Raw genomic sequence first — 72,089 nt, forward strand, 5'->3', positions numbered from 1 at the left:
CCCAACTTGGAAAATTCACAATATTTCATCTAATTCGAAATCAGATTATAGAATGTATTGTTTACATTTAACTAATCAGCCTTATTTGATTGTTTTTAATGTACAGAAGTCTCTCTCCCCCAGTATTCAGAGGCCAGGTCTAAGATGGGGAGGTCTGGTCCTGCTTTGTTAGGCAATTAGCATATATTACTTAATAAACAGATGTGCTCATAACATTAAAATTGTTTTCCTTAGTAATTTCATCTTTCACCTGCCACAATAGTATAGAGGAAAACGTCAGTCCTTGCATCTTTCTACCATAGAACTACTTCCAATTTCATATTGCATCAGTAATGACTATGCTTTGGATCTTGTCATTCAATCAGTTATTTATTTATTATTATTATCCAGCATATATCACTCCATCTTTTCATAAGACTAGAAGAGACTTTTAAAAATACTTAGTTAAAATCTAAGCGAACAACATCTTTAACATCTCCCTTATGTACTAGTCTAATATTTACTGTTGCAAATGAAAATGAGGTTGAACTGTGGTGAACTCTTCATGATAGAGTTGTGTTTCCTCTTTGTGATTATTGTTTCCTTGTCTCGATATTTATTAACCATTCCTTTAACATTAGTGTCTAGTATTTTACCAGGAATTAAATCAAGTTTATTGATTTGTAGTTTGCAGACTCCATTTTCCTTCCTTCCTTCCTTCCTTCCTTCCTTCCTTCCTTCCTTCCTTCCTTCCTTCCTTCCTTCCTTCCTTCCTTCCTTCCTTCCCTCCTTCCCTCCTTCCCTCCTTTCTTTCTTTCTTTCTTTCTTTCTTTCTTTCTTTCTTTCTTTCTTCTACAATATGACAGAGTAAAAGCATAGACTCACCTGAGTGATCCCAAATTCTCCTCTAAACAATTTTAAATTAACACCTCAAAACGAATTCTGGATCAGCAGAACTAACAAAAGGACTGGATGAAACAGTTTTCCAGCCCAAGACAGTTTATAGGATCATCAGGAAAGGTCTTGTCTCACTGGGGTGAGAATGGAGCACAGTGCAGCATGGGCAAGCCAGCAGCAGGCCCTGAGGGACAACTGAGTCAGGAGTGGCTGCTATTGGAGCTCTCAGCCAGCAGACAGTACCAGGGTTGGACAACTGGTGAGAGGAAGATTACATGGGTTCCTTTTGCTGGTACTGGGTGCAGGACTCTGTTGCATTGTTCCTAATTGCAGTCTGAAGGCAAGGAGGAACGTGAGCTCACTAGAGTGTGTTACTGTAGGGGAACAGGGACACTGGTCACAGTTCCTGGGTGGAAAAGAATTTTTGGTTCGCTCACAGACCAGCACACAGGTCAGAAGAGCAGTGACAACACTTCTTAGATCATATCAAGCTTCTTCCCAAGTGGCTGTATTCAATCAAGGGAACATGGAAGGGAACTGATTGACCAGTATGACATCAGTTTTCAGATAAGACACAAGAATTGCTTGAAATGTATAACTGTGAGAAAACTCCTTGCATCAATCATTACATCTAATTGGATTTCTGGTCAGCATAACCTAGGTCCTTAGGTAAGGGATTCTAAGCAACAAGTTGAGGTGGTCCAGCTTCCCAGTTATGCAGGACTAGGTCCAAACAATGCAATAAAGGGTTTTTTCCCCCTCCAATTTCCATAATTGAATAAAGTTTTGTCATAAGACAGAAACTGTAGACCCCTAATTGAATAGAAAGGGAACTGAGCTAGATCCAGAATTGAGTCACAAGAAGGAGTCAATGTGGTTCACTCAATTCCCGTAATTCCTTCACTAGTCAGTCCCAACACTCCCTGGCTGAGCTCCACAATACCCAAGCCCAGCCAAGCTGAAGTCTTCCCCATTGCCCATGGCTGCAGGAGAATAACTTTGGATGGTTTTGGGTAGTACACTCCTGAAGCACTTCCTGCCTAAGCCCAAGAGCCCCCTTCCATTGCTCAGGAGGGAGCAATCTATTGGTATTCTTGGGTTCCAGTACTACCAGAAACAGAGCCCGAGTATGGTCCAATAGCCATAGAAACTAAACCTAGCTCTCACCTAGCAAAGAGAACAGCTTCAGGGTCAGGAGTATGCTGATAAATGTTTAACAACTGACTCTCCAAGGGGAAAAAGTATGTACACACATTTTAAAGTTTAAGCTGCATTGCTGATACTTTCTTAAGTCTATATACTCATCAAAACAATAAACGAGCCCTGATTTAAAGCATTTGGCAATTTTAAGGGTATAGGCTCTCACTGAAAATTTGACAATTGGATCTGGAGTTGGTTGGTTCCAACAGCACAGCCCTGGGTCAAGGTGTTGGGGTTGAGGTGGGGATTCAGGGCAGCACCAGTGGATCCAGTCAAGCTTCAGCAAAAAGGCCTCTCCAAGACAAAACTGAATGTGAGCAACCCCTGAAGATGTTGGCAAAACAACAACCATGAATAAGGAATAATCTCTGAGCCCAACACCCAGGAAGAATGACCTCAAATAGAAACTACAGCAGGGAGAGGTCCTAAAACCCTGGGATAATAAGGAGACCCAGGCAGAGTCCCAAAGACCCTTCTTAGAGAACTAAGGACAACTTTTGAGAGATGCCCAGGATAGTAAACCTGAAGAAGATAACAATAACCCCCAAATAAATCCAGGTACAGTTTCAGAGAAAAAAGTAATGCCCTGGCCACAGGGACTGCTGGAGTAACTGAAGGAGATAAAACAGGAGCTACAGAGTAGAAAAGGGGTCTCTCAGAACAGATGATGGAAAACTTGGCTAGATAAAACAATGACTCAATAATGTAACAAGAAATAGAAAGGGTGACACAAGACAATATTCAGAGTTTGGATTGTATAAAATTTTAAAGTTTTTGCATAAACCTAAAAGTGTAGTAAAAATTATAAGGGAAACAGGTAACTAGGAAAAAAAAGTTTGTCACAAGTTTTTCTGATAAAGGTGTCATTTCTTTTGACCATTTGTCAATTGGGGAATGACTTGTGTTCTTATAAATTTGACTCAGTTCTCTATATATTTTATAAATGAGGCCTTTATCAGACACTGGTTTTAAAAATTCTTTCCCAATTGTCTGCTTCCCTACTAACCTCGGTTACATTGGCTTTGTTTGTACAAAAGCTTTCCAATTTAATGTAATCAAAATTTTCCATTTTGCATTTCATAATGCTCTCTATGTCTTGCTTGGTCATTACAAAAGTCTCATTTCTAAGATATATAAGGAACTGATTCAAATTTATAGGAGTAAGAGGCATTCCCTAATAGATAAATGATCAAAGGATATTAACAGGCAGTTTTTAAAGGAAGAAACCCAAACTATCAATGATCCTATGAAAGTTAGCTAAATCACTAGTAATTTAGTGATTAAAGAAGTTTTGAGGGTGTGTCTCATACTTAACAGATTGATAAAGATGGTAAAAGAGGGAAATGACTAATGTTGGAGGGGTTTGGGAAAAAAGATACACCAATGTAGGGCTATGAATGAGCCCAACAATTTGGAACTGTTCCCTAAAAGTTACCAAACTCTGCGTATCCTTTGACTTAACTATACTACAACTAAGCCTATGCTCTAAAGAAATCAAAGAGAGAAGAAAAGGATCTATATATACCAAAATATTTATGGCAGTTTTTTTCCTGGTAGCCCAAAATTGGAAACTAAGGGAGTATCCTAGTTGTGGGAGATTGTGTTATATGAATATAATACAAAATTATTATTCCATAAGAATGATGAAATGGACAATCTAAGGAAACTGGAAAGACTTTTATGAACTGATACAGAGTTTAGTGAACAGAACTAGGAGAACAATTTATGTAATAATAATAATAATGTAATGATAACAATGAGATCAATACCAGGAATCCAAAAGAATAAAGGTAAAACATACTACTTATTTCCTGACAAAGAGGTGATGAACTTTTAAAAATAAATCTTACTATATTGTTTTTTTCCCATCAATTACATATAAAAGCAATTTTTAGCATTTTGCTTTTAAAAAAGTTTTGAATTTCAAATTCCATTCCTCCCTTCCTTCCTTCTCTCTCCCCCGCCAAGACAGTAAGCAATCTGATATAGGTTATACATGTGCAATCATGTAAAACATTTCCATAATAGTTATAATAGTCAAGTCAAGTCAAGAAGACTTGAACAATGTTCTTTCTCTGGAAGTGGATAGCAATTTTCATCAAGATTTCTTTGGGATTGTTTTGGATTATTGTATAGGTGAGAATAGTTAAGTTATTGACAGTTCTTCATACAATATTGCTGTTCCAGTGTACAATGTTCTCCTGGTTCTGCTCACTTCACTTTGTAAGGTGATGAGCTTAAAATTCAGAAAAAGTCAAAATTTCAGACATAGTTAATATTGGAATTTGTTTTTACTAGACTATGTAGATATTCCTTGAAGAATTTGCTTTTAATTTGCTCATTGACGGAGGGGTAGTGGAAGGGATAGATTAATAAAAAGAACTTATTACTTGAAGAAACTTTTTTTTAAAAAAGAAAGAACTAGATACATTTATTCTAGAGGGAAAAAAAGAAATTTAAGGTTGGTGGAGTGTGATAGCTTCAAGTATCTCAAAATTCTGTCATGTATTAGATTAGTTTTGTTCTGTTTAGCCCTAGATTGCAGAGTTACAAGCAATAGGTAGAAACTTGCAATTCATTTTTTATTTGATCTTATTGTAGCAAGTCTTTTAGACTTCATTCTTCTACCCCAGACACATGCTTGCAGGTCCTGACCTGTTTCCAGAGTTAACAGAGATATATTTCACCCTCAGGGTTTTAGGCTAGTATTGAAGGGCAGGGATCTCTAATGTCCTAAATTCCAGACTCCATTTTGATGTGTTCTCCTTGTGATTTGGGGTTGATAAGCATTTAATTGGACAAATTTAAGTTGTTCTTAGAAAGGGGTATTCACTAAGTTGGTACAGTAAGAACAACTGGTACAAAACATCTTCCCAGAAATCTGCCACACATTCCCACTAATCTATAAGGAATCCAAGGGAAAATGGTCTTTATCTTAAGAGAGCACCTGTGACAAAAGGGTAACTCACAGCTCCTGGATACTATTAAATTCTTTCCTTTTCCTTGTGCAGTGCTTATGAAATTTTCCTTAGGTACAATGAAACTTTTTTGCTGGATTCTCTATGGAACTTAAAATCTTTGTTCAGTTTGCCCCTACTTCCAGTGAAGAAGCCACTGTCAGCTGTGCTTGCCACTTGGACACTGATGGGAAGATTGGAAGTTCAAAATCCTCTAGACCCTCCAAAGCCTAAAAAGGACATCCAGGCCAAGGAGAAAGGGAAAAGGAGACCTGGGCTGAGGATATATATGTAGATGTATACATATGTGCAGACGCAGTCACACACACATAAACAAACGCATGCAAATGTCTCAATCTGTACCTTCAGTGTATCACCTCTCTCCAGAGAGGTGGGTGACATGTTTTACCATGAGTCTTCTGAAATCATGGTTGATTACTTCATTGGTCAGAGTTCTCAACCCTTTTAAAGTTGTTCATCTTTACAATATGGTTAGTATCATAAATTATTCTCCTTGGTTCTACTTGCCTCATTCTGGATTAGTTTATACATATCTTCCTGGATTTTTCTGAAACCAACTTCATTATTTCCTACATTTAAACTGGAGAGAGCACAATAGTTACTAATTCCAGCACATTAATATACCTTAATATGCTTAGCCCAATTTTTGAGCGTCACCTTAGTTTCCAATTCTTTGTTATCCAATTTTGCCATCAATTCTTTGCTGCTATAAATATTTTTGTATATATAGGACTTTTTCCTCTTTTTAAAAATCTCTTTGAATGATAGACCTATTAGTGATGTCACTAGGTCAAATGGCATGCAATTAATTACTTAGTAACTTTCTGGGCATGGTTTCAAATTGCATTAGAGAATAGTTGGACCAGTTCACAGCTCTAACAACAGTGCTTTAACATATCTTTCCCCATATGACCCCTCCAGCATTTGTCATATTCCTATTTTGTCAGCTTTGCCAGTCTAATGAATGTGAGGTGAAACTATACAGTTGCCTTAGTTATATCTGCTTGGCCTGAAATCAGGAATACCTGAATGCATAAATCCAGTGATATGAGACCTTCATCATAGAAAATTACTACAAAGATTTTCTCCCTAAGTTACCTGTTTCCCAGCTAATGTTTATTACATTTGATTTGTTTGCATTTACCCCTGATCTTATGGGAAAGGTTTCTAATCTCTATTATATATGACAGTTTTAAAAATTTTATATAGGTACTACTTATCATACTAAGGAAAGATTTATTTATTTTTATGCTTTCTAGTGTTTTTTAAATAAAAATAGGTATTGTATCATGTCAAAAGTTTTTTCTTTATCTATTGATATAATTATATGATTTTTGTTTTTCTTTTTCCTAATATGATCAATTATGTTGATAGTTTTACTAATATTGAACCAATTATGGTCCTAGTGTAAAATCTTTGTGTAAGGTTTCTGTAGTCTCCTTGATAACATTTTGCTAATTTTTTTTTGCAATGCTAAGGATTTTGGTCTAATAGTTTGCTTTCTCCATTTTAACCCTCCATAGTTTAGATATCAAAATCATATTTGTATCATAGAAGAAATTTTGTAGGACCCCTTCTTTTACTTCCCCCCCCCCCAAACAGGTTTTGTAATATCGAGATTAATTGTACTTTAAATGTTTGAGAGAATTTGTCTACAAATCCATCTTGTCTTCAAATCTGGCCTCAGATACTTATTAGCTATGTGACCCTAAGCAAGTCACTTAGCCCCAGTTATCTCTTAAAAAAAAAAAAAAAGGAAAAAAAAACCAGATCCATTTGGTTCTGTTTCCCATGTCTTCTTCCCTCTTTGGGAGTTCATTTATGGCTTGTTCTGTTTCCTTTTCTAAAATTAGATAATTTAAGTACTTTATTACTTAGTATCTCTTGATCTAGAAATTTTATATTTGTGTAAACGTTAGTCTCTTTCATTTAGATTCCTGGTTTTACTGGTATATAATAGGACAAATTCTAATTATTAACTTTATTTCTTCATTTATTTTGTATTATTTTTTCATTTTTTGATGTTTGTAATTGTTTTCTTCTTTCTTTTTCTAAACATTAAATTAGCCAATGGTTATCTGTTTTATTTTGTTTTAAACAAGCTACTGGTTTTATATATTAATTCGACTTGTTTTTTTTCTTTCAGTTTTGTTAATCTCTACTTTGATTTTCAGAATTTTTGCTTTGGTGCTTAATTAGGTTTTAAAAATGTGTTGGCTTTATAGCTTTCTTTTCAGTTGTACTCCCAGTTTATTGAACTACTTTTTTTTAAGTTGATGAAAATGTTTAGAAGCTTAAGTTTTTCCCTAAGGATTGCTTTGTCTACATTTCAAAAATTTTGGTATGTGGTGATTATCTTAATGAAATCATTGATTGTTTCAAAGATCTGTTCTTTGACCTACCCATTATTTAGGATTTACTTTTTAATTAATTTTTATTTTTTTCTTAGTCCATGATTTTTATTGTATTGTGATCTATAAAACATATGTTTAATATTTCTGCTTTTCTGCATTTGCTTGTGAGGTTTGATCATCATGTAATATCAATTTAATAACCTCAATAAGGACCAGAGCTGAAGTAATCAGCCAAAAGAGCCTGGACCTAATAGCTTCTTTGCTCTCTGAGTAAACTCAGAGAATACTTGTTCCTATGTAAGCAAGGCCAGATGGGGTTGACTTTATGGCCATTAAGGATGAGACCCTTAACCCAAGACACTACCTTGAGTAATGGGACTTTTTCTTACTTTAATATTTTTTGGACATATACCATGTTATGGTATGTTAATGGTAAAGAAAACACAAATGTCCTGGGTCATAATTTCAATTGATACTTTGTCAACTCTCTTATCTTACTGTATTTGCCACCTACTCAATTAAGAAAATTCCTTTCTTATACCATGATTAAACATATATGGAGATCATAAATTTGAGTGACACAGCCACCCTGAATTGGGATGGTTCTAAAATGTATTTAAGCCTTCTCATTCTTTTGTTCAGGCAGTCAGATTTTATGTGGCTCCATTCATGTATGTATTCTGCTAGCTTTAAGGGAATAAATCATATAAATATATATCATCTAGCCTGTTTGCCTCCTTTAACCAAATTTTCAGGTCTACAGGTTTTTATGCCCTCCAGCCACAGCAAGACCTCTTATGAAGCCTTACCTATGACAAGTAAGAGACCCTGTTTCCTGGCTTCTGAACTACTAAGACATGTCATCTCATCTTGAAACTTCCCTCAGTGCCTGGGGCCTCCTCAGCTTAGAACATCCAACTACTCCTATGGCCTTCTTAAAAGGGACTATCCCTCTCTATTGCTCACCCCCTTTTCTCATTGGTGGGTTCCTCCTGGAGCCTCCATTTTGTGTAGGGGCCCTGCCTTTATTTCCCTGTAGATCTGGTTCCCTGATTCAAGTCAGGTGCTCTCTCTTCCCTGCCCTCCCAGGCCTTTTTATTTCCTTTTTGTGTGTTATCTTCCTTGATTTGAATGTACAGTCCTTCAGGGCAGCAACATTCTTTTTGTTTTTATTTGTATCCTAGCTATCTCCCAGTTCTTGGCATGAAGTAAATGCTTAATTAATACTTCCTTCCTACCTTCAATTTTTGTAAAGAAGCCATGAGAAATCTATTTACTCCTTTCTCTTTCATTCAATAATGACCAGAGTTCTGTCATTTAACTTTTCAAAATTTCATTCAAGTTCTCAACTTCTTTCTTGTTTATTTTTGGGTTAGATTTATCTAGATCTGAAGAGCACATCAAAGGTCTCTATTTATTTTTTATATTACTATTTCTCCCTGTAACTCATTTAACTTTTCCTTTAAGTATTTAGATGCTATGTCATTCAGTGCATATCTATTAATATTAATTCATTGTATATTGTATTTTTTCCTCTTTAGTTTTTAAAATTATGTCTATTTTTGCTTCTGCCTTGTCTGGGTAGCTAGGTGGTGCAGTGTATAGAGTGCTGATCCTGGAGTAAGGAAAACTCATATTCCTGAGTTCAAATCTGGCCTTAGCTACTTATCTAGCGGTGTGACCCTGGGCAAGTCACTTAACCCTGAAGGAAATGGCAAACCACTCCAGTATCTTTGCCCAGAAAACCCCAGATGGGGTCACAAAGATTGACTTGACACAACAACAACTTATCTGAAATAATCACCCTCTCTGTAGCTTTAGCACATAGTACAATTACTAGGATGTAATAAGTGCTATTTCAACTCTACTCTGCTTTTCAGAATGATGATAGAATGGTTAGAGAGAAGGAGAGAAGAAGAAAGGGAGGGAGGAAGGAAAGGGAAGAATGAATCGAAAGAAAGTGGAGAAGGGAAGTGATTTTTAGAACTAACAGCACACCTCTGATGCAAGGTCCTCTGTTACATACTCTCTAAACTGTGTTGACACCCAAGACCCGAGAAAGGCCTAAAACCTGGACTGACCACTCAGGAGAAAGATATTTTGGCCCACTCTGAACTTGACCTACCATAATGCTTTGCATGCTCTGGCACAACACATATTCTTTGCTTTGCTTTCTGAGTGTGAACTCAAAATGTTCTTTTCTGTGTCAGCAACTACAAGGCCAAATGAAGCTGACCAGAAGCATTCTTCTGTTTATGTCTACCAAAGGACAAGGTGTCTTGAACCAGACACTATTTTGAATAACGGAACTTTTCTTATCTTGGTATTCTATAGGCACATGTTATGTTACATTATGTTACTCATGTTAATGACAAAAGAAACACAAACATCTTGGATCTATAATTTTAATTGGCACCTTGACATTCTCTTATTTTATTGTATTCACAATCTATCCGCTTAAGAAATTACTTTCTCATATTATGGTTAACACATACGGAGACTATAATTTTGTCTGACATAGGCATCTTGAGCCAGGAAGGGAGGGAGGGGTGAGAGGGAATTTCTCTGAAGATATAAGGTCTTTTTTGTCCATCCTTGAGTTCCTTTTCTACAAGAATTCTACATGAATTCCCATGCATATCTCCATATGCATGTTTGACAAACTTTGAGAGAAATAAACCTGCACATGCAGGCCAATTTTGTTTGTCTTTCTTAGAACAAACTCAGTAATGGTTGACAACTGTAACTTGGGCCCCACAGACCCCTTGCAGATAAATTTCAGGGGTCCATGAACTTAGATGGAAGAAAAAAAATCACATTTTAATTTTCACTACCCTCTATGTGGAATTAAGAAGTGTAAAGGCTTCACCATGCTGCCAGAGGGGTCCATGACACACAAGCAAAAATCTCTAATAGTTCCTAACTCTTTGGGATGGAATTGCTTGCCAGTGTGTCTATTAACTATCAAGTTTCATGTGTCTGTGCACGCCCTACACTGTGCCAGCCGGATTCTCCATATTTCTATTTGTTAGGCTGTTAACACAGGGAGTCATATTCAATACCTTGAAGTAATTTTTTAAAAATGTGCTTTACAACATGTCCCAAATGGTTACTTGGAAATTTGTTGAATCTATAACAGATTTAAAAATAGGCTTGTGGTACTACCTTGGTAAGGTATGTATCAGTATTAAAGTTCATTGGCTTAAATTAAAAAAAGAAACACAACTTTTTTTAAAGCCTCTATTGAATTAGAACCATGTGCCATTATCCTGACATCAATCACTATATAACAAATTATCTGAATTTAGGGAGGGGAAATTATTTGCCTAAGGCTACTGATTTTGTGATAATTCAGGAAACAGTACCCAGGCAAACTGACATGATCTGTTACTCTAACTTACTGAAACCTCCAAAGAACTACAAGTTGAAATAGAGAAAACTGCCAAGAGAGCAGTTTATTTTGTTAAGTCAATGACAAAAATCTTATTAAGTAGCTAAGTTAATTAGCAATAGCCCTAGTCAGATCATATCTTCCAACTTGAAGGGTAAATGGAAGAAACTTTTAGCTTAGATTACATTTGAACGTCCCTTAATTCAACAACTAAATTTGACAAACATTAATAAAGCACTGCTATGAACAGGAGAGGCAGCCTGGCATAGCTGATGTTAGGTCCACCTTAGAGTCAGGAAGTTCTGGGTTTAAGTTCTGCAGCTTAGACATAATGTCTGTGTGATCATGGGCAGATCACTTAACCTCTCAGTACTTGAGGAAGCCCTCAAGAGGATAATTTACCCCTGAGTTCCTGATCTGAACCAGTGGATTGAATTTCCATTTCAGGGGTGATTTTTATTGATAAAATCATGAAAGTTCTTAAGGAGCTTCCAATAGGAGACAAGATGTATGTATAAATATTTGCAACATTAATTAGGCTATAGGTACAAAGTGAAGAGGTCCATATAGAGAGTTAGGATAAGTCTAAAGAGGAGAGACTGCCACTAGCTTCAATTTGGATGATGGCGAGAGGTAGAGAATTAGCAATTATATAGTGCCTACTGTGTGCCAGTCATTATCTCATCTGATCCTCACAACAATGCTGGGAGATAGGTGTTATCATTATCCTCATTTTACAGTTGAAGAAACTGAGGAAAATAGAGGCTAAGTGACTTGCTCAAGGTCACACAACTAGTAAGTATTTGAGGCGAGATTTGATCTTAGAGTTTCCTGACTCTAGATCCCTAGTGGGCAATTAGTAGGGGACAGAAAGCAAAGTTTTTATGGTTGAGGTGCCCCTGAGTTCTACCTTTAGTGAAGAAAAGAATTCTAGCAACAACCAATCACCTTTTTTCCCCACAACAAACCATTGAAATAGACAGTGCAAGATTTATTCTCCTTCTTCTGTAGATGAGGAAATAGAATCTCAAAGGTGTGAAGTGACCTGTTTAAGGCCACATAACTACTAAATGGCATATTGGGTCACTGGCCCAAGTCTTCTGACTCAACTGCAATGCTTCTTTCATTACCTCACATTGCATGTTTGGAGGGACTGGGACTATAGGAATGGTGGTGGTCTATTCCAGGTTTGGGGGGCAAAGATACAGAAGCAAGATTGGAAAGGGACTGTCTAACTTAAGGGCAGAGATTATTTTGCTTTTTTTTTTTTTTGCTTTTTGGAGGGGGAAATGCATGGCAATTAGGGTTAAGTGACTTGCCCAAGGTCACACAGCACTAGTATTTAGTGTCTGATTCCAGATTTGAACTCAGGTTCTCCTGACTCCAGGGCCAGTGCTTTATTAACAGCACCACCTAGCCGCCCCCATAGAAGCCATTTAATAAATGTTTCTTAATTGATGGATTGATTTATTCAATCAATTATTCAAGGCAAGAGGGACCATATTATTAGAGTTATAATTAGAAGCTCAGTGGGCAGAGATCTGTGCTATAGGTTGAATGGGATCAGAGAGAGAGTTGAAGCAGAAGACTAGTGGATAATGAGGGTCTAGTTTAGGGTTTCAGCAGCTGTAGTCTTAGCAAAGAGGGGGCTGATTTGAAAGAGATGTTGTGGAGAAAAAATGGAAAGGACTTGAAAACTGATTAGGTATAGGAGATGAGGAACAGGAAAAAGCAAAAGATTACTCCAGGATTTTGAGTCTGAATGACTAGCTCAGATGATGATGTTGGTGTCATAAACAGAAGTAGAGAAGGCAGAAGGAGGAGCCGTAGTTGGAGAGGGGAAGATAAGTTCGGGATGAAGTAGGTTGAGTTTGAGATGCTGGTTGGACATCCATTCTGAGAAGCTGGGGTCTGGGGATATGGGTTTGGGATTGTGTTGGGAACAATATCCTAATCCCATTCCTCCCTGAAAGTCAGTCTAGTTTTTCCTCAAAAGGTATTTCCTCAAAATCTTTAAGGCTTAATAGTCTCAGGGGACTAAAGGGATCACTTCCTGGTTGCCTGAATGTAAACAACTACAAGCTCTAGGATTTCTATGATGCTTGGCTGACAGAATACCAAAGGCAATTTAGAGGCAGGGAGGCTTTGTTCAGTTGATTTAATCCACAGTGTCCTTAATACATGTCATTGTTGAATATCATTTCTTATCCTTAGCTATAGGTAAGTAAACTCTTTTTGTTAACTGTTGGATGACATATGAGTGTCTCATTTCATTCCATTTTCAGACCTAAATTACCAGGGTACTGGTTTGAGTCAAGTCCAGCCCAAAACAGGCATTCATTTACATTAAGGTAAAAACTAAAGCCATAATCATAAGAGCTCACATTTACATAGCACTTTAAGGTTTGCAAACTGCTTTATAAATATGATTATATTATAATATAATATAAATATTATATTATATATATGATTATATTATATTATATATATCTGATTCTTATAAACAATCTTGGGAGGTAGGTGCTGTGATTATCCCCATTTTACAGATGAGAAAATCGAAGCAGAACTTAAGTGACTTGCCCCAGGTCACACAGCTAATAAGTGTATAAGGCTGGTTTTGAACTCAGGTCTTCCTAACTCCAGGTCCAGAGCTCTAATTACTGTGCTATCCAGTTTACCATGGGGAGTAGAAGAGTTATTAAGGAAAAAGAGTATAAAGAGAAAAAGTAAAAAGGTCAATGCCAGATCATTGGGAATATTTTCATATAGGGAATGGTTTCCTGTTGCATGGCATTGCAATTTCTAGGCAAGGAGATGTTGAGAACCAGTTGAGCCATCCTTTTTAATTATGTAGCCATATACAAGTATGGTGTATATAAAAAATGCCTTGACTTCAATGGTAATTTCAAGTAAATATGCCTTCAAAATAATATTTCCCTAATATACTATTATAGCTATAATCTAAATCCCTAACATACTAACTATATATGATATACAGTCACCTTATATGTATGTAATGTAATGTAAATTTTAAACAAATCATTTTTGGAAGTCCCTACTATGTACAAGGTACTGTGCTAGGTAATAGGGTTAAAAAGACAAAGTGAAAAACAATCTCTGACCTCAAGGAGCTTGTATTCTACTGGTAACATCTCCTTAATTAGCAAATGCTCCATTTGGGAAAAAGCAAACAGAAATATCTAACATTGAAATTACTCAATTAGAAACTTCAATAAAGATTAGTACTTTAGGTATGTGTGCTCACTAACGCTAGTTTATGAACAGACTCTGTTTATTCCCTCCAAAACTGAACATTAGCCAGGTATTGTTGGCTAAAAGTTGCTCTGTTTTGTTGTCCCATATTAAGGTCTGTGACTGAACAGGGTCCATCACAATGACTGAACCCTCTCCCATTTTGGGGACAAAAGACATGAAGTCAAGGAATTCTTGAACAGATAAGGGGATGTAGGGAAGACTTAGGATCCTGGTATAAGCAGGTCGAGATCAAATACTGAATGGACTAGTCTTAGAAATGAAAGGGGCAGCTAGGTGCCTCAGTGGATAGAACTCTAGACCTGGAGTCAGGAAGACCCAAGTTCAAATTCAACCTTAGACACTTACTAGCTGAATGACCCTGGGTGAATCACTTAACCTCTGTTACCTCAGTTTCCTCATCTGTAAAATGAGCTGGAGAAGGAAATGGCAAACCACTCCAGTAACTTTGTCAAGAAACCCCTAATAGGGTCATGAAAAGTAGGATATGACTGAAATGACTGAACAACAACAGAGATGGAAGGGGCAGAGGCCATGTATGAAACAATAGTAATAGAGGATTGAGTTAAATGAGGTTTTCTGCATTTGTTGTCCATGTTCTGTGAGGGAATTGGTGTTATCCCATCTAGTCAGGAGCAGCCAGCCTCAGCTTCCAGTTTTTTTGCTGTAGTTTCTTCAGCTGGGGAGTTTTGTGTCCCAGTCCCAGTCTTCACTGTTCTACACGATAACTTCCAAGTCTGTATAGTGCTAATAAAAACTGAGATTAGCAGGAGTTTGACTTTAAATTGTTTATAGTATTAAAAAAGAGGTTAATAATGTAATCTGCATTTTAGGCACAAGTCTGTGAGAAAATTTTAAAATTTAATTTAATGTTATTCTAAATTCAAATAATTTCTAGCTTAGAGAGAAACATGTCCAAGCTGCCATCATCCAGCCATGTCCTTGGACATCTCCCTCATTCAAGATAACTTTTTTTTTACTTTTTGGAGGGCAATTGGGGTTAAGTAACTTGCCCCAGTTTACAAGGCTAGTTTTCTCTTCTTTTTTTTTTTTTGTGTATGTGGGTGTTAAGTGTCTGAGACTGAAACTGAACTCTGGTCCTCCTGACTCCAGGGCCAGCGCTTTACTCACTGTGCCACTTAGCCGCCTATTCAAGACAATTTGAAGTAACGTTGACAGTTAATATATAGTTTTGGGTCACTTCAGGCAATGGGGAAAGAGGAGACAGGCAATCACTTCAGATAATGGGGAGAGCAATATTCTTAATTAAAGGGAAAGGAAAGGGGAAGGTGTAATGTTAATGGGAGTTGAAGATCTTCCTTGCCCATTATTATGCCTCACATGGAGCCCAACAAGAGAAGCTTGATTAGGGGAGGCTTGTTTTTCAGAAAGGCCCATATCTTTTCTTACTTTTTAATTAGGCAGTGGGTCAGGAGGGTTTTGATGCCCTCTGACTCTGAAGAAGTGTATATATATATATATATATATATATATATATATATATATATATATACTTTGAAGTTAGCATTTATCTTTGAGGCGCACTCATTGGAAGAGTGTTTGTGTGATATGGCCAGATGAGACTCTGAACTCCGGGTAGCTGTCAAGGAGAACTCCTTCCACCCCTCCCCTTTCCTGCTTTGAAAACCCAGATGTTGATGCTTCTCTCTCTCTTATAACTACGTATGTCTGTAATGGTCAGACAGTTAGATGTCCTTGTGTATTGGTCTTTATGTTATTATTTCTGCTTGTAATTTCTGTTTGTATTTTCTCTGAAGTTCAGGGTGCTGGCTTTCCCCCCTGAACTAAGTAAATGACATATATGTTTGATTAAAGTAAGATTGTTCACCCCTTTTGAGTGGCTTTCCTTTAGAAAAGTGGATCAAAGAACTGTGCTAGCAGCCCTCCTATCTGCCGGTGTTATTAGTCTTACACCTCCACAGATGCTGCAGGTAGCATTGGTATTACAGAAGGGAATAAGCATTTATATAGTGCCAACTATTTGTCAGGTGCTATGCTAAATTCTTTACAAACATTATATCCTTTGATCTTCACAAAAACCCAGAGAGATATTCTATATTATCACCCTCATTTTACAGGTGAGGAAACTGAAGCAAACAGATGTCAAGTGATTTACCCAGGGTTACACAGCTAGTGAGTGTCAAAGTCCAGACTGGAACATAGGTCTTCCTGACTCTAGTCCATTGCCCCACCGACTTTGGTTGGTTTGCCACCCCACCCTAAGGAAGAGCTTTTGTTTTCTACCCACCTTTCTGAAGGGAAAAGTCTGGAAAAGGCTTTTAGGCTAGAGAAATGTATTTCTCAACATTTCTAGCTGAATTAAAAGTGAGGTTTTTAAACAGTTTTTCCCACCAAATATTCTTTAACCTCTAATTGAATGGTATTGCTGCCTCTATTCATGCCACTCACCTCGTCACTTTCAGAGTAATTCTTAGACTCATAGAGGAGCTATCAATACTAATAATGATGACAGAAACTCATATTTACTGAGTACTTTATAGTTAGAATGAATATCATCTACTTTTTGGGGGATGGATTGGGTATGAACTTTTAATTTCATAAGTATGGAGGACTCCTGCATGCAGAAAATCTCTCTGGTGCTGCTGAATAACAACTCATCTCTAACTTTTAGGCTTACAGAGTTGCTTGGAGGTACTGAGGAGTTAAGGGACTTGCCTATGATCACACAGCTAGTATTTATCATGTATGAAGTAGCTAGGGGGCATAGTGGATGGAGCACCAGACCTGGAGTCAGGAAGACCTGAGTTCAGATGCAGCCTCAAGTACTTTTCAATGTGTAACCTTGGACAAGTCATTTAACTTCTGCCTGCCTCAGTTTCCTCAACTGTAAAATGGGGAAAACAATTGCATCTATCTCCCACGGTTGTTGTGAGGTTCAAATGACCTAATAATTGTAAAGCACTTAGCACAGTATATGGCACACAGTGATATAACTATAACTATTATTCCTATTATTAACATTTTTTGGGACATAGTTAAGTGTTAGATAAATGTTAGCTACTATTATTAGTGATGATGATGATGATGATGATGTCAGAGGCAGGACTTGAACCTAGGCCCTTCTGACTCCAAGGCTCAAAGCTCACCAGGCTGCTTCTCTCTCTCTCCCTTCTCTCTCTCTGTCTCTCATATATAATGTCACATACATGACATCAATATTTAATAGCTCATATTAAAAGGCTTGGGGAAGGAAGAGACTTGAGAATTTATTTAGTCCGCCATCCCCTTCCCTCCCCATTTTACATTAAGGAAATGGAGGCCCAGAGAATTTGAATGACTTGTCATTTCATCAAATTAAATACTGTGCCACTTTCACCATCACTACTTGATCTGCCATCAAGTCTTGCTAGCTCTTTTCCTGTAATATCACTCAGTTCTCCCTCTACTATTCCATTTCCAACATTATACTTGATGGCCTTATTACCTCATGCCTGGACTACTGAACAGCTCTCTAGCTGGGCTTTCTGCCTCTCTATCTTTTTTGCTCCAGTTCATCCTACATATAGCTGCTAAAATGATCTACTTCAAACACTATTTCACCAAAATTCTCAACATCACTCCTTAGTCCCTATTATAACAAATCCACACTCCCTTTCCTGGCTTTTAAGGTTTTCCTATTCCTCAGCTCCCTCACATCACTAATCTTACAAATTCTCATCACTCCCTAACACAGACTTTCAGATCCATCTAAATAAATCTGTTTCCTGTCTTCAACATACGACTCACTCATTTTTATTGCCATTCTTCCATCTACACACCTTTCCTGCCAATTCATGTTACTTTCCTCCTTAAAAATCTAGGACAAAATTTGCCTCTTCCCAGAAGCCTTCTTAACCTCAAACTTTTTTTAACCCCAATTACTTGGTTTTACTGGATTTCGCCTCCCTACCCATGAATTCTTTTGCAATATTTTAATTTGTGTTTATTTTTAGGTTGCTTCTTAAGTGTTCTTAAATGATCTCCTGTATGTTTTTTTTTTTATTCTCAATTGAATGAGTAGTAAGTAGTGAGAGAGTCCTCAAGATCAGGGACTGTAGCTTCTTGTTGCTTAGATACTGCTGCGACAAACACCATTGTAATACAGATTACTGTTTCACAAAATGATTTTCCAAGGTACAGCAAATAGCCCACTTATTTCATGCAACTTTGAATCTTACAAAATTCCAGGCCAACTACTTACTGGGGATATTGTAAAGGTGATTCATGCATCAGGCTAGGGGTTGGATTAGTTGGCTTCTAAGGTCCTGGCTAACTCTGAGATTATATGACTCTATAAATGTAGTAAATGGCTGGACATTTACTGTAATGACGTTTTTCTTTTTTGGACATGACCGGTGATTTCATTAGCTGGCAGCCAAGCTGCCATTCTTCCCAGTCAGAAAACTTACTCTCATAATGCAAATCAGCAACTTCTCTGCAATTTATGGTGTCATTGAGCTATCTAGGGGCAATGAGGGGGTAAATGATTGACGTAGGCTCACACAGCCAGGATACATAGGGTGGGACCTGAACCCGGGATCATATCTTCCTGACTCCCAATCTCTGTCTCACTACTATCTCACACTGCTTCTTCATGAAGGCCTTGTTTATTGAGCAACATATATTTTTGTTTTTGTTTTCGTTCAGTTGTTTCAGTTGTGTCCAACTCCTTGTGACTCCATGTGGTTTTTTAAAATGCTGGAGTGGTTTGCCATTTCCTTCTCCAGTTCACTTTCTAGATGAGGAAACTGAGGCAAACAGGATTAAATGACTTGCCCAGGGTCACACAGTTAAGGTCAGATTTGAACTCAGGGAGACGAATCTTCCTGACTTCAGGCCCAGTGCTCTATCTACTACACCACATTTTTTGTTTTTTTTTGCCATAGCTAAACTGAATTCCAATAAAACTTAGGCATCTTTGTGATGAAAACAAGACTTTTAAAGATTTACTGTTATATTAGCCTAACACAGGTTAAAAGAAGCCAGATTCCTCTTAATTTTATAAAAAGATTTTGAGTCGCTCTTTTTAAAAAAATCTATTTCTTTTAAATGCATGTAATTAATGAATGAACAAATACTTTATTTTTAAAAGGGGGAAAAATAGGAATCAGAGATAAAATTTCAGAGTCAGAGATCACCTAACTCAATACCTTGTTTTGCAAACAAGAACAGAGGTCCACATCTCTCTTATCAGCGGTATTTTCATTGAACAGTACTGTAGTTAGTTAAGTTTGTATCAAAGGCAAGAATAGAAAATTGGGTCCCGTTCCTCATCTCAATGGCATGACCTGCTTGGTATATATTTTATTTATTTTTGTGTGCCTGACCCTTGTGAATTCAAAGGTCAGTTTCTTATCAGAGAATTGGAGACATACTCTCTGATCATCTTGAAGGTAGAATCTTACTGTGTAGGGCACAGAGAAAACTCCCAAGAAATGTCCCCCACTACCACTTTCCCATGGCTGCCTCTGAGATTTTCCAGACTCTTGCCTCCCTTTCAGATAGTGGTTTGATCTGCATTAAAGGTAGAATTAGGAGATAGTATAAAAGTAAAATAATTTAATATCAAAGCAGTGTCATAAAGGCAGCTACAGAGTCTAGTACTGTGAAAAAGCATGGGATCTGGAACCACAGGACTTGAAGGAAGTCAAAGAAGCCAGGAGGCAGAAATGAGAAGAGAGAGCATTCCAGGAGTGGGGATAGCTGATGAAGATGTTCACAGTCTGGAGATGGATTGCCTTGGGAGAACAGTGAAGAAGCCAGTGTTACTGAATGTCATGGTGTACATGGAGAGGGAGCAAAGGATAAAAAGACTGGAAAGGTAGGAAGGGGCTTGGCTATTAAAGGTCAAAGAAAACATTTTATATTTGATCTCAGAGGTAATAAGGAGCCAGGGGACTTGATTGAGAAGGGGTGTGACAAGGTTAGACCCATAAGTCTGCTACTTGAAACTTATATGCCCCTAATTATTAATAATAAACCCAATAATTTATTTATTGAGATTTGCAAAGAATTTTAATATATTATCTCATTTTATCCTCACAATAACCCTGAGAGGTATGTGTTATTATTGCCCCATTTTACAGATAAAGAAAACTGAGGCAGATAAATTGGATAAATTACCCCAGGTCACACCTGTAAGTGCCTGAGGCAGATTTAGATTCAACTTCAAGTCTAGCTAGCACTAGACTACTTAGCTGCCTCAGTTTTCCTCATCTGTAAAATGAAAGAGATGGGCTAACTGACTTGGAAAGCTCCTTTCTAGCTCTAGATTTATGATGCTATCATCTGGTGCTGTAAATTATAGCCTGCAGAATTAAATATTGGTGAATTTTAGGTTACCCGGTGTGAGCACCACTATGCCACATTGTCCATGCTCTTTCCCAAGTCCACTGTCTTTATTCCCTTTTATCCAACAGCTCTCCTGTCTCTTTGAAGAAAATTTCATTTGTTTGAACCTTAAGAAATCTTGTTTCTTGATTAAGGTCAGAATGGATTTTGAGAGAAAGGTTTAATTATTATTATTTATTAAAAAAAATTTTTTTTCTAAGCAATTGGGGTTAAGTAACTTGCTCAAGGTTACACGGCCAGGTGTTTCTAGGTGGGTGCTAAGTGTCTGAGCCCGGATTCCATCCCAGGTCATCCCGACTCTGGGGCCGGTGCTCTTACTCACTGTGCTACCTGGCTGCCCCTAATTATTATTTCTGAAAAACAAATCTATAGCTTCTCGCCACCCCAAATGAAGCTTTCTTTAGATCAGTCTATGTTTCCCAAACCTAAAAATAATCAAAGAAGGCTTAGATGAGAATTAGGAAGTGGACTGAACAACAAATTCAATAATCTTGCTGCCTGTTTATTACTTAATTTTTTTTCCCCCTGGGAGGTTTACAAGGAATGAAGTATACTTACTACAGGCTGATTTTAGGTCCTCTGATTACTTTGCTGTACAGAATAATGAGAGATAAGATGAGATGTGGGGGAGGGTCAGGTCATGAGAATGTATGGGCAAATGACAAAGGAAATGCTGTGGAATGGAGAGACTTTTAGTCAACCTGGAGAATTCCCAAACGCTACTTTCTGTGAGCATTAGTTTGTAATAGATTGGACACTAGGGGGCAGCCCGAGCACATAACTTTCTCTAGCCTCCAATTATTTCAATGCTGCCTTTACAGTTAAAGAACATTAGCGCTGGAAAAGACCTCAGAGATCATTTGATCAAACCCTAGGAAAGTGAAGCTCAGAGAGGTAAAGAAAGGGGTCCATAGGTTGCATAGTGAGTTACGGTTAATGCTAGAGCTGACTCCCAAATGTTTAAATTTGTCTTTGCCAGTTTTTGCTTCACATGAAACCAGTTTTCAGTTTATAGGGCGGGTGTCAGTGCATCATGCTGACTGTGAGACTTCGTTCCAGGACTGGATATGGCAGTTACTGCCCATGTGACCTTGGGCAAGTTGTTTTATTTCTCCTGTCTTCTGTTACACCATTTATGAAATGAGGGGAATGTAATTGATAACCTGTAAGTTTCCTTCCAGTCCTACATATATGACTCCATGAATGTGTTGTGCACGTTAAGACAAATGCAGAGGGCAGAGTGGCTTCTGTAAGAAACTGTTAACCTTTCATAGTCAAGCTTCCCAAAGAAGTGTCTAACTTTATTTTTATTTTTTTCTTCTAGCACACGGAGGCAATAAAATCTTTTTTCTAATATTTTTCTAATTACATGTAAAAACAATTTTTAACATTATTTTACTAAAATTTTGAGTTATGAATTCTCTCCCTCCTTTCCCTTGCCCCTTCCCTGAGAGAGCAAGCAATTTGATACAGGTTACCCATGTGCTATCATGCAAAACAAATTTCCATATTAGTTATGTTGTGAGAGAACACAAAGAAACCCGACATGAAAAGAAATAAAGTGGAAAAAATAAAAGAGAAAAAGTTCTAAGCAGAGGGAAAACCAGGGAAACTTCAGTGCTAATCTCCACTATCAAGGAAGTTCTATCCTTCTCGTCACGCCTCACTGTGGCAGGGGAGCAATGCTGGATTATTAAACACTATGCCAGACCATTGCATGTTCTGACAGGTTTTACAAAGATAGAAAGGCTTTCAGTACGAGCCTGGAGGCAGACTAGCTGCCATTTAAGGACCAGGGGAGCTAAATATGGAAACATTTATCACTAGGTAATTGACTATTAATGATGAATAATTCTGCATGGTGGTCCCAATCCTTTTTTTTTTTTTTTTTTTTACAAAGCTACTTTTGATACTCTGGGGTAAGCCCCATAGGAATAAAAAAAACACTGGGAAAGGGTAGCCCCCTCTCCCCCAGGAATGCCTTGGAGGAGAGCAAGGCTGTCTGGGGGGAAGGATGAACAAAGGGAACCCACTGCAGATACAGGGCCAAGGGAATGCCATCAGTTCTGGGACCTGTGAGCGCTACAGGAGGAGGCAAGAGCGCGACGGGACTGACTCCCGGCACACGGTCGACGGGCAAGAGAGATGGGCATGAGCCATAGAGTTACTTGGGCTCTTCCTTCTTCTCATTGGCTTTTGTTCTGCTTCTGTTGCATCATCTCCAAGTCCCTCTGCTTTGGGGCAGCTGCAGAGAGCCCGTCATCCCGGCGCTTTCCCTTGCCTGAGTCGCTTTGCTTTTTCATGTTCTGGCCGGCAAGCTCACGCTGGATACCGCGGGTCATGGCGATGGCAGCGGCTCCCGCCCCTATGCTTTTTAATATCCCTGATCCTCTCTTTTCTGTGCCTTCATTTTCTCTTTGAACAGATTCCTGCACAGTTCTACATTGTATTTTTTACTCCCCTCAGCAAATTCTGCTTTTACTTACTATGACAGTCCTATGATAATTTACTTCTTTGGTCCAGACCTCTGATTTCCTCAGTGTGCTGTGAAAACTCTCTACTGTTCTATATTGTCTACTCATCCGAATACAAAGTCTTAGGGAATTGTCTGGAGGCACAGAAAGATTGATTTAGGGTTACATCACCAGCATGTGTCAGAAAGGAGACTTGGACCCACTTGGTCCTTACTCTAAAGCTAGCTCTCTATGATGCCAGGCTGTATACCTCATGCTTTCCAAGTAAGAATTTTAATAAATGCTTATTGGATGGAGTTGGAATTTGTGTTTATCCCTACTAAATGACTGACCTAGGATCCCACAACTAGTATATGGCAAAGGCTATAGGACTTTAACCTGGGTTTTCCTGGTTTCTGACTATCTGCTAGGCCAGATTCTACCTGTTTCCCCCAGATAATTTATATTGTGATGCAAATGATAGGTCAGTGGTTTAATATGTTTCTTAACTCCTGACAGAGATTTTTGAATTTTAATGGGAAGGACAATCTCTTAATCCAAAAGAGTTATTGTATATTGGCAAAATTTTAGATATTACTGCCAATTGGATGTAGGAGATACACTGAAGGCAAGGACTTTTTGGCCTATCCAAATCACACTGCATAGTTAGTTGTATATTGTACTTCATCAGTAAGGTTTACATTAATCTTAAAATAGGGATTAAAAATCTTGGAAGGGACTCCCTGACTTACCTCAAGAAAGTCAATAAAAATGGTTATTGTTCCCCTATTTGGCTAGCCGATCATGAATTCACTTTGAGCCTGTTACAGTTTACTTCTTTAAGGTTTTGGCTGTCTTTGGGTCCTGTCATCTTTTGGACCTTGGAAGCTTGTGTGTGTGTGTGTGTGTGTGTGTGTGTGTGTGTTTGAACTATTGAAGAAGAAATATAATATTCAGTAACCAACAGGCCAGTGGTACCAATGGAAGTTGAAAGAGTCTACCTCTAGGGACTTTCTAGTCAGAGGTTTGGAAGAGGGATGATCAATGCATTTTGCCATTGATCAGCTGAAACTTCTAGACTGGTTCCCCAGCAGGAGGTCCTTTTACTCAGTTGCTTTCAGGCCAGTAAAGAACCCGTTAGTATTTAGCTCAGCCTGAAGCAGCCTCAGGTTTTCTGTTTTCTGTCTCTTATTTTTTTTTTTGGAGACCTTTCCACTTTCATAATAATGGCATGCCTACTGTGACTTTTCTCAAATGCAAGTGATGAACTACATTCCCAGAAACCACATCAAGAGGCAAAATAACAGCTAACAAATGGGTATTCCTAAAGGCTACAGTATATTGAACTATGATGCAGACTCTCTTTATTTCTTAAATCCAACTCACAAGTTCCCAGAGCTACAGAGCAAATGTACAATAAACTAGCCCACTTTCACTATAGAAAATATAAGCAACATTATATAAGTAATTTAAGCAATAATTCCCATGTGTTCTCCATGTGTCATTGCAGTTGAATATGGAAATTTTTAGGGCTCCAAAATGAACTTAGAGATCATTTATGCCAACAGTCCTCATTTTCATGAGATCATTGGATCACTCATAGATAGAGTTGTACCTAAAACTGAAAGGAACCATAGAGGTCTATGCTCCTTGATTGATTGATGAGAGAACTGAACCCCAGAGAGATGAAGTATTTTTCTTTCTGTAGGAATACTATAGGACTATATGGTTTGATCCAAACATCTTAAATCTTCCTACCCCCTCATTTTATAGGTAAGGAAATTGAGGCCCACATAGGCTAAGTGATTTATCCAAAGTCACTTAGGAGGGCAGCTAGGTGGTACAGTGGATAGAGTGCTAGGCCTGGAGTCAGGAAGACTCATCCTCCTAAGTTCAAATCTGGCTTCAGACACTTACTAGCTGTGTGACCCTGGGTAAGTCACTTAATCCTGTTTGCCTTATATCTATAATAATGAGCTGGAGAAGGAAGTGGAACACCATTCCAGTATTTTTGCCAAGAAAACCCCAAATGGGGGTATGTTCAGTTGGACATGACTGAACACCACCACCACTCAAATAGAAAGTAACAGAGTTGGAATTTAGACTTGTCCTCTGATTTTTATTTTGTTTTATGAAAAACCCAAATAAACTCAACAAACCAATACAACCAACTTAACTTGCTTAAGAGAGAAGCATAACAATTTTTCATTTACTCCCTGAAAGTCCCTACCAAGATTCATTGTTCATTCCTTTGCCTCTTTAATGGTCAGACTACCCTCTTTTCTTTTGTTTCTGCTTTTCTGCTGTGCTTTGTATAATTTCACATAAATCTTTCTAGATTGTTTGTATACCTCATATCTATCAACTTTAATTACATTTCAGAAGTGTGTTGGAGCCAGCTCAAATTGGCTCCCAAGAACCAATTGTTAAATTTTCATTGTGAGCATTTATACCTTGGGAATTGGCAAACACTACAAATTAGGGTTTGATTTATTATTTTGTTTATTGTCTAAACTTAAAAAAGTGATTGAGAAAATTTTAATAATGTAGATTCAACTTAATAGTGTGTCATGTGCCCCACCCTGCACCCTCCCTGCCACTGGAGAGCTGGTAGTTAAACATTTCACCTCTGTTTATAATATTCTGTTATAGTATTACATCAAAATTTATTTAGCCACACCTCTGTTGAAGATTTAAGTAGTTTTAAGGTTTGGGTTTTTTGGGTGTGATTTTGATTAAATATAAAAATCTTGGCTTTGATAGCCCTCCCCACTTTTTCCTTTTTTTTTTTTGGAGGGCAGTTGGGGTTAAGTGACTTGCCGAAGGTCACATGGCTAATATTTGTGTTAAGTGTATGAGGCTGGATTTGAACTCAGGTCCTCCTGACTCCAGGGCCAGTGCTCTATTCACTGCACCACCTAGCCACCCCTCCTCCCCACCTTTTGAAAAATAAAATGTTCAGGGTATAATCCCAGCAATGGGAATATTGCATCAAAGGATATAATTTCTTGGGGTAACTTTTTCTTTGCAATTCTCTCTGCTCTGTCTCTTAGTGATTTCCTTAGCTCCCATGGGTCCAATGATCATTTCTCTGCAGTTAACTCTCAGATCTATATATCCAGCCTTTGTCTCTTTCCTGAGCCTCAGTTCCACATTAGCAGCTATTAGCCATTTTGAATTGTATGTCTCAAAGGTCTCTCAAATTTATCATATCCAAAAATAGAATATTTTTATTATTGTCTTTGTTATCTTCTCATTATCTTCTCCCTCTAGCCTCCCCCGCCAACTCACTTTTCTTTCTGAGCTTCCTTATTTCTATTAAGATCAATGGCATCATTCTAGTCACTCAAGTCTACAACCTGAGTCATCCTTGACACTTGCCTCTTTCTCCCTTTCCACTAATATCCAATTAATTGCCACATCTCTTAAATTCATCCCATTCTCTCCACTCATGTGACCATCAGCCTAGTTTAGTCCCTTACCATTGCTCTTCTGAACTCTAAATTGGTTTCCCTGCTTCAAGATTCCCCCCTCTTCAGTCTGTCCTTCAAACAGTTACCAGTGGGATATTCCTAAAGCTCAGGTCTGGCCATATCACTCCTCTGTTTAAGAAACTCCAGTGGCTCCCTATTACCTCTAGAATCAAATACAAATTCCTCTTTTTGGCATTTAAAGACCTTTTTAACCTATCTTCCCATTCTTTTACACTTTCTGCCAAACTGACCTTTTTTTTTGTTGTTGTAAAATCAAAGTACTACTTTATTAAATGAGTTATTTTACACAATATGAACATCAATATAATTACAATTGTAAAAAAATTTTATAACAAGGATGGACTGATTTTCAGGATTTCCAAATCAGGGCCCAGCTGTACATTTACGCAGAATTGTCTTTGCATGAAGCCCAAAAGGGAACAGCATATAACTGAGTGTTTCTGTAGCCCCCTTATTTTTGCTGATCAACAGTTTGTTAGAAAAGCAGCTGCAGGTTTGTTACGTAAGGTCTGAGATAGTAGAAGAGTCAATAGGTGCCATGAATTCACCTGTAAACAACTTTATGCCTGAACATCAGCCAATTCTGGAGGAAGTGGAGTCTTAGGATGTTTGCTCTCAAAGTGCTGTTTGAAGGTCTTGGGGTCCGGCATTTGTGTCCTATAGACAGTGCAGGTATATATCAAGGCAGCCTTAGCAGCAGCCTTCTGATCATGTCCTTGTTTTTTCTTCTGTCTAGCTTGTTTTTTTGGCATTTTTCTGCTGAGACTGAATCTTCTGCTATCCACGAGCCCTATGGGACAGTCCGGCGCCTGAGGTGCCGCTGGGGACGAGGGTGCTGGTGGGTGGGGGAAGGAGGGAGGAGGAACTGGGTGAGAAAGAGGCCTCCTCCTCCACCACCTATGCTGCCCCAAATTGACCTTCTTTTTCCTCAAAAAAGTCATCCCCCCTTCCATCTTCATGCTTCTGCACAGGCTGACCCCATGCCTGGAATGTCTCCCCTTACCTCCACCTCTTACAATCCATGGTTTCCTTCAAAGCTTAGCTCAGATGCTGCCTCTTACACCACATCTTTCCTGATTCCCTCAGCTTCTAGATTTTCCCCTGCAAAATTATATTGCATATATTTGCATATTATTTGTTATCATTCAGTTGTTTCAGTTATGTCCAACTCTTTGTGACCCCATTTGGAGTTTTCTTTGGCAAAGATACTGAAGGAATTTGCCATTTCCTTCTCCCATGAATATACATGTTGTTTTCTCAAAAAAAAAATTTAAGCTTCTCATGGAAAAGATTGCTTTATTTTTGCCTTTGTATCCTCAGTGGCTAGTATAACGACTGGTCCAGAGCAGCACTTAACAAATGCTCCTTGATTAATTGATGAAGGAACTGAAACCCAGAGGAAGTATTTTTCTTTCTGTATGAATACAGACTTTCTGGACTCACCCAAACTTCTTAAAATTGGGAAATAACATCAGTGTAGGATTTTTCCCCCTCTAATACTAGTTCCAGGGTAACAATCACTAAGTATAGAGAAGTAACAATACTCTTTAGGCTGAACAATAGACAATAATAAAGTCTTTTTTTTTTTTTTTTAAAGCAATGGGCATTCAAGTAACTTGCTCAAGGTTACACGGCCAGTTATTTTGTGTGGGTGTTAAGTATCTGAGGCCAGAACCAAACCCAGGTCTCCTGACTCTGGGGCCTGCACTCTTACTCACTGCACCACCTGGCCACTCCAGTAATGAAGTCATGAAGTCTTTAGGGATGTCATGTTCTAATCTCGACTTGTGTCTTGGGATCATGACTTCAGAAGTGAGGTCCATGCCAGTTACAAAAACTGTTAGTATTCTGTTTTATAAATACTGACAAAAAACTCCCAGGGCAGGCATGATGAATAAACACACACACACACACACACACACACACACACACACCCTAAGGACCAGCCATTTTTAATACTTAAAACTTATGCCCAGATGTTAAATAGCTCACATTTATATAGCACTATAGAAAACATTTTCTTTATAATTATGAGGTGGGTGATGTAAGCATTATTATCCCAATTTAAAGAGACAAAGAGAGACTAGATAACTTGCTTATGGCTAAATATACATATATGATCATATATAATAATAATTACAATGGATTAGTATAGTATGTTTGTTTGAAAAATACTTTGTAAGCATTAAATTATTTGAGTTTCACAAAAATGACACAGGTTACACAGATATGATTACCTTTGTTTTTACAGGTAAAGAAACTGACACTCAGGGACATTAAATTACTTTCCCTTGGTCACATATCTAGTACATATTGGAGGTGAAATTTTCCGATTCTAACTCCAGTACTCTATCCACCAAGCATGTTATTGGATGCAAGATTGAAAACATAAGTTTTCTGGATCCAGGTTCAAACCTTTTCCCACAATAATACACTCTTTCATTTTGAAAATTGAACATATAAACAAACAGATGTGGTATTGAATTCCATTTCTAGTCTTCTTAACTTTCTTGTTGGGAGGGAAGGCAAAAAATAAAATCAGCTAAGAACAGTATGAAACAAGAACATTATAAGCCTTTCTTGAGTTAGTTAGTACTACTTATTGCAAACTTACACAGTGCATATAAAATTTCTTTACTTAAACTAGGTTAATTAGAGGTTTTATATACAAGCCCTTCCATGGACAGGCTCTAGAATTGCAACCACCAGAGGGCAGCAAAACCACAATATGTTGGAACTGAAGATCCCTTCTGGACACATAACTCTTTGTATTGTACACAGCTTTCCCATGATGTAAGTTTTAATATAATATTCAGAGACCTAAATTGATTAGTACAAAATAAAGAAGAAAGAGATTTTATCCTTTAGCCTTTCTTTCAGCCACAGGTTGATAAGCATAAGCAATTAAATATTGTTTTGAACATTCTGGTGTTACTCTTGAAATTACTTAATGGACATATACCTTTACATTTAACAAGATCTCAAAACTCAGTATAATTCAGCCTTTAGCTCTGAACTAGTCAAGACTGTTGAGTCTGAAAATTGTGTTGGGAAACTCATCAAATCAGTCTACATTTTCATATTTCCAGAATTCAAGGCAGGACTCACTCTATCCTGCAGCAATTTGCAAATTTTGGACGTGAACTGACAACTTCAAAGTGTTGAAAAGATAACTTAGAAAAGAGAGAAATAAAATATTTTCAAATATTATGGCAAAGTACATGTGTTCCTGGTCTTATGGTAGGAGCATAATCCCATGTATGTTAAACCCCTTTGTTCCTGCTGGAGCTACCCAGACCCTAAACCTCATCATGCAAGAGTGCCATTATGGCTAGGCAAGTTGTGAAGAATATTTGTCCCAATCTCATTTATACATTAATGATAATGACAGATAATACTCTGGAATGTAAAGACAGTGTGATCAAATGATAAATTTGTAGACCTTTTGTTCTAGGCTAACCTGTGGTAAAATCACTTTGTTGATTAATGGAGGCAATATTTTATACTGCTAGCCATTTACTTCTTAAAAAAAACAAAAACAAAAAACCGGCCAGGGGTGGCTAGGTGGTGCAGTGAATAGAACACCAGTCCTGGAGTCAGGAGGACCTGGGTTCCAATATGGCCTCAGACACTTAACACAAAAACTAGCCATGTGACCCTGGGCAAGTCACTTAACCCCAATTGCCCTCCAAAAAGCAAAACAAATAAACAAACAAAAAAACTCCAATGAGAATAAAGACAAGTATTAGTGGTTTAATATCTTCTTAGAGTCTTTGACAAAAAAAGGAAAGAAATAAAAATAAAATAAAATAGTTATCCCCTAGCTTTGTGATCTTTGACTCATTTCTTCACATCTAGTACTAACATTTTTAAATTCTATGCTTCTGATCTAATTGTGGAATAATGGGGAAGTTTAGGAGGGAAGGAAATTATGCCCTATTAGGAAACAAGGGAAACTAAGAAAAGATGCACTTATTAGGTATGGCCACAGGATGTCACACAACTCCATCAAATTTCTCTTTAGTAAATTCTATGTAGAGAATTCCTGTTATGATTGTAGATCTAAAATAGAGATTCTTAACTTTTTTTGTGTCATGGACCCCTTTGGCAGTCTGGTGAAGCCTATGGACCCATACTCAAAATAATGCTTTTAAAATGCACAAAATATACAAGATTACCAAGGAAATTAGTTATACTGAAACAGTTTAAAAACTAACAAACTCATAAACCCCAGGTTAAGAACCTCAAAAAGAGCTAGAACCAGAAAAGAGGAAACAGAGGCACAGGAAGGTTAAGTGCAAGGTCACAAGGTAGCAAATGACAAAGATCAATTTGAATGCAAGGACTTTGATTCTAGTTCCTGATATCTTACCACTGCACCATATTACTGGTGATCTCTTTGGTATGGTAGAAAATTTTAGCAAATTTGAGACAACAAAAATAATTCTGTTCATTATTATATTATTTAAAATAGGCCACAGTTCAATTTGCCCTAAATAATCTATTGAGCAATCAGTCAAGGAGCATTTATGATGAAGCAGCTAGGTTATTTTTTTTCATTTTTCACATGCTTTATTAACTTCTTACTTACATCATTAATTTCCACCAGATTTTGAGTTACAAATTTTCTCCCTGTTTTTCCCCTACCTGCTGCCCCAAAATAGCAGTCCCACAGGATATCCCGCCCCTCCAATCTGCTCTCTCCCATATCTTCTCCCATACCCCCTCCAACTTTCCAGTAGGGCATGGTGGATCTCTATTCCCCAGTGCCTGTATATCTTATTTCCCAGTTACATGTAAAATAATATTGATAATAGTACATATATGTATATATATATGTATATTTAAACGTTTGATTTTAAAACTTTGAATTCCAGATTCATTCCCTTCCTTCCTTGTCACCCACCCTTACTGGGAAGATAAGCTGTTCAGTATAGGTTGTACATGTGTAGCTAATTCAAAACATTACCATGGTAGATATATTGTAAAAGACTGACTATATTTCCTTCCCTCCTATCCCACCTCCCACTTGTTCTATTCTCTACTTTTATCATGTCCCTTTTCAAAAGTGGGTGCTTCCAACTTTCTTCCCCCCCAGCCTGCCCTCCCTTCCATTATCCCCCCTCTCATACCCTTCCCCCCTACTCTCTTGTAAGGTGAGATACCCTATTTGGTGTGTATGTCATTCCCTCTCTAAGCCAAATTCAATGAGAATAAGGTTGACCCATTCCCTTTTGCCTCCTATTCTTCCCCTCCATTTTAACCATTTTCCCTTGCCTCTTCTATATGAGATAGTTTACCCCATTCGGTCTCTCCCCATCTCCTCTCATTTTATTCCTCTCTCACCTCTTGATTTCATCTTTTAAGTATCATCCCTTCCTATTAAATCGGTCCTGTGCCCTCTATCTATGTATACCTGTAAATATATATACACACATTCACATATGTATTCATACACTCATATACCCTCCGATATAGACATATATATATATATATGTATATATATATTTCTATTCCCTTCAACTATTTTCATACTGAGAAAAGTTTCATCAGTTACAATTATCATTTTTCCATGTAGGAATGTTAATAGTTCAACTTTGATAAGTTCCTTTTGACTTCTTTTCCTTGTTTAGCTACTCATGCTTCTGTTGCTTCTTGTATCTGAATGTCAATTTTTTTATTCAACTCTTTTTTTTTCATCAAGAATGCTTGAAAGTCCTTTATTCCACTGAATCACCATATTTTTCCCTGAACCATGATACTCAGTTTTGCTGGGTAGATGATTCTTGGTTTTAATCCCAGCTCCTTTGCTCTCCAGAATATCATATTCTAAGCCCTTCGATCCCTCAGTGTAGAAGCTGCCAGAATCTGAGTTATCCTGATTGTGTTTCCACAATATTCAAATTGTTTCTTTCTGGCTGCTTGTAATATTCTCTCCTTGATCTGGGAATTTTGGAAACTGTCTATAATATTCCTAGGTGTTTTCTTTTTGGAATCTTTTTTAGGGGGTGACCAGTGGATTCTTTCAACCTCTATTTTGCCCTCTGGTTCTAAAACAGGGCAGTTTTCCTTGAGAATTTCTTGGAGGATGATTTCTAGGTTCTTTCTTTGATCATGGCTTTCAGGTAGTCCAATAATTTTTAAATTATTTCTCCTGGATCTATTTTCCAGTTCAGTAGTTTTTCCCATGAGATATTTCACATTGCCTTCTATTCTTTCATTTGTTTGGATCTGTTTAACAGCATCTTGATTTCTCATAAAGTCATTAGCTTCCATTTGCTCCAATCTAATTCTGAAGCAATGATTCTCCTCATTGAACTTTTGAGATTCTTTTTCCATCTGGCAAATTCGGCTTTTTAAGGCATTCTTCTCCTCATTGCCTTTTTGAGCTTCTTTAGCCATCTGAGTTAGTCTGTTTTTTAAGTTGTTATTTTCCTCAGTCAAGCTGTTGACTCTCATTTCATAATTTTCTTGCATCATTCTCATTTCTCTTCCCATTTTTTCCTCCACTTCTCTTATCTGCTTCTTAAGGTCCTCTATGGCTTGTTACCAGCTCATATTTTTCTTGGAAGCTTTTGGTGCAGGAGTTCTGACTTCACTGTCTTCCTCCTGTTCCATGCTTTGCTCCTTTTTGTCCCCAAAATAGGAGTCTAATGTGGGATTGCTCTGCTTGGTTTGCTTCCTTTGCCTGGTCATGTTGCCACTTAATCTCTTGACCCCTGGGCTTTTTGCCACAGTAGGACTCTGCCACCAGACAAGGGAGCTTTGTTCGAAATGCTGGGGTTTTCTCAGTTGCCAGAGGTATTAGTTGGGTGCCCTCTCTGAAGCCTCTACATACGCTGGCAAGCTGGTCACACACCCCAGGACCTCTACCCTAGACTGCAATACAGATACAAGCAGATTAAAGCAAGAGCAATTACCCCTTATACTGGTTTCTTGGTCCCCCTACGCTCTATAGGCCAGGAGTTGAAGCTGCCATGTGGTGGCAGCAGTACCACAGCCCTCAGCAGCTTCTTGCCCTGGGGGCAAAAGCGGACATACTTCCAACTACTGGGTCCCAAAGTCCACACTGCACTGACCTCTCACTTTGTCCTTAGCATCTATGTGTTGATAATTCTGGATTGCCACAGCTGCTGGTGATCTGGAGTCACTCTAGCTGGTGGTTGGTCAGGCACTCCCTGGGGCTAAAACCTAGGTGTGGGGCTGGGCTTGGCTCCCAAAGCACTGTGCTGGCCAATTCCTGCCAGCCTGCTGGGTTGTCCTCCGTGGAAGGTTAGCTTCTCTGTGTCATTTTGTGGGTTCTGTAGCTCCAAAGTTTGTTTAGAGTCCCCTTTTACATGCTTTGGAGGTGGTGTGAGCTGGAGGCGCATGGAGGTCCTGTTTCTACTCCGCCATCTTGACTCCACCAAGCAGCTAGTTTGTTAAGTGGATAAAATGCTAAGCCTAAAGTCAAGAAGACCTAAGTTTTAAATCTGTCTCAGATGCTAATTAGCTGTGTGACCTTGAGAAAGTCATTTAACCTCTCTTTGCCTCAATTTCCCAAATTGTAAATACCTACCTTATTGTATTGGTCATGAGGAGCAACGGTGCTTCTGTTTAATACATGCTTGTTTCCTCTTCTCTAACATGAACCAGGCACCATGCTAGGCACTGGAAATACAAAGGCAAAAATGAAACAATTGCTCCTGTAAGGAATGTACAGAGAAGAGAAAACACACACACACACACACACACACACACACACACACACATAGACAGACACACAGACATGCACACACTAAATACAATGTAATTTTTTAGGGAGTGAGCACTAGTAGCTAGAGAGATTGAGAAAGTCTTCATGCAGAAGATTCTACTTCAATTTTGATAGAAGTTAAGGATTTTAATAAGTAGAAGTGAGAAGGGAATGCATCAGAGGCCTGGGGGCAAAGGCATGGGAACAGTTAACTTACAGCACACGTTCTAGTTTTGTTCCTGAACACCAAAGCTATAAGGAATTTCTATGTATTTACTTGACATCTAACACAGAGACACAGATGAAAGCTAATGAAACAATACAGGATTTATATTAAGGATTAGAGCAGGCTTTACCTGATTAGAAAGAGAAATGGATTAATTCAAGTAGTAAGAGAGAGCAGTGGAAAAGAGGGCCAGCATGGAAACAGAACAGGGCAAAAAGGTAGATAGAGCTTGTGGAGATACCTAAACCTTCTGTTAATGACACATGGTAACCTCCTCTTTGGTAATGTTACACCCTTGTTTATAACTGAGAAGGCATTTATTCATTTACTTCTTTAGACTAATTACACCAACTTGGCAATTTCATCTTTAGCTTTTTCTGGGCCATAAGAATCTTGGACAGTTGTGTCAGAGATTCTCATGACCCAAAGTGTCCTGGTTTACCATGGAGTATAATTTTACTCCCCTGATTCATAACTCCCACTACTAGACAACACCGAATATATAGATGCCAATCCTCCCTACAAGCACTCAGAACACAATATTCAAAATGTTGACTCCACTGTTAAGCACAGTCACTGGCACATAGTCGTACTTCATAAATACTTGAGGACTTTTTAGTGAAAGAGTGTGGAAAATTCTTGGATATAAAATGAAAATCTCCCAAAGAGAAACCTTTTTGCAAACATCTTTGTAAATACAGGACTTGAAGGGATTTTTTGTTTTTTATTCCCAGAGATTAACATAGTGCCTGGAACATAGGCACTTACATGCATTTTGCCTTGACTTCCTAATTTTTCTGTAGATGTCTTTGGGTGCTGGGCCTGATGTGAGGATGTCTTCAGTGGTCCCTCTGAAGGATCTCTTTCTTATAAAGTTGTGAGAATCAAATGTAATATGATAACATATGTAAACTGCTATACAAACCTTTAAAACATTATATAAATATTAGCTATAATTATCAGGCATCTAGATGGCACAGTTGATAAAGCCCTGGGACTGGAGACCAGATTTATAATCCATCTTCACACTTATGTATGACTTTGGGCAAATCACTTAACTTTTTTCGGCCTCAGTTTCTTCAAATGTAAAATGGTGATAATAATAGCACCTACTTCACAGGATTTTTATGAGGCTCAATTGAGATAATAATTGTAAAGCACCTTGCACTGTGTCTGGCATGCAGTAAGTGTAAAAAAATGCTTATTATCTTCCTTACTTTCTTTGTCCCAGAAGCAATCTAACTTGACTGTGTGTTACTCACTTATCTGTTTTTGGGTGGTGGTGGTAGTGGAGGAATCCCATCTAGATTCTCGCCTAATCCTTCTTCTCTGGGTAAAACTATTTTCTGTTATTGGGAATAACCTTCTCCACTGGAGAAAAACAAACCAACAACTTTTTGTCTTCCTGTTTATCAGAGGACACAGTTTCCCCTACAATATCATAATACACAGCTTTCTGCTTATTCTCACAAGTGCTCTTGTCAACCTCTGGCACAAAATAGTTTTTCCAAGATTGGAATCTCTCATTAGTTCTTCATTTTTAGCAAAGTCCTCTTCATAAATTCCACCATCAGATACAGTAACTACAGATCTTGGCATGCTTTCATCCACTGATCCCTGGGAGAGGCATCTTCCTCCCAAAGTATATTCCCACTTGTTCAAGAGCAAACAAAGTACCCAAACTACTCCCCAGTGAGCTCTTAAGCATCTGGGTTACATTATTCAGCTCATGTGATCATAGTTTTAGAACTGAGAGGGACTTTAAAGCTTTTTAATGGAAGAGGAAATGGATGCCCAGAGGGGTTAAGTAAATTGCCCAAGGTAGTGACTGTGGCACCATTTGAACTCAGATTTTCTGCCTTCAAAGCCGGTGTTCTTTCCAATGTAACACCTCCCCCCCCCCAATTTCTGTCAGCTACTAGGCCTCTTGAGGTGGGGGCTGTGCTTCTAGTAGTCTTCAGCCATCTGGATGACTGACAATAATACATTTTCTCTCAAGTCATTCAGCGGGAGAGAGAAAAGGGAGAAACATCCCAGCACCTGCTATAATACAGAACATAGGAGCCAGTTGGAAAAGACTGATGAACTGACATCCAATTTCTCTTTTAGCTGAATGAACATTCCTCTTATTATGGAATTCTATGTATGGAAAGCCTCGTGTTTTGGGGCCAAATCCATATGCTGTAAAACTTCTTAACTCTCCAATTGCCATCAGGACAATTCCATACTACCAGAAAGCACTTTTGAGTTATAGTTTTTGGTTTTCTTGATTTGTCAAAGGAGAAAATATTTCTGTATATTTATGGACTTGCTGGCTTTTTAGTTTCCTGGAACTTCCAGTAATTCACCAATGAGCTAAGCATAGCTCTTGTAGTGCTATACCTTATACATAATGTGAAGTTCTCATCTAGGGTAGACAAGAATCCTGGGAGATATAGATACTGTTAAGTGTTTCCTTCCTCAATGAGAGGCAGGAAATGCTCTTGGGGCTAAGACCCTATCTCCTTCCTTCTTTCTCCCTCAGCAGTATGCTAGGTAGCATAAAGTATCTAGAATGAGGTGATCTGAGTTTGAATTCTGCCCTAGATAATATAACTGTGTGACCATAAGCAAACCACTTGTATCTCAGTTTCTTCATCTGTAAAATAGGGAGAATAAAAATTGTACTACCTATTTCACAGGGGTGTTGTGATTAAAGTGCTCATACATACACACATATGTGTGTGGACTATATATGTATGTATATACACATATAAACAATGATTATTAGACTTTCTCTGCAGGTTTTGCTCCATTTTTATTAATTTATTTTAAACGTAAAAACTAAAACTTAAATGCACAATAAGAAAAAAGGCATTGCCATGTGTACTGCAGAATGTAAGAGATTCAAAATATACATAAATTTCCATTTCAAGAAAACCTATATAATAAATACTACACATTGTATTCAGAGCTATCCATCTTTTCTAGCCTTCCTAGTAAGTTTTCTTTTGTTCTCTTCTGTGCACTTTTTACTTTGTTATTTTCCCCTTTTCCTTAACCCCTCCCACCCCAGCCTACAATTAATCATGTATAACATGGATATATATGCATGTATGTATAAACATACATATATATACACACATAGATACACATATATACATACATACACATACTTAGATATCTATAATCATATTCATATATAGACTTACACATTCATATGCATATATGTAAGACCATACTATACTTATTTGTCATTTGTTTCTCTGAGATAACATCCTCTTTCATAAGTCCAAGTTTTTCCATATTTTTCTAAGTCTGCCAACTCATCATTTCCTGCAGCAATATTTTAACCTTATACTATCTAATTATTTTAAATAGTCTAACACAACATGGATTAATATGGCTGATGTATAGTGTAGTGTCCCTATTTTTCTCTTTTGATTAAAATGATTTCAGTTTTAACTTTATCTGCAATCATGATTACTATGCCTGCTTTTTTCCTAATAAATTCTACTCCTGATCTTTATTTTATGTTTTCACATATCTCTTATTTCCTATCCCTCCTGACTCCTTTACTTCTGCCTGCTACCTTACCCTCCTATTACTTAACCTACTGCCCCTCCAAAGATTCCTCCCTTATTCTCTCGCCCCTACCCTTTCCTCTTACCCTCTTGTTTGTATCTGAATTTAGGAGACTTTTATAGCTTTCCATATATGCATATGCATATGTATATATTTCCCTCTTTATCCCATTCCCATTAATCTAGATATCCTTCTATACCCCTCCCTTATTCTATTTCCTTATCCTCTTATTTCTTATAAATTTAGAAGACTTTTATTCCACTTTAAGTGTATACATTGTTCTCTCTTTAACCCAGTTCTGATGTGAGTAGGATTCCTTCTAAAATTCTTCTCTTATCCTCTCCCCCAGCCCCTTAGCCTTTTATTTCCTTCTGAATTTAGAAGACTTTTGTACCCTTCTATCTATCTATCTATCTATCTATCTATCTATCTATCTATCTATCTCTATCATTTCTTTTTTAACCCATTTCTGATGAGAGTAGGGTTCCAGAACTATCAGCACTCCTCCCTCATCTAATTCCTCTGCCACTTCTTCCTCTTGCACCTCATTTGTATAAGATAATTACTCTTTTCAACTTTTCCTAAACAGTTTTACTTTTTAAGAATCATATCATACTCAGGTCTGCCCCAATCTTTCTTTGGAACTACCCAATTACTAATAACTATCTTGGACATATATTTTGTCATATAACAAGTAAACAGTCTATCCTTATTGAGTCCCTTGTAATTTAGTGTTTGATATGTGCCTTCTATTTCTCTTGGATTTTGTATGTCAAATTTTCTAGTAAGTTTAGGGTTTTTTTGGCAACAAAATCCTGAAAGTCTGTCAATTCATTGAATGTTCATTTTTTTTTTTCATTCAGGATTCTCCAGAGGTTTTATGGAGAGCCATAGATACAAATAAGACAGGGTACTACCATGATTAGCTGGGAGGAGTGATTGTTAACCCTACTCTGGTATAGGGAGCTCCCACATTGAATATGCTATGTATTAGTCAAAGTGGTGGATAGATTTCCATGTAGGAGATTGGATCATTTTAGTAGAATTTTCAGAAATGGGAGAGACTATAGAGACCATCTAGTATAGCCTCATTTTGGTACAGGACTAGATCCATGATTTCATTGGTACAGGGCAATCCCAGCAAGAAAATATCTTCTATTGGAAAACATTTGTAATAAGAAACAAGAGATATGCACAAACATAAAAACAAAGATCAGGAATAGAATATGTTTGGGAAAGTATTTGTCTATATATGTATGTATATATGCATATGGGTATGTATATATTTATAGCTATAGAGAAACATATCTAAACTTTATTGCAGCCTTCCAGGGTGGGGGGTGAGGGTGGTGGGAGGGAAAAAAAAGAACAAAGTAAAAAAGTGCACAGCAGAGAACAAAATAAACCGCACAAGGAAACAAAGATGCATAATTCTCAACACAAGGAGTATTATTTATCATACAGGTTTTCTTGAGATGAAAATTTGTGGTTAAATATTTAGAATCCTCTCTTATGCTCTGCTATGTACATGGCATGCTTTTTTTCCCTTTCTAACTTTGTATTTAAGTTCCAATATTTAAGTTTATTATATGCTTTTGTTTCTTTTCTCTATTATGTATTTGTGTTCTGGCATTTGAGTCTGAAATAAAAATTTAAAAAAATATCGAAAAAAAGGGAAAATGTCTTCTACCAATACAAATTGGCATGTGTGCTGCAACCTATATTCTTAGAGGGTTGCTTGGGTCACTGAGATGTCTAGTGACTACAATTAGTAAGGGTCAGAGGTTAGATCTGAATCCAGTTCTTCCTGACTCCCCACTTCATCCTCCTGCTGAATATTTAGTGATGTATAAAAGTGCTTTTCTATAAGGAAAAAAAGTTATATTAATTGATAAAAGTATAAGATACTACCTCTTTCATAGATAAACAGTTTGATGCTTAAAAATAGTAGGGGAAGAATCTTGCTTTAATAAAAACTGCTAAAATATGTATGTGAAGAAGCATAGTTTTGGGATGCAATTTGAGGATTTGGGAACACAAAATAAAATAGGGTGTATATGTGCATCTATATACATATAAAATGCTTAAATCATTGTAAAAATATAGGGTGCTGTTTTACTTATGAACAGTTTGATGATTTAAAGGGACAGAGAAAGCAATTTTCTGTTTAAAAATTGATAAATTGTAATAACATGATTTCAAGGATAAGGAGGAGGACAGTTTCAATATGAAAAGGAGGACAGTTTGGAGAATTCAGAACATCACAGGGCATTACAATCCCTCAGCTCAGTTGCATATAGCTATTTTAAGACAGAAGAAGATAAACATAAGAAAAAAGAGAAATAATAGAACTATTGGGAGTCAGAAGAATGACTAAATAAGGGATGTTGACTTCTCAGGGGAAATTTGGTGTGTTATTATAAGTGAAAGATGAGTCGATGAGTACCAAGTCATGAGACTATGAATTAAGTCATTGAAATAGGCTGGAGGCTGAGGTTGAATTTGAAGTGGTTAAAGATGTCAGGAGAGAAAGACTTAATAGGGGTTTTGAAGAGAGGTTTTGTTGGAACTATTTGAAGAAAGTAGAAGTAGGAATAGTCAGCTGAGAAGGCTTTAGTTACTAGTTCCCGATTAACTAAATAAAGACTACAGATAGGATGCCTTATTAAAAAAAAGAGCTTCAGTTCTTTTTATTACCCGTCAGTGCTAACCAGAGTTTAAAAGAAGTAAAGCTTCTGAGAGCAGCAGCGTTCTTTTTCTTGTTCATGGCTGATTTGTGTAAACGGAAACACATTGAGGACTTAAGAACTAAAATGGAGAGCAGAAGGATTGTATTCCTTAAGATCCTAAGGGAACTTGAGTATGAGTTTATGGTGGTGTTTTTTCTTTGAGAGGCCAGACTTGCCAATGAGAACAGGTTACAGTGAGCAAGTTAGCCCAAAGAATGATTAGGTGTCTATATGCCCGTGTGTGAGGTGCTACAGAGTGAGTGTAGACATGTCATCTAGGTATTGCACTCACAAGTATCACAGGTGTTAACATTCATCAATATTTTTATTATTGTAATTTTATAGGAAAGAATACTGAAGTTCAGAAAAGTAAAATGATTTACATAGGGTCACATGGTGTTAGAGTTGGTTTTGCACCCAATTCTCTTCTGATTTCTAGTCTAAGTGTCTTTTCTCTACACTTACACATAAGTAGGCTTACCAGGGAATATGGGACCTCTTGTACTCAAAGGAAAAATCAGATTTTCTGATGTGGTGGTTCCCAGCTTATAGGCTCCACCAAATTCTTACATAGAGTCCTTGAATCCACATGTACACAAAGTATTGGTTTATTTTTTTTATCTTCTTAAATTAATTAATTTACTTTTAGTTTTCAACATTCATTTCCACAAGACTTTGAGTTCCAAATAGTCTCCCCATCTCTCCCTTCCCCCTACCCCAAGATGATGTGCATTCTGATTACCCCTTTTCTCAGTCTGCCCTCCCCTCTATTATGACCCCCCTTTTATCCCTTTCCCCCTTATTTTTTTTGTAGAGCAAGATAGATTTCTCTACCCCATTGCCTATATATCTTATTTCCCAATTGAGTGTAAAAACAATTTTTTTACATTTGTTTTTAAAACTTTGAGTTACAAATTCTCTCCCTTCTTCCCTCTCCACTCACCCTCATTGAGAAGACAAAGCAATTCAATATAGGTTATACATGTGTAGTCATGGAAAACATTTCCATAATAGTCATGTTATGAAAGACTAGCTATATTTCCCTTCATCCAATCCCACCCCCACTTATTCTATTTTCTCCTTTGACCCTGTCCCTTTTCAAAAGTGTTTGTTTCTGATTATCCCCTCCCCCAATCTGCCCTCCCTTCTATCATTCCCCCACCTTATCTCCTTCCCCCCTTACTTTTCTGTAGGGTAAGACACCCAATTGAGTGTGTATGCTATTCCCTCCTTAAGACAAATTTGATGAGATTAAGGTTCACTCATTCCCTCTCACCACCCACCTCTTCCCTTTCATTGTGAAACCTTTTTCTTATCTCTTTTATGTGAGATAATTTACCCCATTCTATCTCTCTCTTTCTCCTTCTCCCAATATATTCCTCTCTCACCCCTTAATTTTATTTTTTTAGATATCATGCCTTCATATTCAACTCATACTGTGCCATCTCTCTCTCTCTCTCTCTCTCTCTCTCTCTCTCTCTATCTATCTATCTATCTATCTATCTATCTATCTACCTATCTATTTCCTCCAACTACCCTAATACTGAGAAAGGTCTCATGTGTTACAAATATCATCTTTCCATGTAGGAATGTAAACAGTTAAACTTTAATAAGTTCCTTATGATTTCTTTTTCCTGTTTATGTTTTCATGCTTCTCTTGATTCTTGTATTTGAAAATTGAATTTTCTGTTCAGCTCTGGTATTTTTTTTTTTTTGCTTTTTGAAATGAGTATTTATTAAAGTGGCAAAGATTAACATATACATTATTGCCAAACCATACTGCTCAAATCTGAATCTTACTATAGAAAAAAAACAACTTATATAACAATTACTCACTCACAAAATGGTGGCTTAAAACAAAATGGAGTTATTCGTCCTAAGTTAACATACTTATGTTAACATAAGTTAACATAACTTAACATTACTGGAATACTGGAATCTGTACTAGTTTGTTATTTTATTCAAGCTCCAGAAGGCATGACTGAGTCTCCTCAACAATCCTAATACACCTTATTCTATAACATCATTTCATTTTATCCAATTACTAGAAGCATTCTACTCATTCCCAATTTCATTGTCTAGTTCTAGATTGTACTTATTTCAATGTCCTTTGATATTAGGGGATGAGATCTTATTAACCAGTTCATTTGGGGTAAGAGTGGGTGATTGACTTAACCAACTCTCTTACATTTCTCTCTAGTAAATTGACAATCCCTATTTCAAAAGTGAGCAAGCTGGAATGATCTGGAGTCAGAGGACTTGGGTTCAAATCTCATTTCTTTCACTTACCATCTCTGTGAACTTGGATAATTCACTTAACTTTTCTGGGTCTCAATTTTCTCATCTATGTAATGATGGCTTATTGGATGGATCCCTTACGGTTCTAAATCTATGTTCTATGCTCCTCTGAATATTTTTCTGAGGGGGGATGAGTCTGAACCTATGACTTCACTAGTAAAAGGAACTTCCAGTGAGGAAAATCCCTTCACTATAGCAGACGGTCAACTATCTTGTGACTTATCTTGCCTCAAGCACTAAGAGGTTAGTTGAAATGCCTTGGGTCATATAACTAATATTTGATGGAAGTAGAACTCAAACCCAGGTCAACTCTCTGTTCAGTTAAACCACAATAAAATTGTCAGGTCATTTGGCATTTAATCTCTAGTTCAATTTGCTTACTGTATACTATTTAAATAAAGGGATACTCACATGGGGCAGCCAGGTAGCACAGCAAGTAAGAGCACTGGCTCCAGTGTCGGGATGACCTGGGGATCAAATCCAGGCTTAGACACTTAGCACCCACCCAGAAACACCTGGATGTGTAACCTTGAGCAAGTTATTTAACCCCGACTGCTTAAAAAAAAAAAGGGATGCTCACCTTTTTTATCTCTGCTTTTTTGGGCCCCAGCTCTATTCAAAGCTCATCTCAAGTGACTTTTCTGGTCCTCCTAAATGTTAGTGTTTCTCCACCCTTCCCTCCCCCCCCCCAAGTTATTTTGTACATCTGCTGTAATTTCTTATCTATATATATGTTGTCTGATCCTGACACACAGTAAGCACAATAAAATCTTTTCTCATTCATTCATTCATTCATTCATTCATTCATTCATTCATTCATGCATGCATGCACATCTTCATTCAATAGAATGTAAGTGTCTAGAGGGGTATGGGATACTCAAGGAGAACCAGTGCCTCTGTTGTGAGGGCTTTGCCAAGCCCTTTTCAGAGCTGCTCATTCGCTTTTGGTGTCTACCTGGCACTCAGCTCTCACTTGAAGCTCCAAGAAGCTGTAGCATGCATAGCAGCAATACCATGGCAAACCTTTGAGGCAGATGGGCGAACCCAGGTTGAGGGTAACCAATATAAGCCTCAAAGCTGTTAATGAGTTAGGGGGATGTCTACCCCATGCAAGTGAAGACTCCCTGGTGAAATGGGTGGATGAAAACAATTTATTCCAACAACCATGAAGACAGCTAAAGCAGATCCTGTGGAGTGCTTAGGGCTTGATTAGACATCAAAGATGCCAAAGTCATCTGCTGCATCCCAGGCCATCCCTGGTTTATCTTGACTTCTGTTTCTCCACTGGACTTTGTTAACTCTCTCACTTTGTCCTTCACATGTATGTGTTGATAAATCTGGAAACAGCCACAGCAGCTGCTGGTCTGGAGTCCCTCTGTCAGACAGCTGGTCAGGCCTGCCCTGGGGGGCAGGGCTTGGCTCCAAGAGCACTGCACTGGCCGATTCCTGCCTGCCTGCTGGGCTGTCCTCAGCAGGAGGTTAGCTTCTCTGTGTCATTTTGTGGGTTCTGCAGCTCCAAAGTTTGTTTAGTCTCTTTTTACATGGATTGGGGAAGGTGAAAGCCTGAGCAGCAGGGAGGTCCTGCTTCTACTCTGCCATCTTGACTCTTCCCCCCCTTCCCCCCAAGCTCTGGTAGTTTCATCAAGGGAGTGTGGTCACCCTTTGCCCCTGGGGCGGGAAGCTGCTGAGGCACGGTAGTAGTGCAGACGCTGCCTCATGGTAGCTTCAGCTCCTGGCCTGCAGATTGTAGGGGGACCAAGCAACCAGTCTGAGGGGTAATGACTCTTGCTTTAACCTGCTTGGATCTGGATTGCATTCTAGGGTGGAAGTCCTGGGATGTGTGACCAGCTTGCCAGAGTGTGTGGAGGCTTCAGAGAGGGCATCCAACTAATACCTTTGGCAACTGAGAAAACCCCAGCATTTGGGACGAAGCTCCCCTGTCTGGTGGCAGAGTCTACTGTGGCAAAAAGCCCAAAAGTCAAGTAATTGAGTGGCAACATGAGCAGGCAAAGGAGGCAAAGCAAACAGAGCAACCCAACTTTACACTCCTATTTTGGGGACAAAAAAGAATCAAAGCACGGAACAGGAGGAAGACAATGAAGTCAGAACTCCTGCACCAAAAGCTTACAAGAAAAATATAAGCTGGTTACAGGCCATTGAGGACCTTAAGAAGGATTTGAAAACCAAATAAGAAAAGTGGAGGAAAAATTGGGAAGAGAAATGAGAGTGATGCAAGAAAATTTTGAAATGAGAGTCAACAACCTGACTGAAGAAAATAACACCTTAAAAAATAGACTAACTCAAATGGCAAAAGAGGCTCAAGAAGTCAATGAGGAGAAGAATACCTTAAAAAGCTGAATTTGCCAGATGGAAAAAAAGAATCTCAAAAGCTCACGGAAGAGAATTATTCCTTCAGAATTAGATTGAAGCAAATGGAAGCTAGTGACTTTATGAGAAATCAAGATACTATTAAAGAGATCCAAACAAATGAAAAAATAGAAGGCAATGTGAAATATCTCACTGGGAAAACCACTGACCTGGACAATAGAGCCAGGAGAGATAATTTAAAAATTGTTGGACTACCTGAAAGCCATGATCAAAGAAAGAACCTAGAAATCATCCTTCAAGAAATTCTCAAGGAAAATTGCCCCAATGTTTTTGAACCAGAGGGCAAAATAGAGGTTGAAAGAATCCACTGATCACCTCCTGAAAAATATCCCAAAAAGAAAACTCCTGGAATATTATAGCCAGTTTCCAGAATTCCCAGATCAAGGAGAAAATATTACAAGCAGCCAGGAAGAAACAATTTGAATATTGTGGAAACACAATCAGGTTAGCACAGGATCTGGCAGCTTCTACACTGAGGGATCAAAGGGCTTGGAATATGATATTCTAGAGTTCAAAGGAGCTGGGACTAAAACCAAGAATCACCTACCCAGAAAAACTGAGTATCATGTTTCAGGGGAAAATATGGTGATTCAGTGGAATAGAGGACTTTCAAGCATTCTTGATGAAAAAAACCAGAGTTGAATAGAAAATTTGACATTCAGATACAAGAAGCAAGAGAAGCATGAGAAGGTAAACAGGGAAAAGAAATCATAAGGAACTTATCAAAGTTGAACTTTTTACATCCCAACATGGAAAAACAGTAATTGTAACTTATGAAACTTTTCTCAGTATGAGAATAGTTGAAGGGAATAGAAATGTGTATGTGTGGTGTGTGTATATGTATATATGTATATGGGTATATATATACATATATATATATACATACATTCATATATACATATACACACACAGGGCTGTTTTCCTTGATAATTTCTTCAAAGATGATATTTAGATGAAGCATTTTCTTAAAGTTATTGCTAGCTACAGCAAGATATACAGTATGATTCATTATTGCATAGGGATTAGATCTGCGATTTCGTTGACATAGTGAACTCCCAGGTAAGAAAACATTTTCTATGCAGACTGGCGCCTTTTCTGTGACTTGCAGTCTTAGCCTGGAGGTGCTTACAATCCTGAGAGGTTGAATATCTTTCCCACAGTCAAAGAGCCCATACATATCAGAGGTAGAACCTGAACCCATGTCTTCCTGACCTCTTGTTATCCATCATATCAATTATGTCAAAAGCAAATAGAAAAAGGGGCCATTAAACTATATTTTTGGAGGTTCACATATTGACTTAGAAAACCACTTATATTTTTATATATATATGTACATACATACATGCATATATATATATATATATTTATTACTACATCAACACATTAAAATCCGATAGACACTACATTTTAATCTGGGTTGGGTTGAACTCAGGAGCACTGTGGGGCACATATCCTAAAGGTTGAGTCTTTGACGCCTCTGCCTTACATCTTGCTCCATCTCTGATAATTATAATATATATTTAAATATATATTTTAGATGGAATAAGTAAATAGGTATTATGGTACACATAAATGTATTCCTATTTTCTAATGTATATAGATGGCATATAATTAATAAAATACAAGTAATTTAAAAGTTTTTTTTAGTTTTTACATTTGTTTTCTTATTTAATGGGCACTACTACATAAACTAGTGCAGTGGATAGCTTTAAAAACCTACCAGCTGTGTGACCCTGGCTAAGTCACTTCACCCTATTTGCCTCAGTTTCCTTATCTATAAAATGAGCTGGAGCAGGAAATGGAAAATTACTCCAATGCCAAGAAAACCCTAAATGGGGTCAAGAAGAATCAAACATGACTGAAAAATGACTGAACAATAACAAAAACTACATAAACACATTGCAGCTTAGTGGATAAAGCATTGGACTTGGAGTAAGAAAGATTTGGGTTAAAGTGCTGTTTTACACACTTGCTTGTTGTGTGAGTTTGGGCAAGTTACTTAACCTCTCCAAGGCTCAATCACCTCATCTATGAAATGGGGATAATAATAGCACCTACTTAATTAGGTTGTTGTTTGTAAATCTTATAACTTTAAAGAAATATCTGGGAACCACTATACTAGACTCAACACACTGCCAGTTAGGTGGAAGCAGAAGGAATGTCAAGAGGGGCCATACTGTGGAGAACCTTGACTGACAAACCAAGAGGTTTCACATTATCCATAAGGATTTGGATATCATTGAAAGAAGAGGTGGTGGTAATGTGCCAAACTGTATTTTTGGAACATAAATCTGATAGTAATGTTTAAGCTGCATTGGAAGAGGAAGAGATGACACAGGGAGGTCAGTTATAAGGCTATTGCAATAGTTTAGATCTGAAGTGGCAGAATTTAAAATATGGTGATAGAAATGGATATGGAACAGAAAGGACAGATATGTGATATATTATGAAGGCAGTTGCAAGTGCAGTGGTCATTAATGCTTCAGTGATTTCTTGTAATTGTTACCAGAAGCCTGTGAGTTGGAGGCAATTTAATATATGGACAAAGAAAGCATTGTAATAGCTATGCATATAGTTTATCTGTGAAAGAAAGGGTATGGTAAATCTTATCTTCAAGAAAGGCTGAACTTTTTCTCCTGTTTTCCAATTTCCATTTTCGGTTTAACTTTATAAAATAATAATAACAATTCTCACAACAGTGATTAAACTAATAAATAACACTGTGCACTAGTGCGTAAGAATGAAGAATGCATATTATAAATAATAATAGTTTATTTATGAAACTATTTTCACAATGCCTCCTCATTCTGCTAGGAAGGTGCTTGGGGCACTGTATAAGCCATATATGCAGAGTTTCATAAACAGGGAATTCCCGAATGTGAATTTTTAAAGAAAATAGGAATTTTATAGAGAAAATAATGGGATGTGAGTATGGTAAAGGGAGAAGGGAGAGGCACTGTCATTTTTAGCTGCAAACTAAATTAGGTAGTTTATAGATTTAAATCTTTACAAGGTCATACTCTGGTGCCTCATGGTAGCATTAAAGGCAATCCTGGGTTTTTGATGTATCAGTGAAATTGAAACACAGCTGGATTCTACTATGCTAGGAAGGCTTTTAATAGAGAAAGTATTCTTTCTGAGGACCAGCATTTTGGCCACAGCAACCCATGAAACAAACAAAAAATACAAACTAGTCTTCAATTCTGTAGCCCCTTTGTATTTCTGCTGCCATAATGTCAGAGTAGTAAAAAAAGGGGGGGGGTTGCAAAGTGTGGTAAAAATCATAGTTCTTAGATAATTCATAAAATGTAATTTGCTTATTGGTAGAGTAAATGTGAGTTCATTGTTCAGTGACCAATGAGGGTCTGCACAAGTAAAAGAACTGAAACATACCTATCTTGATGTATAAATGTCATAATCACATATAAATGACATATAAATGTCATTGTTATAAATGAAATCAGAGGAAAGAAGGAAGTTGCAGTTAAATTAGAAGGCGAACCCCACTTGCCACTATTTTGAGAGCAGTTAATAAGGGAATTTGAACAGTTGGTTTTATTGATATCTCTAGGTGGTGCAATGGATAAAGTGTTGAACCTAGCTGGAGTCAGGAAGACTGAGATCAAAACCAGCCTCAGATACTTACCAGCTGAGTGATCTCCAGCAAGTCAATTAATCTCTGCCTCACTTTTCTTAACTATAGAATGGGGATAATAATAGCACCTACCTCACAAGGTTGTTGTACAGATCAAATGAGATATTTTGTAAATCTTTTTTCCTGGTGCATAGTAAGTGCTATATATGTTAACTGTTATTATTATTTATTGTGCACTGAAAGATGATAAGAAACATTCCAAGGGCAATGTGTCATCTCTTGTAGCTTTATATTAAGTATTTGCAAAAAGCTCACCATGAAAATGGTCACAACTTAAGTACCAAAACCTGTTGTGGAGTATGAGGAGGAAGAGAAATTCTATGAAGAACTTGAAAAGACTCTTCAGATTACATTAGCATATACTTACATACTTGGGAACTTCAATGTAAAAAGGGAATAAAGATGACAAAGAACATATTGGAAAACATGAATCAGGAATAAAGAATGAGAAACTATGACTTGTAGATTATACAGAAGCCTCGGGCTTACCTTTCATGAATACTTTCTTCAAGAATAAAATGGTTAGATGTTGAGGATGGTGAGCACTTGAAATAGAATTTCAAGAAATAAAATTGAATATATTTTAAAAGATATTAGATAGATTGCTATTGATATAGAAATTATTCCTGAATCAGCTGTCTGTGTACAGTCAGAGCATCAACTTATTAGAACAAAGATCAAAACTGGTACAAAGCTAGAAGGAAAAATAACATTGCAAAAAAGACATAACATAGAATTTAAAAACTCAACTTTAAATTATTTGAATCAGTTATTGATAACAAAAATGGATAACCAGACAGAATAAAGGATATAGAACAGAATATAATATTTTCAACAGAAATTTAGCTGGTGTAAATTAATTCCTATGACGAAAATGCCAAAGGAGCCCCAGCAAATTATTAAACACTTCACTCACTTGCCAAAGGGAGAGAGATGACCATGAAAGGCAATACTAGTTTAGAATATAAACTCACTTGTAAATCTAGCAGTGAAGGATAATGAGAGATTTTGAGCAGATTTAACTCATACAATAGAGAAAATTACTGGGGTGGGGGGGAACTAGTTTAAAGAATGTGAATATGAATGGAATGAACTCACCCACAAAACAGAATAGCAGAATAGATTAGAAACCAGACTCCAACAACATATTGTTACAAGAAATACACTTGAAACAGAAAGATACAGATAGTTAAACTAAGAGGTTGGAGCAGAGTCTATTATGCTTTAGCCAAAGTTAAAAAGGCAGGGCTGGCAACCATGATCTCAGACAAAGTGGAAAGCAAAAATCAACCTAATTAAAAGATATAAACAGGGAAACTCCTTCTATGATACAAATATGTTTTTGATATCTAAGGAAGCAGGTATCAAATGACCAGGGAGAGTCAAAATAGAGAAAGAAAACTGTAAACCAATTTCCTTATTGAATATTGATAAAAATTTTTTAAGTAAAATACTAGCAAGGGGATTATAGCATTACATACTATGACCAGGCTAGATTTATATCAGGAATTCTGGGCTACTGCAATATTAGGAAAATAATAAGCGACATTCACCATATCAATAACAAAACCACCAAAAACCATATAATTATTTCAATAGATGCAGGAAAATCTTTTGACAGAATATAATATCCATTCTTGTTAAGAGCATTAAAAGCACAGAAATTAATAGAGCTTTCCTTAAAATAAATAATAGTATCTATCTGAAACCAAGAACAAGTGTTATTTGTAAAGGCAGTAAGCTAGACATTTTTTTCTCTAAGATGAGGGGTGAAGCAAAGATGCCTATTATCACCATTAATATTTGATATTCTACTAGAAATGCTAGCCTTAGCAATAAGGCGATAAAAAGAGACTGAAGGAATAAGCATAGGTAACAAGGAAACAAAACTTTTTGCAAATGATATGATAGCGCAAAAGATATAATGATATTCTTAGAAGAAAATGGAGAACTAGTAAACTAATAGTGTAAACTTTAACAATAGTAGTGAAGTTGCAGGGTATAAACCAAACCCACACAACCATCATTTCTACATATTCACAACAAAATGCAGCAGGAAGAGATAGAAAGGAAAATTCCATTCTAAATAATTATAGACAGTATAAAATATTTGGGAGCCTACCTGCCAAGACATACATAGGAACTATATGAATACAATTACAAAGCACTCTTCACATAAAGACATCAAAATAATTGGAGAAATATTAATTGTTCATGAATAGCCTGAGCCAATGTAATAAAAATGACAATATGACCTAAATAAATTTACTTATTTAGTGCCATAGAAAAGAATTACAGTGCAGTGTGGACTTTGTGAACCCAGAGTTCGGGAGTGTGGTGAGGTCTTTATCCCGTAGAGGGAGAAGTGGCCGAGGTGCTGTGGCCATGCAGCCACCACTACGTGGCTGCCTCAGAGCTCCTGGCCTGCAGTTTGTAGAGGGACCAAACAACCAGTCTGATGGTAATCGCTCTTGCTTTAACCTGCTTGGATCTGGATCACTGTCTAGGGTGGAGGTGCTGGGGTGCATGAGCAGTTTGCCAGAGTGTGTGGAGGCTTCAGAGAAGGTACCCAACTAATAGTTCCTGCAGCTGAGACAACCTCAGCTATGGGGACAAAGCTCCCCCCTCTGTTAGCATAGTTCTACCGTGGCAAAAAGCTCAAAAGTCAAATAATTGAGTGGCAAAATGAGCAAACAAGGGAAGCAAGGCAAGCACAGTGGTCTGATTCTGGATTCCTTTGTTGGGGACAAAAAGGATCGGGGCATGGAATAGGAGGAAGATAGCAAAGTCAGAACTCCTGCACCAGAAGCTTCCAAGAAAAGAGTAAGCTGCTTACAGGCCATAGAGGAGCTTAAGAAGGATTTTGAAAACCAAATAAGAGAAGTGGAGGAAAAATTGAGAAGAGAAATGAGAATGATGCAAGAAAATTATAAAATGAGAGTCAACAACCTGACTGAAGAAAATAACACCTTAAAAAATAGACTAACTCAAATGGCAAAAGAGGCTCAAAAAGCCAACGAGGAGAAGAATGCCTTAAAAAGCCAAATTTGCCAGATGGAAAAAGAATCTCAAAAGCTCACTTAAGAGAATCATTCCTTCAGAATTAAATTGGAGCAAATGGAAGCTAGTGACATTATGAGAAATCAAGATACTATTAAAGAGATCCAAACAAATGAAAAAATAGAAGGCAATGTGAAATATCTCATTGAAAAAACCACTGACCTGGAAAATAGATCCAAGGAGAGATAATTTAAAAATTATTGGACAGCCTGAAAGCCATGATCAACAAAGAACCTAGAAATCATACTCCAAGAAATTCTCAAGGAAAATTGCCCTGATGTTTTAGAACCAGAGGGCAAAATAGAGATTGAAAGAATCCACTATCACCTCCTGAAAAAGATAACAAAAAGAAAACTCCTAGCAATATTATAGCCAGGTTCCAGAGTTCCCAGATCAAGGAGAAAATATTACAAGCAGCCAGGAAGAAACAATTTGAATATTATGGAAACACAATCAGGATAACACAGGATCCGGCAGCTTCTACGCTGAGGGATCAAAGGACTTGGAATATGATATTCTGGAGGTCAAAGGAGCTGGGATTAAAACCAAGAATCACCTACCCAGAAAAACTGAGTATCATGTTTCAGGGGAAAATATGGTGATTCAGTGGAATAGAGGACTTTCAAGCATTCTTGATGGAAAAACCAGAGTTGAATAGAAAATTTGACATTCAGATACAAGAAGCAAGAGAAGCATGAGAAGGTAAACAGGGAAAAGAAATCATAAGGAACTTATCAAAGTTGAACTACTTACATTATTACATGGAAAAACAATAATTGTAACTTATGAAACTTTTCTCAGTGTAAGAATAGTTGAAGGGAATAGAAATATATATATATATATATATACATATATATGTCTATATAGGAGGGTATATGGGCATATGAAAACATATGTGTATATATGTGTACAGGTATACGTAGACAGAGGGTACAGGACCAGTTGAATAGGAAGGGATGATACTTAAAAGGTTAAGAAATGAGAGAGGAATATAATGAGAAGAGATAGGGGAGCAATAGAATGGGGGTAAATTATCTCATCTAGAAGAGGCAAGGGAAAACTGTTATAATGGAGGGGGAGAACAAGAAGGCAAAAGGGAATGAGTCAACCTTATTCTCAATGAATTTGGCTTAGGGAGGGAATGATATACACACTAAATATAGTATCTCACCCTACAAAAAAGTAGGGGGGAAAGGATGAGAGGGGGGATGATGGAAGGGAGGGCAGGCTGGGGAGGAGGGAATTTGGAAGCACCCACTTTTGAAAAGGGACAGTATCAAAGAACAGTGGGGGTTGGGATGGGATGGAGGGAAATATAGTCAGTCTTTTACAATATAGCCATTATGGAAATGTTTTACATAGCTACCCATGTACAAGCTACATTGAATTGCTTATTTTCCTTGTAAGGGTGGATGGTGAGGGAGGTAGGCAAAGAATCTAGAATTTAAAGGTTTAAAATCAAATGTTTAAAAATGTATTATTATTATTATTATTATTTTATATGTAACTGGGAAATAAGATATACAGGCACTGGGGCATAGAGATCCACCATGCCCTACTGGAAAGTCAGAGGGGAGATGGGGGAAGATATAGGAGAAAGCAGATTGGGGAAGGGGATATTCAGTGGGATCACTTTTTTGGGGTGGTGTGTAGGGGCAAAATAGGGAGAAAATTTGTAACTCAAAATCTTGTGGAAATGAATGATGTAAACTAAAATATAAAAAAATTAATCTACAAAAAGAAAATTTCAATGCAAGAAACCCCCTCCCCCCAAAAAAAGGAAAAAAAAAGAAAATTGAACAATTAGCTCTTGTGAGCTTATGTGGTCTGGCTCTGAGACTTCTGAAAACTTAAAAAAAATTGCTATCATTGAGAAGGCAATGGGGAGGTGCATGGTAGCTGCAAGTAGATTACAACATGTGACAAATAAGGAACTTCAAAGAAGACCTGGAATGAAGGATATCACCAGGAAAATGTATAAATGAAAAGAAAAAGATTGGCTAGCTTTGTGGCAAAAAAAAGGATTCCATAAATATACAGCCTGAGTGCTCCACTGTCATACTCATGATATCAGGAGAAATAATGCCCTCAGCATATTGGGTAGACCCTCTGTAGCAAACATATGGTTGAATGTGGACAAGAGTTTTATAGGATGGGCTATGATCTCTCTATCACTAGACAAAGTATCCAAAGTGATGAAATCACAGGTCAATTTGAGATTTTGAGCATGAAGTTAGGACCCAATTTGGCAATCAGAATAGTTTGTTCTTAGACAAAAACAACGATGTCAGTCAGAAAAATGGTTTCCCTTGGTACCTTTGCGGCTCTTTTCTTGACTTAAAGCAATACATTAAGCATTACCCATCTCACGCATATAAAGTAGATTGAGAAGCAGCTCTAGATCTAGTCTGTCTGGTTCAAAGTTACCTCATTTTATGGAAGAGGAAACAGAGACCAGAAGAGTGAGGTTTCTTGGCTAAGAAATGAAACATTTTAGTATTTCGTGTGTCTAATGAATATTACTCTCATTCTGAATCAGTTCATCTTCACATAACTCATCAATTGTTTCATATTCCCATCACTATTTTATAGATGAAAACCCTAAGACACTAGAAATTTTAAATGAGTAATCTGAATTACAAAGAAGTTTTTCCTTACTCTAATTATTCCCACTTCTCAAAAAGCAAACTTTTAAGGCTGGAAGAGGCTTTAGAGACCACCCATCTAACAATCTTCATTTTATAGAATAGGAAACTGAGACCCTAAGGGGAGGGGTGATTTGGCAAAGAAATGTAATATTTTGTGGTATTTTCTGTTTCAAAAGAGTGATGCACTAACTTTGAATCAGTTCATTCTCACACAACTTATGAAGTAGACACATATTATCATAACTGTTTTATAGACAAAAATCCCAAGACACGAGAAAGTTTAAATGTATAATCTAAGTCACAAAGTTTTCCTTTTCATGATGCCAAAAAAGACAAAAACTACCAAATCAAGACAGAAGTCAACATGCTTGTTTGATGTGACACAAAATATTTAGATGGGACAACTTTTCTGGTTGCCTCCACATTTTAACATTATAGAGACATATTTAAGGTATAAAGCTGAGCAATTGTGTGGTAAATTTGTTATCCAAATACTAGTCTAGCTAAGTTTAGAGAAGGTCATCACCATTAGGTTGGTCACAATGATCTGAATTTTTTGTCTAAGGCAACTCATAAAACCCATCTACTAAAGCAGAGAGGGGTAGCAGTTTGTTGCTGTTTGTCCTTTGTTCTCAAAGAGGACTAAAGACACCTTGAGAGTGATGTCCTAATTTGCATATATATTGGATTTGGGTGAGTCAGGGCTGCACAAGGCTCTATCTCTCTTTCAGAGTCTTAGGAGCCCAGTAGCAAGACAAAAATCCAGGTGACTGGGGATGCCCAGGAAGATGCTAGAGCACTGGGCTTGGAATCAGGAACTCTTTTTCCTTAGTTGAAATCTAGTCTAAGACACTTACTAGCTGTGTGACCCTAAGCAAGTCATTTAACCTCTTTTGTCTCCGTTCCTCATTTGTAAAATGAGCTGGAGAAGGAAATTGCAAATTACTCCAATATTGTTCTGGTAGAGGGAATACCCACACTAATGAAATTGTGGATTCTTAAACTACTAAAGTAATCTATTATTATTATTATTATTATTATTGTAGCTGTTATTATAATTCTGAAGCAAATTATAGTAGTTCCCTCATTTTACCTAGTTACAACTGTTGTCTGGCCCTTTGACTAAGACTGAGATCAGTGTCATCTGTGGTTCAAATAAGATGAAGTAGATAAATTGTTTTGCAAACCTTATAGAGTTGCACAGTTCTATCCTTATATGACACAGATATAACCTTCTCCATTCCACTGTTTCCTTTCTCACCAACCATTTTGTGAATGCCGTTTGTTGTCATATGTTTATGTTGCATATTTCTTGAGGCTGTGCCAAGGTTGATTCCATTCTGTTGAATTTGGGGTTTCCTACCTAGTTTCTAGGTGCTAATGTCTGCTATTGATTCTTGAGAGCGCAGGGAAGAGATGCTTTAACATCTGCCTTCATGTCTGCTGAGATCTCAAGGTCAGTAATCTCTGCAGGAGCAAACTTTCCAGCAATTGTACGTATGCCCTCTTTTTTTCTTTCCAGGAATTCAACTGTAGATGGCCAATTAAGTAGTCACTCAGGGAGTAAAAAGGACAGACCTAGGCTGCAACTCACCAAGGCCTTAATTGGACTTGTATTCTGTAAAGGTATCATCAGCTCCATCTAAGCCATTTTTCTTGAGAGTCCACACTGAAATCTCCTATCAAAATAATTATAATACCCTGTGTAGATCAACCATCACTCTGAATCAGTAAGAGTAGAATTAATGAATAAGTGAAAGTAATCATAGGACTTAGAACTGAAAAGGACCTTGGAGATCAGCCTTCTTTTTTTATTTTATTTTTTCTGATTTATTCTATTTATTTATTTATTGTTTTTTAGAGGGGGGAGGGCAGGACAATTGGGGTTAAATGACTTGCCCAAGGTCACACGGCTAATATTTGTGTTAAATGTCTGAGGTAGGATTTGAACTCAGGTCCTCCTGACTCCAGGGCAGGTGCTCTATTCACTGCGCCACCTAGCCACCCCAGAGATCAGCCTTCTGCAGCCTTTGACACAGTCAGTCTACCTTTCCTCCTTGATACTTTACTTTTTCTAGGTTTGGGGACATTGCTCTCTCCTAGTTCTCCTCTTACCTTTATGACTACTCTTTCTCAGTTTCCTTTGCTGGGTCTTCGTCAAGGTCATGCCTACTAACTGGGGGTTCTGTCCTAAGCCTTCATTTCCCTTGACTATTTCATTTGGTGATCTCTTTAGCTTCCATGGGTTCGATTATCATCTCTATGCTGATAATTCTCAAATCTGCTTATCCAGCCTTAACCTCTCTGCTGACCTCCAGGTTTGCTTCTCCAACTGAATGTCCTGTAGACATCTTAAACTCAACATGTCCAAACTGATCTCATCTTTTGCTCTAACAAAGCCTTGTCCTTTCCAAACTTCGCTATCCGAACTATTTCCAAACTATCACCTAGTCATAGATCCAATGCATTGTATCCAATTTAGTTATGACTGTTGCTGTCACTGGAGTATAGTGGGTACTACCATCCTTGCAATTATCCAGACTTTCAACCTAGATGTCACCTTTAACTCCTATTATCTCTCAGCCCACCTCTCACCCCCATATCCAATGTATTGCTAAGGCTTGTTGATGTCACCTTAGTAACTCCCCTCGAATATGCTTCCTTCTCTCCTCTGATACTGCCATGATCCTGGAACAGGTCCTCATCTTGTTACACTTAGATTATTGCAATAACCTGCTGGTCGGCATGTCTGCCATAAATCTCTCCCTACTCTAGTGCATCACCTTCTAAGCCACCGATGTGATTTTCCTGAAGAGCAGGTTGAACCATATTACCCCTATCCTTTATTGAGTTAACTTCAGTGGCTACTCATCACTTCTTAAATTAAATATATAATCCTCTCTTTGATATTCAAAGCCCCTTCCCCCTCTACTTTTCTAGTCATTTAACATCTCTTACTCTGTGTCTTCCATGTGTCTTTAATCCAGTGACATTGACCTCCTTGGGGTTCTTCGAACAAAAAACCATCTCCTGGCTCTTGGCTTTTTTTTTTACCATCTGTTCCCCCATTCCTGGAATACTCTTTTCTCCTCTCTATCTTGTTGTTTCCCTAACTCCTTCAATTCTTATCTAAAATCCTACCTTCTAAGAAAACCTTTCCTATTCCCTCTAAATTCCAGAGCTTTCCCTCTCTTGATTTTTTCCTATTTTTTGTGTGTAAAACTTGTTTGTAGGTAGCTGTTATCCTGCTATCTTTCCCGTTAAATTGTGACCTCCTTGAGAATAGGGCTTGTCTTTTTCTTTTCTTCATATCTCCAAGCCTTAGCACAGCGTCTGGCACATAGTAGTTTCTTAATAAATATTTATTGACTGTTACTGACGATAGCGAACAGAAACTGGAACAATTTTCTGGATAACGGGGGCAAAATGATTCTCCAGATTATATGGGAAATTATAATTAAAATAGGATGCTTTGGACTGAATATCGTCTGGTCTAATATTTATAGAAAATCTTCCTAACATTTGAATTAAATCAAAATGATCTATGCTAGATATAAAATAATAATTATTCTTCTTTAATCATTATATTTATATAATATTATATTTTTAATAATTTAATAATTATTCCAGATACTTCTGATATAATTGGAAATAAAAGTCTAACTTCTTGTGGCAGGGAACATCTAGGCTTTTCAAGTAAATAGTATAGAATCAGAAAAGACTTTATTGCATGGTGTAGTGGAAAGAACCTTGGCTCTAGTGCCACAGGGACTGGGCTTAAATCCTATCTGACATTTACTACTTGTGCCATCTTAGATAAGGCCCAGATTCTCTTGGCTTCCATTTCATCATCTATAATACGAGGGGTGGAGACTTGAGGACTCCTGAGGCCTCTTACAGCTCTACATCTATGACCTTATGATCCCAAACTGTAGCTAGGACAAGGCAGATAGAGCTTTGTTCTCTTCTCAAACTGAGTTGTGCGAGATTTATACTGCTTAACCCAGTTGCCAAAATTGATTGTTATGACTCTGGATTTGAGAGATTACTTAGAAATTAAGGTTGGGCAAACTAAAGCCCAGAGGAGGGGAAATGCCTCATTCAAGATGAAATTAGTAATAAGTGGTAGATCCAAACCTAGGTGTTCAGATTTCTAAATCCAGAGCTCATTTAACTAACTCCATGCTATTAGGTTCTGTTTTTGATGAATTTGTTCTGATCTAAATGATCAGAAGATAATTCCTCAGCAGTGAGGAGCATAGTTGGTGCAATATTTTAGTGCTCTTCCAAGATCTTGGATTCCAAACCTGACCTAACTAGCATTTAAACAAAAGGAGATCTGTAAATAGACAGAGAAATAAGGGTCATGCCATAGAATGCCAACATTTGTTTTTTTTTCTTTTTAAAAGAATTTATTTTGAGGTTCAAAATTCTCTCTCTACCTCTACCCCTCTCCCACTCATTGAGATGGCAAGTTATACAATACTCTTTACATACATATATATATAAAGTCAGGCAAAGTATATTTCAACATTAGTCATGTTGTGTGAAAAAATCCCAAGAAAAACAGAGAGAAAAAATATGTTTCAATCTACACTCAGAATCCATCAGTTCTCCATGTGGAGTTGGATAGTATTTTTCACCATGAATCCTTTGGAATTGTATTGAATCATTAAGTTGTTCAGAGTTAAGTTTTTCTCAGTTGATTATCATTACAATATTGATGTTATGATGTAGATTGCACTCCTGTTTCTGCTCACTTCACTTTGCATCAGTTCATGTATGTCTTCCCAGATCTTTCTGAAACCATTCTTTTCATCATTTTTTATAGCACAATAGTATTCTATCACAATCATTTGTTTATTTAGACATTCCCCAATTGATGAGCAGGATGCCAACATTTAGAGGAGCTTTGTACCTTTTTGGAAGAACAGAAAAATTAATCTTAGCATCTGATTAGTAATAATATCTTAAAAAGAAAGATTATTAATGGTGTATTTTCCTGACTTCCTTCCTCAACTAAATTTGTCTCAGAATTTTGATTTTCAGAGTACCTCTCTTGATTCTTGCCCTACAAATGTTTTATAATCCTGGCCCCAAACAGTAGAATTGTTAGTTGTGGATCTGGGCAGAAGGTTTTAAAATTTTGTTCAAACTAGTTTACCTTGAGTCGGCAACTGGTTAAAATTTCCATAAATTGTTAGTTTCAATTAATTTGGTATACACTCTCATGTATGTGCCTGATGAATTGAGAGGCAGCAATAAATTTATCTGTGCACCAGCCATAAAATTTCCATTACTTTTCTTAATGAATTTTACATTTGATTCTGAAAGCTTTAAAAGAAAAAAAGCAATTATTTGTTTCCCAGGGCTTTCCTCTTTTTCTTTGAAACAATCCATGCCCATCTAAGAACTTCATTAATAGAGCTTTGATTGGGTTGTTCTAGAATACTTTTCACGTATGAAGCTAAGAACCTCAAGGTTTCTAATAACTAAAATTAAGAAGCCAGTAATACTTTACCTTTATAGCTAGATGTTTTTAAGCTTTAGAGGAAGATATGACTGTGTTAATTTATAATCAGGTGGAGGTATTCTTATACTATAAGTATATTTTTCTCATCCTAGCCCATTCTTTTTTATATTTAGTCATTATGTAGTAGTGGAAAATGTGTATCAGAAAAAGTCAGAGGACCCGGGTTTGAAACTGACTGCACTACCTTTGTAAAGTTGGGTGAGTGCCTTAAGCACTCTGAGCCTTGATTTCCTCATTTATAAATATACTGAGGGATAATAGATTTAGTGCTGAAAGGGACCTTAAGAGGTCATGAAGTCCAACCCCTTCATTTTACAAGAGGAGGAAACTGAGGCACAGAGAGATTCAGTGACTCGTCCAGGGTCACATAACTATTGTCTGAGGAAAGATGTGAATTCACTTCATCATGTTTCCAAGATCTACCTGAACTTTATTTGCTAAACCAACTAGCTGCCTTGGGGATTGGACTTGATGATTTGTATGGTCTTTTCTAGCTCTAAATCTATTACCCTAATTCTAAATTGTTCATATTTTTCACTTTGTGAATATTAAAACAGTGTAGAATTTTGAGTTGTCAGGATTATTATGTAAAGAGTTCCACAATTCAATTCAGACTTTTAAGGGAGCTCTTAAAGGCCACCTGATCCAACTTGTTAACCCAAAAACTCTCCTTGTAATATCCTTGACAAATGATTATACAGAATCTCTTTGAAGATTTTAAATGATCCCAAGTCCTAGCCCTCAACACAGATACTGCATGAGGCAACTCATTCTGCTTTTGGATAATTTTAGTTGTTAGGAAGACTTTTCCCCTCATACATTGAGATGATTTTTTTTCTTCATGTCACTTCTGTTCATTTACCTCTCATTCTTCCCTCTGGGGCATTACTCTAATCCCTCTTAAATTTGTCAGCTTTTTAAAAAAACATTTGAAGACAATTATCTAGTCACCCCCTCAAGTTTTAGGATTATAAAATCATCAATTTACAGCTGGAAGGGATCCTGTAGTTATAGTAGCGGAAACTGAGAGCTAGAGAAGCAAAATGATTGGTTTCACATCACACAAATAATGAGCCAAGATCTCAATTCAGGTCCTTTGATGCTTATCCTTTTCCAGGCTAATGAACCTTAGCCCCCTCAACTTGGCTGTACATGGCCAGTCCTCTAATTCCCTACCCATCTGTATGGCCTTCCTCTCAATGTGCTCCAGTTTGTCAATGTCCTTCTTCAAATGTGGTTTCCCAAACTGAACAATATCCCAGATGTGCTCTGATCAGTGTAGATTATAACAAGACTACTATTACCACTGCCAAACACTTTAAGCATTTTCCTAATCCTGGATATTTTGCAGAAATACTTCAATGGAGCTATGATTTTCATTAACATAATTGTTATCTCCAATGATACAGCTATCAACCCTGTCATGACTGGCAACCCTGCATGACTTTTGTCCACATCTTTTTGTAAGTTTGCCAATAAGGGGCACCATCCAATGAATTGAAGATCCATTGTATCCTTTTATATTGATAGTGAGAAAATATCAGTAGAGGATATGGGCTTTTCACTGCATATGAGATTTCCATTGTTTATTCCTTACACTCACCATGTGGCTAGCCCATTTCTATTTTTAATCAATGGCTTTGCTTTAAGTTTAGCTCTCACAGTTGTAATCCAAAGGATCAAGCTCTGTGGGGATGGGGTTTGCCATCCTTGATACCACCACCAATACCCGACAACACAAATTGCCAACCAACTGATACTGACAGTTAGATAAACCCAAGAGTCTGGGGGCATAACTCCCCACTCCCTAGATAATTGGCCCATTTTCTAGACTAGTCTTCATAGTCACCAGCCTGGTGAGCAACCTCTATGGATACTCAACCTCACACTTGCTTCATTAGCAACCACAACTAATGAAGGTCCAGAAAAGAAAGTCCTTGCTACCAAAGCCTTTGGCACTGTCAAATACTTCAATGTCAGAAACTGACATGGTTTTACCAATAAAAATGACACAAAAGAAAATGTATCATCATCTTCCTTGCCACTCCACTATAAGGACCACCGGGTCTTTCCATCTTCCCTGAAGCTGAACCTTCCTATATATGTTGCCTTTCCCTGTTAGAATGTGAGCTCCTTAACTGTAAAGACTATTTTATCCTTCTGTTTGCATACTCAGTGCTTTGCACAGAGTAATAGCCTAACAAATGCTAATTTACTCATTCTCCAATTTCTTTGATGACATTATAATTCCAATTATTCTTCATAATTCCTCATTTGTTATGTGTTGCAACCTCCTTGCACCTCCCATACACCTCATCATTGGCCTCAGTGAGACTCATTTTTAGTTATTCAGACACCACAGTTGCTGAAGACAACTATGCTTCTCTCAGTGTAGCCCAAGATTGCATTAGCTTTTTGGGATTCCATGTCACACTGTTGATTCATACTGAACTTGCAGACCTCTAAAGCCCTCAAATCTTTTTTCACTTGAACTATTATATAACCAAGACTCTCCTACTTTATTCTTGTGCAATTGATTTTTTGAAACCAAGAGTAGAACTTTAATTTAACCCAATTAAACTTTACTTTATTAGATCTAGCTCAGCAGTCTAGCTATTCCTATCAGCTTCATGTTCTCTGCAAATTTCAACAGTGTAGGAGGGTGATCAGGATAGTTGTCTGATCGATTTGATGAGTGACAGCCTTTGTTTGGGACTCTGAGAGCATCTCTGTAAAGAGGATATGGGTATGCTCACTAACACTCCACTAAAGGATTAAGGACACCTTCCGGGGTGAGTGTGTGTGTGTGTGTGTGTGTGTGTGTGTGTGTGTGTCTAAGGAAGTTCCCAGATAATTTTTATGAGATAACCAGTATTACAAACCTTTGTTTGGAACTTTTAACTAGTTATTTCTGTGGAGAAAAGTAATGCTCTTTGATACCGTGTTTCCCCAATAATAAGACCTATCCCAAAAATAAGCCCTCCCCTTACTGTGTAAGATTCCTCTAAAATAAGCCCTCCCCCAAAAATAAGCCCTATTTAGATTGCTACTGTAGTGAAGGTGATCCCCTGTGCTACACGCTACATTACAGTACCCTCTGTATGCATCATTCCCCCCCCCCGGGTGAAACGCACGCCACGCTCCGAGCTGCATCCAATCAGAGCTGCAGCAGTGAGTGTGTCATCCTGTTCTTTATTGAATTCATCATTGAATAAAGGTACATTTTTTGTTCACATTTACCTGTTTATTAAAATTGCTGTCAATGTTCATTAAAATAAGCCCTCCCCTGAAAATAAGCCCTCTGGTGCTTTTCTGTCCAAAAAATTAATAAGACAGTGTCTTATTATCGGGGAAACACGGTATCTTCCAACAGATGAATCTCAGGGATTACGGATCAGACTCCCCAGGGGTAAGCTATTGTGGGAAGAGTCACTTGCTTCATGTTGTCCTATAAAAGGAAATCTTTAGTCAAAGATTGTTTTTCCCCCTTTTGGGCTCTGTTCTTTTTTCCCTGTTTAGAGGACAGACCAGAATATAACACAGGAGATCTGGAGCCTCCATCCTATCCATGTCTTTATCTACATTACTGAGAAAAGTGTTTAGTTGAACAATGCCAAGGACTGTGCTCACTGGAGACATACCTCCATATTGACTTTAATCCATTAGTCACAACTTTTTGGATTCACTTATTCAATTAATGGCACAATTGTGGGGTTAATCTTTTTCCATCTTGTCCCAAACAAGGCTTTGACAAATGTTTTGCTGAAATATATGAATATTGTGTCTACATTTCTCTGATGTGATAATTCAATTCAATTTAGTCTAATAATTTGATAGTTACTAAATGCTGTATAATGTGCAATTAAAAGTGGTGTGGCTTATTGGGTAGAGTATTAGGAAGACCTGAGTTCTGCCATTTATATATACTAGCTTTATGATTATGGGCAAGTCAAGCATCATCTCTAGGCTGCAGGCATATCTATCGGTAGATATTAATATTAGAGTTTCTGTATTGAGAAAATCAGATCCTTGACATATATAGAATGTAGTCTGCTTAATACTGTAGAAGAAATGAAAAATAATTAAGGCACGGAGCTTATACTCTTATAGGAGAAATATGGTACATATAATACATAGAACAGTACATCTCTATTGTAAGAGAGATACAAAATTCAATCCAGAGACCAAAGAAAAGCGAATTTCTGAGTAGGGTAATTGGGGAAGGTTCATGAAATAGGTATATTCTGAGCTGAATTTTGGAAGATGGAAAGAATGATAAAAAGTGGAGATGAGTGCGTGAGGAGAGCCTCAAAGATGGAGTAGTGTAGGGATGGCATTCTAGACATAGACCCAGAAGGCAGAAAATTCTGAACCTAGAAATTCATTACATTGGCTACTTAAACAAGATACAAATACCCTTGGAAAGGTGATATGTTTATATTATCAGTAATCTATATCTTTGTGTGAATGAATTTGTCAATCTTTTCATGAAATTTTTATAAGAAGGGTAAATCTATGAGTTCTATGAAGAGAAATTACCTAGCATCTAAGTATATTAAAAACAATCTTTTGATACTTTACAGTTCTCTCTGTCCAAATTTGGCAAAAACTGGTGAGAAGAGATATGCTTGAAATTTATGTTGTATTTGTCAATGTGCCTATTTCTGTCTACCCATATTAAAAAAAAAAACAATGCTTGCTTAGCTCCTCTATACCCGTAACTATAAGGAGGGAGTTGTATTTATAGGATTTTGAAGTAGAAGTGACCTTAAATATCATCTAGAGTGTTCATTTCACAGATGATGAAACTGAGGCTCTATGAAGGAATATGGCTATTTGATCATCCTAAAGGTCCTTCCTAGCTTCAAAATTCTAGAACTGGTTGAGGGATATTTACTTTCCCAGATTTTTTTTTGATGTTTAGAATCAATCATTACTAATTTCTTCTTTATTCAGCCATGACATCCTTTTATTCCCATCCATAAGCTTTATGATTAGACCTGAGCACTTCCATCTGGTCCTTAGTTCATCTTGGTCAGTCTTACATGAATGGCCTTGCTGAGTATGTGTGAGTTCCCCCCCCCAAAAAAAAAATATTAGATTCTTCACAATCCAATTCCACAAACTACATATAGGAAGGTTGGAGAATAAGAAAAAGAAGTTAAAAGAAAGGCTAGTAGAGATGGGGCAGAAGAAGACATTAATATGGTCAAAAAAAGTAGCAACTATATTTCTCAGTGGTTAGGGTGCTTGACCTGGAGTTCAATTCTGGCTTTAGATGCTACATGACCCTAGGCAAGTTACTTAACCCTGTTTGTCTCTGTTTCCGTATCTATCTGTAAGATAAGCTGGAAAAGGAAATGGCAAACCACTCCAGTATCTTTGCCAAGAAAACCCCATGGACAGTATGATCCACAGGGTCATGAAGAGTCAGACATGACTGAACAGCAATAGGGAGCAGTTATTTATATAATTCTATGGTTTTTGTGATCTGTATTTTCTTCTTGAATGCTCATATTTTAATCAAGGGCACATAAAGAAATTTCAAAAAAGCTTGGAACAGCTATTAAAAGAATTATCATTTCTCTAAGTGCCCTTGGCTTGGAGGTAAAACTTTGGCCTAGACAATTTATTCAAATAATATTTTAATTCTCATTAAATTTTCAGGATTTTTTATTCACTGAAAAAAGTGGATGAATTTTGACAAATTCCTAGTAAGCACCCTGGAAATTTGTGAATTATGGATACAGCTTTAACATAGGTGCTAAAAATGTAATTCTTCAAATCCCTGACAAGAGGAGATTTTTGTATGAACATAGCAGAGTTGATGCAAATTGATCACTATTTAAGGTTGCGTCTTTTTTCCTTCAGGAAGGAATTGCATTCCTTGTTATTTTTTATTTTCCTTTTCCTTTCTGGAATTTGTTTCTCAACATATGTAGTACCCCAAGTCCAAGTTGGACAAGGAGACTATGATAGTAGTCATACCTTTGGTCAGATTCTCATATGTTCTCCTTAGTTCTATTTTGTGACCAAAACATTTTAAGAATAATCATTTTTTGTTTTGCTTTCTAAGGTGGTAGGCCTTGATAAAAATGAAAAGAGCAGCAGCTTAGGAATCACGGGCTTGGGATTCAAGTCAAGACTAAACCACTTACTATCTTTGGTGATCTCAGGTATGTAGCTTAATTTCACCAAACATACTTCTTTGTCCATGAAATGGAAAGAATAATACCTTTGCTTTCTTCTTCCCAGGGTTATGATGTGGGTGATGCTTTGTAAACTTGGTAGAAATATGAATTTATTATTATTATTGTAATCATTATGAGTGCAAGGTACTGTTCTTTCATGTGGCACAGTTTGTGGTCGACTTTAATCTTCTCAGAATTTTAAGATAAACAGTTACTTTGATTCAGAATTCTGTGACAGTTTCTGCTTTTCAAATGTGACAAGCTGTAATACTGGAGCAATACTGGAGCAATATGGTTATGATTAAGATTAAAAAATGTCATTACTGTGAGTAGTTGGTTCAAGGAAATGTGTCAATGGGGGCTTGAGCTAAAGTGCTAAGTAGGGGGACTGTATCCTTCTACAACAAGGTTTACCTAGGACCCTGAGAGAATTTGGGTGTGATTGTGTAGAGATAGTCCTTCTCTGAAAACCTGGACCTTTTCCTTTTGTTTCTTTCTTCCTTTCTCCCATACTGTTCTCTACAGTGCTGAGAGCCTCCTCCACCACATCCCTTCCCTTTACCCATGTTTAATTTGCCTGGGTGTAGTTTTGAATAGTGATAGCTGTATTACGAGAAATAAGTAGTTGCTTACTTGTAGATTTGTGGAAACTTTACTGGGCTATTGGAATGACCAATTTATCAAAAACTTGGTCCCTTGAGTACCTTAATCTTTATCTTATTTACTCTTTAGATTAAAGAAAGCTTGCAGAGTCCTATTAAGATAAGCCTTTCAAATACTTGAAGACAGCTATTGTATACCTCCAAATTGCCTTTTCAGGCTTGTTTGTTGTTGTCTGGTTGTGTTTAGTCATAACTGACTCTTTGTGACCTCATTTGGGGTTTTCTTGTTAAAGATACTGGAGTGGTTTGCCATTTCATTCTCTAGCTCATTTTACAGAAGAAAAAACTGAGGCAAACAGCGTTAGTGACTTGCCCAGGGTGACAAAGCCAATACATGTCTGAAGTCAGATTTGAACTCTGGAAGATGTCTTCCTGACTTCACCACTCCGGGCATTCTATCCACTGTGACACCTAGCTTCCCATCTTTTCCAGGCTAAACATCCCCATCCCAATTTCTTTCAACTGATACTCATATGGTGTATTCTTGAGAACCTGTATTATTTGGTTGCCCTTTTTGAATGATCTCGATCACATCAGAGTCCTTTCTGAATTTTGATATCCAGAACTGGATATAATGTTAGAAATATAGTCTGGTCAGGGCAGAGAACAGTGAGACTATTACTTTATGGATTCAATGCCTATCTTAATGAGGAATAAGATTACATGAATATTTTTGGTTGCCATATCCCATTATTAAATTTGCATTTCATGAAAATACCTATACCTTTTTTAGAATTTCTGCCTAGACACATTTCCTCCATTTTGTAATTGTGGAGTTGAATTTTTGAACCCAAATGCAAGACTTTACATTTATCTATAATAAATTTTATCTTAGAGGACTGAGCTCAACATTCTTGACTTTCAAGACCTTTTTGGACTCTTGTCCTGATATATAACAATGTATCTCCAGCTTCTTAGCTTTGGGGAATCTCCAAACCTAATGAGCATGTCATCTATATTTAATATGCAATCAATCAAAAATATTAAATAGCATATGGACAAAGAGATCCTCAGAGCATTCTGCTAAAGATGTCCTGCCAAGGTGACATTGAAACATTAATGTCTACTTTGTTAATTCTACCATTTCTAAATGCATCTAACTACACTGTCTTCAGTCTTATCTAGAATAGAATGGGCAGTTCCTAACAACACTATCCTACCAGCTCACCAATTATACCAGAACAATCTAAATATTTTGGATAGAGTTATCAGTCTAACAGATCATGGATTTTTCATAGATATGGTTAATAAATTTGAATTTCAGCAAAGCATATGGCATAATTTCTTATGTTATCCTTGAAGATTAGATGGAGAGATAGGGACTAGGTAATAAAGGTAGATGAATTTAGAACTATTTGAATTACTAGACCCAAAAGAGTGATGATGGATGACTTAACAGAAATCTACAGGGAGTTTTTTGGTAGAATGTCTTAGGGCGTTATGTTTATTCTGTTCATTTTTATCAATACTATAGAATAGGGCATAGAAAGCATGCTTTAAAACTTTGCTGATTTAAATTCAAAATTGATAAACATTTATTAAATAGATTGTACAATTCAAACTTGACAAATATTTATTAAGTAGATTGGGTTAGATGTTAGATTAGAAACTAAGAGATGGTTTTTGTCTTTGTGAAACTTGAATTTCAGTAAGGGTGTATGAATGACACATGTAAATAACTAAAATTCAAAGGCATAACTAATAACTTCATAAGAGATGTGTATAGAAAGTGCCATATGGAATCTGAGGAGGTAAAAATTATTACTTACTGGAAGGCTGGGGAAGGCATATCTGAGGAAGTGGTAGATTGGCTTTAAATGATTGGGAAGAATTGAATAAGTGAAGAGATGCAGACAACATGAATCTGGGATGTCCAACTAATCTATTAGGTGACAAAAGCAGGCTCTAAAATAATCACAACAGCCTGGAATGATGGGCAGAACTGAATAAGACTGACTCTCAGAGCAATAAATGTAAACTGATATATTTGTGTTAAAAAAATTAGTTGTGCAATTTATAGCAATTGCTGGACATGGTTATACAATAGCATATATGAAAAAACCCTGGGAGTTTAATTGAATTTCAAGCTCAATGAACTGTGTTAGTGCTAGCTAAACTTTGACTTGCTGCCATGGTACATTCTGTAAAGTCTGTTTTGTAGTTACTATACCACTTTTCATAATGTATATAAGAATGTATTTGCTATTCAGATCTTTAAAGCTGCAAATGCTATCCTTTTGAATGAATTGGTATCATTTACATATAATTTATTTATTTATATATTTACATATAAATATATATATATACACATTTATATATAATTTATCCATGCATAGACACATTTATTCCCACTATGTTGATGATTACTGCTCCTTTTCTCCTTAATAAGAGGACCCTCTTGAAGATCTCTATGTTTCTATGCTAAAGCAAAGACTCTCATTTCTTTCCAGCATATGCCACTTCCCTTGGTAGTGATCAAAGCTATTTAGAGATAAGGAAGACTTATTAGGGTATTCTATTAGGAGTTCATTCCCTACTGATTGTTTATTCTCCTGCTTGCCTGAGCAATTTATTTCTAGGCAGTATTTTGCCTTCTATCCCTAAACTGCTGATCATTTTCTGTTTCTAAAATTTATGATAATGTTCATGTCATTCTGAATGAAATAATTTTTTTGTAGTACCCTAGTTTCCAAAACTGTAGATAACAGATTTCCACAACCAGAGAATACTTTAATCTTATGTCTCCCATCCTATTTAATCATTCATGCTCCTGGAATCTCTGGGAATTGGAAAACTGAAACATCTAACCTATGACAGAGATGAGAGTTTTTCTGCATAAAAGTGGAAAGTAAGTGAGCAATCTATTGGGTACTGCTTAATCCAGTGAGGTAATGAAGTAGTATAGTGGACAGAATGTTGGGCTTAGAATCAGGAAACCTCAATGCAAATCTAGCCTCAGATACTTACTAGCTATGTGACCTGGTCAAATTAATACTTCTCTCAGAATTAGTTTTCTCATTTGAGGAATGGGTATAAAAACAGCATCTACTTCACAGGATTTTTATGAGGACCAAATGAAATAACAGGTAAAATCTTTTAAAACTTTGAAGTGTTATGTAAATGCTAGCTATTATTACTATTATTCCACCCTTGTGAGATCATATCTAGGCACTATATTTTAGTAAGACCATTAATAAGGAGAAGTTTGTTCAGAGGAAGGTGACTAGGATGGTGGGGGACTTGAAGCTATGCAATATGACTATGATATTCCTAGAAGTTTTCTTTTTAGGATCTTTTTCAAGAGGTGATGGGTGAAATCTTTCAATTTCTATTTTGTCCTCTGGTTCTAGAATATCAAGGCAATTTTCCTTGAGAATTTCTTGAAGGATTATTTCTAGGTTCTTTTTTTGATCATGGCTTTCAGGTGGTCCAATAATTTTAAAATTATCTCTCTGGGATCTATTTTCCAGGTCAGTGTTTTTTCCAATGAGATATTTCAGTCTTCTATTTTTTCATTTGTTTGGATCTGTTTTATAGTATCTTGATTTCTCATAAAGTCATTAGCTTTCATTTGCTCCAAGCTAATTTTGAAGGAATTATTCTCTTCACTGAGTTTTTGAAATTCTTTTTCCAACTGGCCAATTTGAATTTTTAAGGCATTCTTCTCCTCATTGGCTTTTTAGGCTTCTTTTGCCATATGAGTTAGTCTATATATATATTTTTATTTTTGGAGGGAAATTGGGGTTAAGTGACTTGCCCAAAGTCACATGGCTAGTGTGTCAAGTGTCTGAATTTGAACTCAGGTCCTCCTGACTCCAGGGATAGTGCTCTAGTCACTGTGCCACCTAGCTGCGACTTGAGTTAGTCTATTTCTTAAGGTGTTATTTTCTTCAGTATTTTTTGGGGTCTCCTTTAGCAGGCTGTTGACTTAATTTTCATGATTTTCTTGCATCATTCTCATTTCTTTTTCTAATTTTTCCTCTACTTCTCTTCCTTGATTTTCAAAATCCTTCTTGAACCGTGGCCTGTAACCAATTCATATTTTCTTGGAAGCTATTGATGCAGGGGTTTTGACTTTGTTGTCTTCTTCTGGTTCCATGTTTTGATCCTTTTTGTCCCCCAAAAAGAATTCTGTTATCTGATTGCACTTCCTATGCTTGCTCATCTTGCCAGTCAATTATTTGACTTTTGAACTCTTTGCCATGGCATAACTCTGTTGGTGGATTAGAGAGAGCTGTGTCCCAAATTGCTGGGGTTTTTGCAGTTGCCAGAGCTATGAGGAGGGTACCCTCTCTACAGCCACCACAAGCTCTGGCACACTGGTGTTTCTTACCCCAGGACCACCGCCCAAGACTGCAAACCAGATCCAAGCAGGTCAAAAGAAGAGTGATCACCCTCTGAATAGTCACTTGGTCCCCCTATGATCTGCAGGCCAGGAGCTCAGAAGGCAGCCACATGGCAGAAGCTGCAGCCACCATGCATCTGCCAATTCTCACCCTGGGGGGCAGGGGCTGGACTGTGCTTTTCTCTCACCCAGTTCCAACAGAGTTCCCCACTGATCTTTTACTTTCTCTTTGGCATTTATGGGTTGAGAAGTCTGGAAACCGCCACAGTTGCTGGTGATTCACTCTCCTGAAGTCTTCTCTAGCCATTATGGGCCACTAGTCAGGGCTGCCCCAGACTCAGCACGACTCACGTGGGACTATGCTCAGCTCCCAGTCTGGTGCAATAGAGCCTTCCTGTTGGCCTGCCAGACTGCCTTCAGCAGGAGATTTGTTTCTCTCTGTCACTTAGTGGGTTTTGTAGCTCCAAAATTTGTTCAGAGTCATATTTTATAGGTATTAGAGGTGATTGGTGTAGGAGTTTAAGCAAGTTCCTGCTTTTACTCCACCATCTTGGCTCTGCCCCTGTGGCTATGCCATATGAAAGAAGGAAAGCTATTTAGAGTGGGTCAGAGAAGACTTACAGAGAATGTGGTGGTTGTCTGAAAATATTTGAAGGATTGTCAT

General features: G+C 37.3%; 2 pseudogenes; both read right to left on the reverse strand.

The window, feature by feature from the left end:
* Window positions 1–22,318: 22,318 nt before the first annotated feature.
* Window positions 22,319–23,260, reverse strand: LOC138164072 (small EDRK-rich factor 2-like; annotated as a pseudogene).
* Window positions 23,261–26,736: 3,476 nt separating this feature from the next.
* LOC138163947 (zinc finger protein 706 pseudogene) lies at window positions 26,737–27,414 on the reverse strand (annotated as a pseudogene).
* Between the last annotated feature and the right edge of the window lie 44,675 nt (window positions 27,415–72,089).

The sequence above is a fragment of the Petaurus breviceps genome, unplaced genomic scaffold, assembly GCF_028583685.1.
Source record: "Petaurus breviceps papuanus isolate PSGF00001 unplaced genomic scaffold, PetGlider_PUasm1.0 189, whole genome shotgun sequence".
NCBI classification, from domain to species: domain Eukaryota; kingdom Metazoa; phylum Chordata; class Mammalia; order Diprotodontia; family Petauridae; genus Petaurus; species Petaurus breviceps.